Source organism: Neoarius graeffei, chromosome 8, assembly GCF_027579695.1.
Source record: "Neoarius graeffei isolate fNeoGra1 chromosome 8, fNeoGra1.pri, whole genome shotgun sequence".
Classification (NCBI taxonomy): domain Eukaryota; kingdom Metazoa; phylum Chordata; class Actinopteri; order Siluriformes; family Ariidae; genus Neoarius; species Neoarius graeffei.
Window position 1 is genome coordinate 20,599,331 of NC_083576.1, and position 72,089 is coordinate 20,671,419.

Below are 72,089 nucleotides of genomic sequence, written 5' to 3' on the forward strand. Positions count from 1 at the left end.
AATGAAGTGTGGTTTGAGTCGTTCTTTGCTGCACAAATAAAACAGCCTCAAAATAGTCACGTTCTGAAGCAGGGTTTGGCTTCAACTATGGAAAAGAGGACTAGTCAACTATTTTTTTTTTGAAGTACCAGTTGACTAGTAAAATAAGTAGCCATGCAAGGAGCCCTAGTACACAAAAATACTTGTGACCTGAAAGTTAATAAATAAATAAATAAAAATTTCCACGACTCCCCAAGAGCCACTGCTGGACCATTGAGCATGACCATCAACGACTCAGTTCTATGCTTGGATTGTGTTCTGCGTCACACTAGATAAAAGTGCCTGCCAAAATAAATAAATGTGAATGTAATCAGATGTTTATTGTATATTCCTCTGCCAAGATTTGATAAATTGGTGCCAGTGAAGCTTGGCATTTCCTTTCCTAATGTTGTTGTTGGCATAGTCTTTCTATTCTCCGTTTGAAAGTTGTACCTGCACACGGCCAAAACCGACTTCCATCTCAATTCCGCTCACCTAAATTACCGTCAGTTTGCTCAACCATGGTGCAAATAACTCGCAATTACACTCATTTCCATCTTGAATTGAGTTCTCTGGTGAAGTACATAATTGCTTGAACATTTGTCTACCGTGTACCATTACGTGACATGATATGGCCGATTTCATGCACTACACAAGAAGCCACATGTGTGCGTGTGCGTCTCCGTGTGTGTGTGTGTGTCTTTATTGATTCATTGTCTGTGTGTGATGTGGTTATGGAGTCCAATGTTTGCTTTTACATGACTATGACATAGTTTTCCTTTTCTCCTTTTCTATAGTGGTCACTGTGTCTGATGTGGCTATATGCCTGATTCTTTATTTACAGATGGCATTGTATTTTATTGTATTTACGCTTAATTTTGCTAATCAATCAATAACCAACCATCTAGTATAATATTTAGATTTAATTTCCTCCTAAGATAAACAGTAATTATTGAATAATCATGAGCATGGTCATGTTTGCTTTCAAAAGCACCATGGAGTGAATTTTGTGCTCGCATACACGAGCTAAATTTGTTTTTGAAGTTTGAATAAAACGCAATAAAGTACAAAGACTGTAATTCTTTAGTGCTCTCCATAAAGTCGGAGATATTAGAGCAGTTAATTCACAACTGAAATACTTTATAAGTCGTATTCTAGCATTATATCTCCAGACTCACTTTATTCCTCTTGGATAAATAAAAAGTGTAGCGGTTTGTTATTAGGCTTCTTGGACCTGCTGCTTTCCTGAGTTCTAGTCTATTCGAGTCTGGCTCTCACATCCAATCTGCTTCACAGTGACTCCGTCATGAAGAGCTTTATGCCTTACTCGATTGCATGCCTCTCCATCTGTACAATACAATTAAGCCATTGTTCAATCTCCTCTCGGTCTGAGTGGACTTATAAAGCTCAACATATGTAACCTTATGTTCAATTACGGCCATCTGAGCGGTTCGTCAAGCCGCGTTTAGAAATGTGTAACTTAATGCTTGGCCATTGATTTGTAGCGGCGCCGTAAAAACACGTTGATGAACTGTGCCAACTTTTGTGGAGACGTTTCGTTCCTGTCTGTCTTCGGATTGGATCTCTTATTCAAAGTCTATTTAGAGAGTAATACTGACTGCCTGAGATTTGTGCTGTTTGAACTCCAATGCCAGAGGCAGGTTGGCCCATACCAACACAACCTCTGCATATGGAGCTAATGAGCACCAGGTGTGTGTGTGTATGCCCATTCTTCAGTAATGCATACTACCACAATACTACAACAATTGCTGCCCAGCTCTTCCTCTAGCTCCCTCTATTGGTTCCAGTGTACAGTTGCGCAACTCTGAAAGCTTTATGACATTCTAACAGCTTATTTTTCCTCCCGGAACTAATATAACAGTTGATTATGATCATGTGGTAGATTTTACAGTGTCCTTATAGCACAATCTGATAAGCAGAATCTTCAGTGTTTCAGTTTGGGGCCGGTTTCCTGATCGCCAGGTTCCAGCAAGATTTTGTGAGTTTCCTTTGCATTCCATCGAGGTGAGCGGCCTGGAAATTTAACTGCCTGCAAGGATTTTTTTTTTTTTGCCCTGTTGTAGTGATTGTGGGAAGTGATTATTGTACATACTCACTCACCCCCCCCCCAATACACACACATGCACGCTTCTTACTATCCTTGTAAGGACCTTCCGTGAGGACATAATTATTAATGTAGCTAATGAATGCTATCTAATCCTAACCTTAACTTCAGTAACAAAAAAGGAGACATACTCTCTCCTTTAGTTTTTAAAAAAGGCCAATTTTCCTTTTCAGAATGTCCTAACTGTCAAATATTCCTATCCTCATGGGGACATTTGGTCTCCACCAAGACATAAACACACACACATACACAGTATACCACATCAGGGGAAAACAGCTACCAGATGTGCCATTACCAGAGCAAACCTGACATGCACAGAGGTAAGACAGAAAGACATTGTTAAGTGTAGAGTGAGTGTAGAACACTTTGTACCAGAGTGTCAGCGATGCAGTAGCTCACACAGCCGTACCAATCACAAAACCAAGGAGTAACTATTGTGCAGACTGATTAGAGCTTCCAAACAAAACAACCAGAATCCAAGTCCATTAAAAACTCAGCAGGGAGTAGCGATTCTCCTGAAAGTTCGTTAATCGGCTTCATTAGCAATCTGTTAATGAGAAATCACAAAACCAAGGAGTAACTAATGTGCAGACTGATCAGATCTTCCAAACAAAACAAACAATCAGGATCAAAATCCATTGAGTTGTGGAAGGACGGACGGCAGCTACAGTGGCAATAGCTCACTGGCCTATGGCCGTGTGAGCTAATAATCAATATAATGTGATGAAAAGAATTGGAAGCAGATCACTTAAAATTCACAATCTTTCTGCAGCATCAGCTTCAATTTACAAAGATAAATGTTTTCTGTGATTAAACCCTTTTAGAAACTCATCTAAGAGTTGGCATGGAAAAACGGGGAGGGAAGTGAAGTACGCACACCTTTCTTTTATCTCACAGCACAAGTGTTGTGTTGCTTGATCTTCTAATTTTGTATAGCACTCTCCTTTGGCTGAGGAATAAAGTTTGCCTAAATGCTTTTTCCCCGAAACGATCCCCTACCAATCAAGAATGCCCACCAATGACACCAGTTCCAGCAACTTAACTGTCAAAAGTCTCCATGTATTGACATAACTTCCATAAAATACTGGCTACATGCAGCATTTGAGTGCTTGCCATCCCACTCTGTAAATCTTAAGTGCAGTTGTGACAGGCTGAACTGTGCGCTGTAAGGAGATACTTTTATACCCCCAGGTTGTACAGAGATCAAACAAAGACTTCCGAGGTTGTGCTAATATGTCGTGTCTGCCATGTAACACATGCCGTTTAGAGCGATGACACAATTATGTTTTGTATGTCTCTTCACACAGCAGTCTGATTCACCGCATGCCTTACAGGGATGGAGTTGGACTCCGCTACTGGAGTGACTCATACTGGCTCAGAGATCTGGTTCATACATTTCTTTTTTTCCCATATTTCAAGCACCATATCAAAGACGTTTCTCTTAACCCACTTGACGACGTTAACATTTGTAATTCACCAATTTTCAGCTTTTCAGCACAAAATATGCAGATATTGCACTTTTAGGGAGTCAAAAAGAGTTCGACGTTCATTTACGCCGCTCAGCAATGAATAAAAAAAGCGTGTCCGAATCAACGCCATCACTTTAATATACCAAATCGTCAATACACAACCAGGTTCAAACGATTCACTGACATGGTATTTATGAGTTTGGAGAATAAAACTCTGTAGATTCGCAGGTGCAGCTGACATGCAATGAATCATTCTACAGCATATTAAAATCCACATTCACAGCCCACTCATGCCACGTCTGTGATTGATTACTGCAAACACAGACATTTAAGGGAAAAAAAAGCACAACACAAAGGCTATTATATCATATCCTGAAGCCCTAGTTAATATGAAACTATTGTGGTATGAGCACAGGGGAAGCTACAAAATGCTACATTTGTTATGAGTACGAATGCATCTGTATATTCTTGTCCTCTTGCAGATGGCTGAACACAAGACCTTGTCTTCGAATTGATCTGTTGTGTTTCCAGGGTAGCATCATAGTAAAGCTGTACAAGAATAGCCCCCTTGTTCTTTAGCCACTGGTGATATTTTAAGATCGTTGTTATAATCTGTCAGGGCAGAGGTCCCAGAGAGGACATGGAGGGGTATTTGTAAGTTGGGGGTATTTTGAATACCGGCGTTTCCCACGGCGTTTCTCGGCAATAAAGCATGTTGCTGGAGGAGGCCAGCATGGGTTCCTTCAGGCTACTGGAAAGTACTCGACTGAAAACAGAAACAGCAAAAAAAAAAATTCTCATATATCTCAAATTACATCCAATATACACTCAGTGAGTACTTTATTAGGAACACTGATACACGCATTCATGCAATTACCTAGTCAGCCAATCATAATCATATGGTGGCAGTGCAATGGAAAAAAATCATGCAGATACAGGCCAACGGAGAATGGCTAGACTGGTTCACGCTGACAGAAAGCCTACAGTAACTCAGATAACCAGTCTGTATAATTGTGCTAAGCAAAAATGCATCTAAATCAATACGTGTTGAACCTTGAGGTGGATGGTCTACAACAGCAGAAGACCACTTTTGTCAGTCAAGAACAGAAAGCTGAGGCTGCAGTGGGCAGGGGCTCACCAAAACTGGAAAAACTTAGCCTGGTCTGATGAATCTCAACTTCTGTTGAGACACACAGATGGTATGGCCACACATCAGTGCCAACAGCATGAATCTCTGGACCCAGTCTCCTTCTGTCAACAATCCAGGCTGGTGGATATGGTGTAAAGTTGTGAGGAATGTTTTCTTGACACGCTTTGGGCCCATTAATACTAAACATCACGTGAATGCCACAGCCTATTTGAGAATCGTTGCTGACCATGTGCACCCTATCATAGAACGGGAGATTCGCAGCACAAATATGGACCTGTAAAACCTGCAGGAATTATCTGATGCTGTCATCTAAGGAATGTTTCCAACCTTGGGCAGCACGGTGGTGTAGTGGTTAGCACTGTCGCCTCACAGCAAGAAGGTTCTGGGTTCGAGCCCAGTGGCTGACAAGGGCCTTTCTGTGTGGAGTTTGCATGTTCTCCCCGTGTCTGTGTGGGTTTCCTCTGGGTGCTCCAGTTTCCAGTCCAAAGACATGCAGGTTAGGCTAACTGGTGGCTCTAAACTGACCGTAGGTGTGAATGTGCGTGTGAATGGTTGTGTCTATGTGTCAGCCCTGTGACAATCTAGCGACTTGTCTAGGGTGTACCCCACCTCTCGCCTATAGTCAGCTGGGATAGGCTCCAGCTTGCCTGCGACCCTGCACAGGATAAGCAGCTACAGATAATGGATGGATGGATGCTTCCAACCTCTTGCAGAATCCATATCATGAAGAACTGAGGCTGTTTAGAGAGCAAAGGGAAGCCCTACCCAGTATTAATGTAGTGTTCCTAATACAGTGCTCACTGAAGCTACTTTTCTATCAACAGGGAACGGGTTCTTGAACCAGTTCCATTCAGGATTCTTTGAACCTTGACGCCAGCTTGCGAACCAGCCCATGTTTTCACCGCTTTTGAGTAGAACCAATGTAATCAAGGATGTGTCATTAATGGAGGGTGTTACCCAATGCACAATGGAAGCAAACAGCAGTAGCAAGATGGCAGAGCACACTGATTACCTGCGAGCTTTTGTTCTGTTATTGCAGATGTTGTTTTCATTCCATTGTTTCTGAAGATGAATGTTTTTCCGTTCTGTTCTACACTGTTGCGCTCTGCTTGCTCTCCAAACTAATGACACACCCACCATCATTGCGGTTCGCACTGGGGGGGGAGGCTATATTTTTTGTTCCAGCTGGGAACCAAGTTTTCAGGTGCCAAACAAATTTATTTTTGGTTGAAATGCTCTGAAGGGTGCAAATGTTTTTTTTGCATGAACCAGAATGGAACCTGTTCCCTGTTAGTGGAAAAGGGAAACTATATATGATTTTAAATTCATCTACGTCTCATCCTTTAATCTGGGGGAAAATACCTGACACTGGCACTTTGTATTGAGTGGCTACCCATAGAGCTCTGCCTTGTTGTTCTGTGGGGAACGGTACCTAAAGGAGAAGATATGGTGATTTAAAACTTTATTCCCCATTGCTTGCATCCTTTTTTTCTTTACTTGCGTGTGTGTGTGTGTGTGTGTGTGTGTGTGTGTGTGTGTGTGTGTATATATATATATATATATATATATATATATATATATATATATATGGGGCGGCACGGTGGTGTAGTGGTTAGCGCTGTCGCCTCACAGCAAGAAGGTCCAGGTTCGAGCCCCATGGCCGGCGAGGGCCTTTCTGTGCAGAGTTTGCATGTTCTCCCCGTGTCCGCGTGGGTTTCCTCCGGGTGCTCCGGTTTCCCCCACAGTCCAAAGACATGCAGGTTAGGTTAACTGGTGACTCTAAATTGACCGTAGGTGTGAATGGTTGTCTGTGTCTATGTGTCAGCCCTGTGATGACCTGGTGACTTGTCCAGGGTGTACCCCGCCTTTCGCCCGTAGTCAGCTGGGATAGGCTCCAGCTTGCCTGCGACCCTGTAGAAGGATAAAGTGGCTAGAGATAATGATATATATATATATATATATATATATATATATATATATACATACATACACACACACACACACACACACACACACACACACATCCTGACTGAAAAAAATGTCAGGTACCATGCCTCTATTTATAATTACACACACATTGTGCAGTATAAACTAAATAATAATAAATTAAATGTACACAATAATAAATAGAATGTACATCATTTTCCTGCTTACCCAAATAAGTCTGTTAGCCAAGACACTGGACCTCATTTAATCAATCTTTTAGTAAGGACTTGTGTAAATGCTTGTCAGGCCAAATCAAACTAAAACTCCCTGCCAGATTTACAAAAGGCTCTGTAACTCTGATTTTCTTCATCCTTATGTGAGTATGAGCATTCACAGCACAGCTGCTTTACTGATGCCCACAAAGCTCCATAAAAGGTAAAGCTCACAGAGATGAAAACAACAAAATGATGACTAAAAGGTGAAAGATTGTCTTCTAAACTTGGCGTGCATCATATGTTCCAGTAATGCAGCTTAGCAATTGCAGCGCGTTGGCTACACATCCTAACTCCTTTCATACAGGAGTATTATGTTCTGATTGAATGGCTAATCTTATTAAAGAATATGAACGTTTTCCCAAACTAACTTGCTTTTCATGAATATCAAATTTATTGTGTAAAACTTCTCGTAAATGATTTAAAAATAAATTCATTCATATCCAGCTTAATAAAGGAGGCCCACTGGTGTCTGGCATCTGATGTCTGGTTCACTAGTTTTGCATTGGTACAAAATTAATATAGCTGGCAAGTTATATATATATATATATATATATATATATATATATATAGAGAGAGAGAGAGAGAGAGAGAGAGAGAGAGAGAGAGAGAGTGATTCCACGCTTATGGGTACTGAAATGGGGACATGAACTTATTCACCTAAAACCGTTTCTTTTTTTACCATCAGGTCACAAAACATGTAATCTTTAATGAATGACATGTTAAAAGATAACTTTAATTTTCTGAGATGTAATAAAAACATATTTATATGCCAAAGTCAAGCCTATGAGTTCCAAAATGATGTCTGTTACATTACTTCTGTTACGATTGTGCATCTCGCGTCTGTTACAATTTAATTACAATCTAGCTATATACCATGTTAATCTTATTGAAAGAATGCGTATGTTTATTCTACTACACATGTTTATTAATTATATTTGCTAAAACATCACCTTCCTATGTTTCAAAAAGTAATTCTACATTGTTAAAATTGAGAATATATATGTCCACAACACTTCTGTTACGTTCTGACTTTGGCATATAAATATGTTTTTATTACATCTCAGAAAATTAAAGTTATCTTTTAACATATCATTCATTAAAGATTACATGTTTTGTGACCTGATGGTAAAAAAAGAAATGGTTTTAGGTGAATAAGTTCATGTCCCCATTTCAGTACCCATAAGCGTGGAATCACTCATATATATATATATATATATATATATATATATATATATATATATATATATATATATATATACACACACATATACACACATACACACACACACGTGTGTGTGTGTGTAAATTTTATTTTTAGATAAACTATTTTATTCAAATAATACTTGCGCTGTTCATTTACTTATCTTCCTCTTAATCTTCAACAATTCACAGAAAGCAGTGAAAGAAATCAGTACAAGAAAGCATGTAATATCAGCAGAACAATAATTGACAAACTGACCTATCCGACCATCTTGTGGTGGGCTGATGAGACAAAGTCTGGAAATACTTCCAGACATTGAGGGCTATTTGGGAAAGCAAGAATTTAGACAAATTATGGAAAAAATTATGGTTATATCAAGATAATGATAAATTTAACTTGTGGTACACACTGCAGCATATTACACAGGAACTACGATTAACAATATTCCATTGATTCAGAGAAAGAACCACTGATAATTTGGGCACAGTTCAGTGTAATTATAGTTAAATGGATATCTTTGAAGAAAGTGAACTTACCATAACCTAAAGATAAACTATCGGAATCAACTTACTTTACTGGAAAATGCCCTGCTGTCAATGTCCATGTTTTCAGTTCTGAAGGAAAATAATTACATACGCATCACTAATAGTTGACGCTGATTACAAAGCATACTTTTGGATACTTTATTTGCTTTGTGCATTTGCTTGCTGTTCATAATTAATATCAAAACAATTCAGGAGTGCCCTCTTGTGTTGTTAGTTCCACTGCATTAACATCAGTATATGTATGCCTCCACACAAATCACTGCCCTATACATTTATCACTATATGGGTACCACATGACATTACAATAAATTGTTTGAATAAGAAACCACAGCAGAAGTGAGCCATCCAGACCATTATAGCATCAGCAATGCTCTGCTGTAGCACTGAGGTGGGTGCCAGCTCCATAAGAGCTAAGCTTATCCAAACAACTCCAGACTAATATGGTTCTCCAATGAATGGACCCTGGATATTCTGAATTTACAAGGTGAGGATCACCTTTCTGCCTTGCAGTGTGGAACTGCTGCTGGAGACGACCCCCCTGTCTATGTTAACACTGTGCCCTGGTTCCCCATGTGTCAACCATTTACATGGGGGGGGGGGGGGGGGGGGGAATGGAAAGATTGTGGACTACTCATTTGATTAAACTGAATGACTTTAAAATGTTCTGAACAAACATTCTCAAAGCAGAGTTTTTCATGGGATGCACTTCACCTCAAAGTGCATTTCAATGCATGTATTAAGTAATTAAATAGGAAACCACTGTACCCAGTTAAAGCATATGGAATAATAAACAGTTTATTAATTAAGAAAAAACATAATTCATTGAAGAAAGCATATGATTAATTCTGGAAGCATGACCTATAGTGCAGATACGAACATATCGTACAGGTAGAGCTGTGCAATATATCGTATTTTTATCACGATATCGATATTGGTGTCAAACGATATCAAAATTCATAATATCGATATGAAACGATTTTTTGTCATTTGTAAGGTAAAACAACCCTTCTGTCCCCTAAGGCACACCGTAGCCTTGTATACGTCATCCATTCTACTCCCGTGATATCTCCGCAACAGTAAAAAATCAGTTCTTCTGTTTTCATACGTGTTGGGTGATTTGATATATTGATTTGTTAATATGTTGTTTGATTTGCTTGCTAATAGTTATAATAATACAATTAACATATATTTACGTCATATTTTTGGATGTGGGACTGGGTAATGTAAAAATGGCATCTACGGAAGAAAACAAGCACAACAATATTAGCACATATCCAGCTTGCTAGCTGTGTTAGATGTGTTAAACCGTGTGGATTTAAGTGGAATAATTGCGAGTCGTCCTGTGGTCAAGGCAGCGTTTTAAGGTAAGGCAATTTGGTTATTAATGTTGCCCGCCGCGGCATGTTTACTTGGGTTCATTTGATTTTGACTTGTGCATCTGCAGCTAGCATCATGCTTTGAAGTAGGTTCTGCTAAGGACGGGTTTATTGCGCGATGTAGACGGACTCAGATGTAATTACATTGTTTTTAAAATTCCGTGCGCTTAAAACGGTGTCCCCCTGCTAATCATATAGCCCTAATCATGTGTTGCTTTTACTTTTCCTAATGGCGAGTGAAATATCTCTGCAAATGGTATTTCAATGCTGACATGCCAAAAAGATAGCGGAGTCCACATTTGGAAGATGAAGGAAGAGAAGCCTGATGCTTGAAAATAGATCGCTTAATCCACAACGCATATCTGTATTTGAGACATAACCTGCAACTAGTGGGGATGTTTTGGAATGACTGTGCATAGGGTGTTTTTGGCCACAGAACACTAACCTACAGTAGTAGGAGGACTACTGGGTTCGTGGATTTTGTCTGTTGACTGAGCGACGCATTGTGTTTGCCTTGTGCCATTTCACGTAGCATCTAGCCGCAGTGCCACCTACACTTTCAGGGAATGTTTACATGCCGCTGAGCTATTTTCATGTATGTTAATTCTTAAGGACTTGTCTCTATATTGTGCGTGTTTCACACACGGACTGGCCATCGGGAGTAGCGGGAGTTTTCCCGGTGGTTCAGTGTGGGCCGGCGGAGAAAAAAAAAAAAAAAAAACAGTTGCGTGCTGGCCTTTAATATGATAAGCAATGTTAACAGTTTCTTTAAGAAACTGTTAACATTGCTTATTACAGTTGCGTGCTGGCCTTTAATATGATAAGCAATGTTAACAGTTTCTTAAAGAAACTGTTAACATTGCTTATCATATTAAAGGCCAGCGCGCAACTGTTTGTTTGTTTTTTTTCTCCGCCGGCCCACGCTGAACCACCGGGAAAACTCCCGCTACTCCCAATGGCCAGTCCGTGTGTGTGCGTGTTTAATGCTGGTGTCTTAACAACACACAAGCTTACGTTGTAGTGTGCGTGTGTGTGTGTGTGAGAGAGAGATTTTATCCTTGGCTGGCTACGAGCCAGTGTGGACGTTACGCAGTAATCACTGGTAATACCAGCGCTGGCTCCATCCTCTGTGATCGGAAATGTTGAGTGAGGAGAACGTGAGCCTTGTGCAGGCGATAGGACCTATGCAAAGTACGCGCTTGCACAGTAAATAGTTTAAGTAAAAGGCGTTTCAGGGTACAACGGGAAGGGTTGACAGGTAGCCTATGAGGCCTGTACTATAAAAATGTGGCCCGGTGCCTCGGGTGTTGATGATCGGGGCTTTAAAAAAAAGGGTGTATAAATATCGTTTTAAAAATCGCGATATCGATATTTACTGAAAAAATCGTGATATTGATTTTTTCCAATATCGAGCAGCCCTACGTACAGGGTATGTGGTACTCACAGGCTTGCATTAGATTGTTGGCGGGACAAACACACTGGAGAGGAGTAGGGGATTTTTGTCACTGAAGGTGCTGATGAAGTTGGAGAAGATGAGTACCCTGAATGATAAAGAAACCAACTGAATTAAAATAAATAAATAAATAAATAAATAAATAGACAAACAGACAAGCAAGCAAGACAAGTGCATGGGCATTGATTCAGTAGTGTGTTACACATAGGTACATAGTTCCTAGTTCTTTTATAGCTCCTGACATCTTTGACAGTCTTTAACATGGTGTAAACAATGATGGTTAATTTCACAAGACTTTTTCCTTTTGAGTTTTCTGCAACTTCTTATTTCCCAACAATATGGCTTTCTTTCCAATTTTTAGGCAATTTCAATGACACAAAGGCAGTTCAACTCATAAAAATGATTCAGTACAATGCACTCCAGAAATATCGTCACACATCAAAAACTGAAAAAAAAAAAAAAGAGTGCATAACAAATATTACAACAATTAAAATGTTCCACTCAAGAAACAGAAGAAATTAATTATCTTCACTTGAACAAAAATTATTTTTACAACTACTTTTTCAAATAATTATATTTTCTCTCACATACTAGCAGGTTACCCGGCATTGCCCGGGTTTTGCAAAATTCTGGGTTGCCCCCAGACTTCCATGTCAAATCTGGTGAAGATCCATCGAGAAATGGTGACGTTAACCCAAGACTAGGGCTTTGACCTTGGCCCAAAAATCATATTCGAAGTTCGTTTGGAAATTAATCTAGACATTCGAATAGTATTCAAACTTTTATTAATTATATTATTCTTAAATGCCTCACTAACACCTCGGCATCAAAATTAAATATGATATTCAGTCCACCAGGGGGCAGTGTTCAGTCAATGTCAATAAGATTACGTGCAGGAAATATGAAATATTCAGGTGTGTTTTTACAACCACTACTAACGAAACGTGCAGTGTCGTAGTAATTGGCATTATACCGGCTGACACTTTTAACGTTACATAATCCACAAACTTCGTCGTTTGTCCGTTGCCTTTTTTGTGTGAAACGCTGTTCCTTCGGTTTCCTGGTTGCTTGTACTGATGAAAGCCTCTAAACTGTAGCCTCACTGACAATCAAAGGGGAACGTTTACAAAATGAACAGGTACTGCTAGGCCTACACCTAATCTGTGAGTTTATAACACTGCCGTTCCGAGCCCATTCGTGTTGGCTTTTGAGAATGTTTGTTTTGAATGAGACCGGTGTCAGCTGTCATGTCACTGCTTCCTGCTCGCGTCTCTGATTCACAATTCAAACAAACACGGACACGATATGTTATAAGATCACAGATTAGTTTTACGTGCTCACTTCGTTAACTTATGAACTTCATGGTATGTAAATTCCACCATGTGTAGGCTAAATTAATTTAGGCCTATAGGCTACTTGCGCAAGTAAGCTAATAGTTTTTTTTTAATTTTTTTTTTAGCAACTATCCCAAGTTGACAAAAATAACAGCGCATGAAAGCATTACTGCGCAGTGTCGCATAGTCTACGTTAGTAATTTCATTTCTTATGTTATAACATCAGGTGTACAAAAACCAACCAAATATCTGCAGAAAAAAACAAACACCGATATTTTCAGAAGAAAAAGTCACATTTTATATTGCATTTAATCACATCAGCAGTTACATTACACTTCATTTATTGTAGGCCTATTTTACAGGTAAACTTTTTTTTTATCGCATTCTCCATCTTTTTTCTCGAATCCAAAATAGCGCCACACATCACTTTTTAAATTCTCCGGAGTGCAAATCTCCAACGTGCTAGCATCTGACTCCATTGTTCAATGTGTGCCAGCTTGACGCTAACGTCTACAGGTGCCCAGATAAGACAAAAGACAATGACCTTCGCGATTCACATAAATTCCACAGACGTTAAAAAAAAAAACCCTGCGACCTGAACTGAAAACGTTTACAACCACATTCACAAAAATAAAAGAATTATGCCTAATGATACCATATACAGGTTCGAATATTTAGAGCTGCCTAATATTCGTTCGAACATCTCTTTTTTTCACAACATTCGAATTGTATTCGAATATCGAAGTTTGAAGTCAAAGCCCTACCCAAGACAAACAAAAATCCAAACATCCACCACCCAGGGGCCCACCGAGGACCCCCTGGGGCCCAAATATGGAATTTCTGAGTTCTGCCAAATTGTGGCTCTCTCCTGTACCTAAGTGCCAAGTTTAGTGAAGATCTGTCAAGAGTTTGTGTTGATAAATGTAACGTGAAAGGCACTGAAAGAGGGGGTGGGTGGATGTTGTGCACCCCCAGGGACTTCCCAAATGAATTTTGTTTATACAAAATTCCAGGTCATCCCTGGACCTACTTGCCAAATTTGGTGAAAATCCGTCAAGAAATAGCGACGTTAGCTCAAGACAAACAAACAAACAAACAAACAAACAAACAAACAAACAAACAAACAAAGTCGCTTATTATATAGATATAATACATGTATGTGTGTCTGTGTGTGCAAAAATGACTTATAACCCGAAGAAATATTTTAAATCAATGCAAACTTGTCATTCTTGAGAAAACTTATTTTTAATTTGCTCTTCATCCCAAGTAACACTTGTCGTTAATCTGTTAAATTGCACAAATTTGCCTTTCAACCAAAGAACTTCCAACACAAAAAGACAAATGATCATTGACCTGTACAAACAAACAAATAAGGTAATGAGTTTTTTTGTTTGTTTAAAAAAAATACATAAGCAGTTGAAAATACCAGCACTACTTTCATAACAGCAAGCTGTTTGGAAGCGTTGTGAGAAATCACCCTTCCTCTGAGTATCAACCAAACTGAACTTCACCAAGCCCCATGAGAATTAGCCATCATTAGATAGTACTAGGGCTGCACAATTAATCGAATTTAATCGAAAATCGCGATTTTGGCTGCCACGATTAAATTAAATGAAAATCGCGATTTATTTCCATTTAAAATGCGAGCTCTGCTGCATATTTGATCAAGCACTTTTTGACCAGTACTCCGCCAAACCATTAGGGGGCGAACCGACGCATGTAAGGTTTCATTACTCCGCCTAAATAAGCAAGCAAGCAAGCAAGCCAAGTCACAGTAATGAAACCTTACATGCGTCGGTTCGCCCCCTAATGGCGTGAGAGTAGGTAACAGATTGAGGTGAGAGAGAAAAGCTAACTATGTCGGAACAACAGACTATTTAGCACTGGAGGCAATGCTGTGACCTGCCTTCGCTCATGTTTAAAGCCAGAGCATGTTGATAGGCTGGTCTTTCTAGCTAAAAACTTGTAGGCCTCAGTATAATGCTATGTAATTGTTGCAGTTGAATTTTCAGTTCCTTCATCCTTTGGTAATTTCTTAGATAAATTTCATTTATTTGTCATTTGGAAATCAGAATTTCTCTTTTAAATTTCATTCTGCACTGAAAGCTGTTCATATTGTTTGTTTGAATATAGTGAAATAAAATGTAAGTGATTTCCCTAACATCAAGAATAATTGTGATTAATAATCGTGATTACAATTTTGATCAAGATAATTGTGATTATCATTTTTTCCATAATCGTGCAGCCCTAGATAGTACCAATAATTGTGGAGGGTGAACATGTTATGCTTTACCTGGTTTGAAACAACTAGAGGCATGCAAATCCCTGTTAGACTGCAATCCCACTCTGGAACTGGAAAAATATAAAAGCAAATCTTTTAAGCAAAAACATTCTCCTCTATAACTCTCACCCTTAATGCATTTAAACCCACTGACCCTTTTTAAACCAAACTTTTAATCAATCCCTTATAATGAAAACCATTACATTTTATTGTATTTTTATATGCCCATCATTCTTTTCAAGCCATGTTAAAGGTAGGGTAGGTAATTTTGGAGAAACCAACAACAGCATGCTAGATTTAGAAAGTATCCAAACAGAAAACCCAACCCCATCCCTTCCCACTGCCTGACTGACAAATGTCTTATGTTAAGACAGAAAGGATGGCCTTTAACGTGGATGAGGAGGTGAAAAGTAAGGAGAGCCTCATTTGCCTTAGTGACAACAAGATCAATACCTTGGGTATACAATCATGAACTCTGACAATCCTGCATTCCTTGGTACCAGGACTGGAGCTGCGTTTCAGAAATGGAACGAGCTAAAACACATCCTCACTGACCACCGCATCCATCTATCAACAAAAGTTTCTCATAGCATGTGCTTGATCCAGACTGCTGTACAGGGTACAAGCATGGCAGTTCAATGCACAAGAAATGAGTAAAATCGAAGTAGTATGGCACGGCTTTCTCCGTAAAATGGTAAAAGGTGGATTCAAGCGCAAAAACACACCTGACAGGAACAATGAAGATGGAAGAGATGTTGAGGGAAAGCTAGACTGGATATTTAAAATATCAAATGTTGGCCTGCGTGAGAAAACGAAGATCCTTCCCATTAAGCTATTCCGTTATGAACAGCAACTACGATACACTGCACACATCTGCCAACAATGAACTACTGAAACAACTGCTGTTTGACACAAGATCTCCTAAGTGGACAAAATTTGAAAGACTATTGGATCTACAGTAGATGCGCAACAGATTAGGTGTGCAATGCTGGGCAAGTCAGGCTTTATGCAACTGCTTAGTAGGATTTTCCCTGCCAAGACAGAAACACCTTAAAGCATATACGCAGAACCATGGCCTCACTTTTTGTTTATAAATGCCTTGAGACCTCAAGAATGGCACAGGAATAGTTTTAAGTGTTAACAATAAACCTAATATAGTAATTTTTACGATTAAAATGATTCATATAGGTAGCGGTCTGAGTGAATGACCTTGACGTCACAGTATGAAGTCTATCGGTCTCATCACCATTTCCACTATACTAAAAACACAGAGCTGACTGCAACTCCGATCCTCCATTTTGAGCTAATTTATCGCCATGCCACGCAGATGTGTTGCTGGCCGGTGCAGCAACACGACAGAAGCTGGATTTACGTTGCATTCATGGCCCAAGAATGTTCAAACTGCAAAGATTTGGACGCGTTTTGCGAGAAGTTCACGGGCACATTGGGCGCCTACAAAGTGGTCTCTCCTCTGCTCTGCACATTTTACTGAAGACTCGTACGAGACCTCTGATCTGTTGAGGAGCGTTGGCTATCAGCCTGTATTGAAAGAGGCTGCAGTACCAACAATTAAAGAAAACTACAAGAAAAGGAAAGTAAGTTCAGTTGCACTAGTTCTCCCGGAGCGTGAGCCGAGGGTTGTTGCTAAAACCTGGGACGGGATGTGATATATTATCGCTCGGGTAGTGACCTCCCTGCGATTGTTGCTAAAACCGGTGACGTCCCGTCCCGGGTTTTAGTAACTGCCTGAGCCAAGCAGTAATGGCGGAGTACTCAGTATGGAGAAAATGGATAATGAGTGGACCAGCTGTCTGATTTCTCCGCTGGATATGCTTGCCTCAGCAGCAATATCTCGCTCTTACGAGGAAGAAGCGAATGAACAAAGAACCGAACAAACAACTGAAAGTCAGACTGTTTCAAAACAAAATCGGCCACAAGATTGGCTTTCAAGAAGCGAAAACACAGACAGGTAAGCTGCGACTCTCATTTGGATACAAAACAACAAAATCAACACTCGTTAATTTATATTAATACATGTAACTTGTATTGTGTGTTTAAGTTACCGGTATAAGATTATTTAATTTGCTTCAGAATGTGATTGTCTCAGTTCATCTGATTATTTAATTAGCCTTTTACGTTTTATCAGTGAAAATGCATGCATGTACATGTATGTTGCATAAGTTATAACACCTCTCCTGTTTTAATGGGAGTCAACCCACAATCAGTGAAGTCAAATCAGTCTCAGTTGAGCAAGTCGGTAACGGGATTTCTTACTTTCACCATAATTTATTTATTTAGATGACTTTAGTCTACAGCTGTAAAAGGCCTCGGCCTTAAAACCGGTTACCGGTGTGACGTCACACACTCAGGGCTGGCTGGCTCAGTGGGGCAGCTCAAATGCCAACTTTGCGGTCGATTTTAACTCTCAACTACATAGACCTCGACGCCAACGGCGTCAATGGGGATGCCTACGCCTGGTAGACTACATGCCTTATTAAGTTGTGATTTGGGGATGGACATTTGACCTCACAGTAATCTTGACCTGTGACCTTTTAACCTCAAAATCTAATCAGTTCATGTTTGTCCCCAAATGCACAAATGGTGAAAGTTTGGTGAAATTCCTTTCATTTGCCTTGGAGATATTGTGTTCACAAGGTTTTCAGACAGACATTTGACCTCACAGTGGCCTTGACCTTAGACCTTTTGATCTCAAAATCTAATCATTTCATCTTTGTCCTAAAGTGCACAAATGGTGAAAGTCTGGTGAAATTCCTTTCATTAGTCTTTGAGATATGGCATTCACAAGGTGTGGGGATGGAAATTTGACCTCACAGTAATCTTGACGTGTGACCTTTTAACCTCAAAATCTAATCAGTTCATGTTTGTCCCAAAGCGCACAAATGGTGAAAGTTTGGTGAAATTCCTTTCATTAGCCTTTGAGATATCGTGTTCACAAGGTTTCGGGATGGACGAGCGCACGGACAACCCGAAAACATAATGCCTCCTGCACCTTAAGGTGGCGGAGGCATAAAAATATATTTTTTTTAAATTCCCATTTATGCAGCATACAAGAGTCAAGGATGGAGATACTATCCACTCAGAAATGTATTTAAAAATAAAGGTTCTGCGCATCTCCTTTAAGGAGGACTTTAGCTCCACAAAGGGAAACTGATGATGATGATGACAGTAGCATGTCATTGTCATATCCAACTACCTCATTTCTCATTCACATGTAAGAAAACACCTAATATTATCATAATGAATGTAAACAACGAACATGGCTTCTGTTCGTACTCAAATCCGTCGACTAGCTCACTAGCTTTAGCAATATGTCTGCCTAGCCTTGTGGAAGACTCTAGTCACATGCAGTGAGTGCACAGACGGTGTGCGTGCAGGTAGGCATGTAGACAGGTAGGTAGACCATCCACTCAGGATAATTTCATGACAATAAATGCTTCGAAACTAAACTACTTTCCCAAGCTTTAAGACCACTATATGCCACAGAGCATACAGAGTTATAGGAAGCAATACCTTTGCTGCTGAAGCGCTACTTCTAACTTGGATATGTAGGCCTTCTGCTCTGTAATTTTTCTGTGCAGAAAATAAGGAATGTTCAGCCAGGAATTAAAGAATCATTTATATTTCATAGTAATAGTCCATCTAATCACAATTCTTACTTTGACATTTGTTTCATTTCTTGCTGCATTTTGATTAAAGCCTCCTTCATTTTTTCACTCTATTAAAAACAAACAAAAAATTCTGATACATCTTTACTTAATATCACAACAATAAAGGCAAAAAAAAAAAGTTACATAACTCTTACCTTCTGTTGATAGTGGGCTAGTAACCTTTTCTGCTGTCTTGCCTGGAACTCCAGGACCTAAACAGTTGAAAAAAAACTGTCGACTTTATCTGTTTGAGTGTTGTGTCCAATTCTTAGTGCTAACAAACTCTAGGGCTGTCACGTACACCAGGTTATAAACGATGCTCCAGAAGGTGGTGATAATGAGCAGCAAAGTTGGCTTTACCACAAACCGTAAGGAATATTTTCAGCTTTATGATGGAAAGCAAAGTGCTTGGTCCAAGCAAGAAAATATCCAGTAAATTAGTAAAGTGAAATGTATTTTTATTGCATTATAGCACATTTAATGTTAATGTGTGTCTATAAATACTCCTACATGCACACTGTCAGAAATAGGGGTACAGCAGGAGTCCATTTGTGTCCCCCAAGGTACAGTCTACACTAATATACCCCCTAGGGCTCATTATTGGTCCTCAACATAACTAAATGTACCTTTTTAGGGCCAAAATGGTACATATATGCTCCCTAGAAGTATTTAAAGGGTACAAATAAGTACCTCAGAGGGTACTGCCCCAGTGACAAGCCATTGTACCCCTAAAGGTACAATAATGTACTTTATTTTCTGAAAGTGCAGGCGTGTGAAGGATGGAAGATAATGGAAGGCGAATTAAAAAAAAAAAAACCATCAAGGACATAGTAGCTCATCTGGCCTGCCATCAAAACAACCATGACTACCAAAACATCAACCAGAACTGAAATGAGAGAGGACCAACCTCCACAACTAACTGTTTACAACAGGAAAATCAACAAAGGACCAAATTTTGTTCCCCAAGAGAAGCTCTACTCAAAACATCGATCAGAACCAAATTCGCATGATAAATGAGAGAGATACAATTCTAATCAGAAGAAAATTTGTGAAGTTGACTTAATTACTAATTTGTTCGCAAAAAATTGACAATACAATGACAAAGTTTTGTACAGGAGGACTAGTTCTTTCAAGTAAAACAATCAGAACTGAAATCCACTGAGAACTGAGGCTGTTTACAACAGGAAATTGTTTACAACAGGAAAATCAACAAACAAAGTTTTGCTCCTCAAGGGAAGATCTACCCAATAACATTGATCAGAACTGGAATCAGATGAGAAATGAGAGGAGATAAAATTCTAGTGAGAGGCCTGGAAAATTTGTTAATTTGGCCTAATTACTAACTCATTAGCAAAAAAAAAATGACAAAACAAATCAAGTTTTGTACAGAGTGATGAGTTCTTTCAAACAAAATAATCGGAACAGAAACCTGTGGAGAATTGACAGATACGATTTAACTGAATTGTGGACGACGGATCAATTATCAGAGTAATCGACAGTGACAACTAGAGCTGGGTGATATGGCCTAAAAAAAAAAATCTTCAATTTTTCACAAAAAATCCGATTTTCAATTTTAATAGATTTTTCCCCCTACTAAAAATCAAACTACAGATGACAAAGAAATGGTTCAAAACAAATTTTACCTTTATTTTGTTTTCACTTAAATTTCCCCTTTGAGGTTAAAGTGCAACCAGAAACCAAAAAGAAGCCAAAAAACAAGCTTGTAGATGAGATGGCAGACCATGCCATTGTAAACAGGGAGAACATACAGTAAGTTTTAGAAAGCTTTCTCCAACATAGCTTAGTTTCAAACTGGCACTGACACAATGCACCCTCAAACTTTAAAAAAATAATAAATGCGCCCTCAAAAAATATAAATAAATAATAAATAAAATTGTGTCCTTTTCGATAAAACTGACAAAATAGGAAAAAAAAATCCCAACTTTTCCACTATATGTATGGGCACCATGTCTTTTGCAATAAGCATCGCGATAGCATCTGTGATTGCCTTCCACCGCGCCCCATTCTTATCAGAAGGCACACAGTTTGAAAATGTGTCCAGGACGGTTACTTGCTTTACTTTGGATGGTGTGCTCGTGCTGCGGCTGTTTTCATTCCGCTGGGAGCAGCACTTCTCCCGCTCCGCTGCATGCTTCTGTTTAAGGTGTTGGAATAAATTCGTCGTGCTGCTTCCTTTGGAAGCAACCATTTTCAAACACACCTTACAACGAGGACTTGTTTGGTCTGCGTCCGACGCCGCAAAACCAAACCAATTCCAGATCACGGAGGAAGTTACTCCTTTCTTGGGCACAAGTTGTGGCTTTCCCCCCCAGTCGCTGCCATGTTGTTTGTGTGTGTCTATGGCAAGCACGTGAGAGGAGGGCTATAGTGTCAGTGCCCGATCCGTCCCTGCTGCCCGATCCGTTCTGCACATCCGCAGAGGGGAGCGTCGGTGGCGGAAGTTAAAACTGAGAGAAAACCGATTTTCATAAAAACACATCGTCCTTAACTGTAAATTCGAATTAATCGATAAAATCGATTTATCGCCCAGCTCTAGTGACAACCATAATGAAATCTTTGACTGGTAAGGGTTCAGGGTAAAATGGAGGCAGACAGGAACTGACTGCTGCTATGGTCACCTTGCTTATCTCTGAGAAGTATTTGACTGCAGTCGTGCTGATATCTGAGAAGAGTGCTCTGACCTCTGAGCTGCTCTGAAATAAAATAAACATATAAATCTTATAACAATATTGTAGCCGTAGGCATTACAGATCCACCACAAGAACAATAAAGTCTGATGCCACTTACTTTGTCTGACAGCAGAGACAGACGACATTTTGCTTTGCAGATCAGACACTCACCTTCTTTTCCTAAAGTAGCAAGCACACTGTGACTGATGCACAACAACCAAATAGCAAAAGGAGGTAATATTCCAACACTACTAAACATCCACTCCTAAAATTCTTTATATTTGATAGTCGAATGCTATCTGATCAACAGTGCTCTTGTGGTGGTCCTGTCCCAATCCCACTGATCAGTAATTGTAATTTCTACTCCTATGAACTGACCTAAACACCAGGGTACATTATGTGTACCTTATCAAGTGTCAACTCATTGTATAGTACACGCATAGTAGAGCTAGATAAGTCAATGGAGATAAATTACCTTTTTGAAAGCATACGTTGCAGATAATATGGCCACAGTTTGTCAGAGCCAGGTGGATGTCCGGTCCTGGAGACTTAAAGCACGAATTACAGCATATCCACTGGGACATATTCTGCATGATTACATATTTCATTTTAAAGTTACACAGTTTTAAACTATATATATTTCCCCATTGTGATAAGCACTTTTCCTTCAGGTTTCTTTTAATGTTGCGGGCATCAAACACGCAATAATCGGAGTGAATGTACAGTACATCATAAAATAAATACACTAATATAATTCATAGTGTGATTGAGATTAGGGGTCGACCGATAATCGGCCTGGCCGATATATCGGGCCGATATACTGCATTTTTAGGGTTATCGGTATCGGCCATAATTTCCACCGATATGCCGATAACATGCCTTTTTGCAGCCATTTCGTTCCTAACGCGACTGTCACTGCACGTCCTTTCCTGCACTCGCCTCTCTGAGTTCAAGAACACGGTCCCGCCCACCACAACATCTGATTTGTTTGGCACAAGAGATATAGCCAATCAACACGCGTAGCTAAACGCTGTGAACTGTTTCAAAGTGGCCGTATGGGCACTCGGGCAGAAGCGGCACAAGGGATACAGTCAATCAACACGCGTAGCTAAACACTGTGAACTGTTTCAAGGCGGCCGTATGGGCACTCGGGCAGAAGCAGATCCCACTTCAAGGTAAGGACACGCTGCTTTTGCCGCAATAAATCACAAACACACAAGTTGCAAAAGCACAACATCATTATATGTTTACATTCTTCATCTACTACTCGTTAAAATTGTCCATTTGCATCTGTGTAGCCAGGCAAACTTAGCTTACGGAAGGAAGCACTTGAATTAGCCTACAACCAACTAGTCTCGCTGAAACTACATGTAATGCTTCCTTCACTACAATATAATCCTCCTAAATTGGGAATATTAGGCTTGGGCATTAAAAGCATTAGAATGTAGATGGTTACTTGTTAAGTTGTTACATAATAGGGAGTGATAGCCTACTTTATGTTTGATTTTACTTTTTAAAAAAAATGCTGCAGGCAGCTCCCTACACTTGATTTGTTATTTAAAAACTACTTGAAGTTGGTAAGTCTTACTTAGTTCTTAGTGTAAAAGAATCCAGAGTGTATTTTCATTTATTTTCCACTGAAAATGGTGAGCTGTAATATAGTAGGGAGTGATTTATTTTTTTTATTGGTGAATATTTATCTCATCTCATCTCATTATCTCTAGCCGCTTTATCCTTCTACAGGGTCGCAGGCAAGCTGGAGCCTATCCCAGCTGACTACGGGCGAAAGGCGGGGTACACCCTGGACAAGTCGCCAGGTCATCACAGGGCTGACACATAGACACAGACAACCATTCACACTCACATTCACACCTACGGTCAATTTAGAGTCACCAGTTAACCTAACCTGCATGTCTTTGGACTGTGGGGGAAACCGGAGCACCCGGAGGAAACCCACGCGGACACGGGGAGAACATGCAAACTCCACACAGAAAGGCCCTCGCCGGCCCCGGGGCTCGAACCCAGAACCTTCTTGCTGTGAGGCGAGGAGCGCTAACCACTACACCACCGTGCCGCCCGTGAATATTTATTTTATTATTATTTTATTTCTCATTTTATTCTAACTAATGTTTGACTTTATTGTACAAATGCTGCTGGCATCTCCCTGCACAAAATTTCATGTTCAATTTTACAATTAAACATACATTTCATGGATATGAAGGTCTGTGTCAGTGTGTGCTATGTTTAATTTCATGCGAATTATAATGTTTACATTTATCGGTTGCACATATCGGTTATCGGCATCCCAATTCCATAATAATCGGTATCGGCCCTGAAAAAAACATATCGGTCGATCCCTAATTGAGATGTTGCCTGCATGTTATTTAGAGGAAATAAAACTAATCAATGTCACACTCAGCTTGGTGCTTAAATGCAGGTGTGTCTCAATAATAACCACAGGATTTGTGAATGTCAGAGGAAATTATACCTACAGATGTTTCTTCATCCTCTCAGAGGGGAAACATTTTGAAGTAGCATTATGTAATCTGCTGTAATGGACTAATGAGGTAAATCCTTCCCTCAACATTCCGGACTGCAATCTAGTTATATGACACAGATGCGCAAAGGCTTCTCTATTGAGCTACAAGATGAGAAATACAATGGCAGTAATGGAGGATGGTGCTGTTAGCATGAAATTTGAAGCTTTGGAATGTGATCTGTTTGAGCAGAGTGGAAGGGAGAGTGGGGAGACTTGGGACAGTTTGTATTCCAATAAAATAATTTCAACCAATCAGGTTTTAGATGACATCAGAAGTACTCTTTAAAGCAGTGTTTCTCAACCACTGGGCCACGAAGTGCCATCTAGTGGGCCGCAAATTTTTTTTCAAGTTGAAGTTAATTTTTTACTCATAATTGGGTACAATTGCTGGGATGCATCCTACGTCACATCCGCCTCATTAAGCTACGGTCACGCTGCAGCTTGCGATACTTTGCGATGGGTTATCAATGAAAATGAGGCATTTTGGTGGTGAAATACACATGAGCTCAAAATTGTGGTCACACAGTCGGTGAACACTTGACTGTCGCGCCTTTGTGCACTTAAGTCTGGCGCAGCTCGAGCGGCCGCACACGCTCACGGAGCGCGTTATGCGTGCGCTTGGGACCTGATCGTTATGGGAAATACCTGGTACTGATTTGAGCGCTATCAGCAGATATGGACACTTTTCACAGAGGCTTTGTGAAACATTATTACTGTCATGTTTGTTTCTAGCCATGTTTATAACGCTGTTTAAATGTTCTGCTTTCTGTTTTGCTTTTGTAAATATCATGCCTGCTGATAAACACTCTTCCTGCATTTAGATCTTGTAGTGTCCTGATCCCCAGATCTTTAACCCAGCCACATATAAAAAGTTGTTCGCCTCCATGCTCTTCCAGGTTTTCATCTGTTTGTCCGTGTAGAACGATGTCTGCAGCACCAGGTAGTTTGAGATGTTGGGGAACTCAACAGATGGATAATTTTCCAACTCATAGGAAAAATCCTTCTTTGTTAGTGTGTAAGGATCTAATCCCATTGCGTGGTTTCTATTGTATATTCACTTCTTTTGAGTGTACTTTTTGGTTTTAATAACTTGCTTGTTTGCTGGACACAAACATGGCAATACGTTCTTGTGTTAATGGACCAGACTCCACTTTTGGATCATTAATCCCTTTTGACGGAGAATTCCCTGCATGCATGGTTTTATGTTGGCTTCTGGTACGTCAATACAGTTTTAAATACAATACCTACAATTAAACTGTTTGTTTTTATTGCATTTATTTAATTACTGGGCTCCCATCTGGAACAGGGAGTAATATTGCATTCCGTTAATACATTTTACAAGATTCTAATAGAATAGATCAGCCAAAATAATTGGGGAATTTTAATAGGCCCCGACTCATTACAAGTATGAATAGGTGGGCATCAAAGTAGAAAAGGATGAGAACCCCTGCTTTAGAGTAACCTATTTCCCTTAGGCTGATGATACACAGGGCAACTTTTTTGGGCAATGTTGCTGGGCAACTGGGCTTCGACACTTTCCCACTGAGATTGGGCAACATAATTTCTATCTGAGCGATTTTGATCATTTTGGGCAACTTTTTAAGATCATCCAATCCGAGTGCTAGCAGCGAATCACATGACCACCTAAGAGCTTCTGAAATTTTTAACAAAGATGGTGGTGTCTCTGGCAGTGGAGCAAAGAAAGAGACAATTTATATCTTTTTATGCCTGTAAATTGTTATATGTAAACCCAAAGCGGTGAATTTACTTCATCAAATGCTTAGAAAACCAACAGACATCTATTTGTATGTGCTCAGGTTTTAAGACATGAATTTTTTTCAGCTAAGTGTAAACTGCCATTATTTAACCACCGCTCCATAGAGATTGAATGGGATTTAGCTAACTAGCAGTGGTGTTTGCTAACACAGTTAGCTGAGAGTTATCGCTAGCTATGTAAGGATAACATTAGCTCTCGTGTCAAGTTAAAAGTAATGGGCAGCTCGTGAATTTTTTTTTTTGGTGAGTTGTAATAGGGTCATTCCATGTCAATTCACACAAATGCCCAAAACCTCCCCAGTGACACCTCTTCAATTTGCCTTATTTTAATTTTCTTAGTGCCTTATGATGTCAAATGAAAGAATCCAAAATTTTAGCTTCCTAGCTCGAATGTTTTTTGAGTTATGGCCCTTCAAAGTTTGGGTGCCGCGCCCACTTTTGGGGTCTAGGAATTGTACACTTAATTTGCAAGCATTTTTGGAGGCCCATATCTTTTGTTCTAAGGGGGATATAGACCTGTAAATTGCTATATCTATGTATTCTGGCCCTGTCTATCAGATTCTGCACCTAAAAATAGCACAGGTTTACTAACTTTATAGATATTAACCCCTTAAAAGTGGATTTTTTAATGACAATTTTTTGACATTTTGGGGGTCCATATCTTGGAAAGTTTTTATGTTGATGGGGTTTAAACTGATTTATCATCATATTTGGGAACTCTACTGTGTACTTAGAGAGTTTCAGGGCACTCAGAGGTTTGGTGGGGGTACAGGAGGGCCCCAAATATGGCTTCGGGACAAAATTACCATTTGGTACGCCCTACTTCAGGCCATTAGTTGGCTATGTGGGCACATGATGACTGGAATGAACCTTTAACCCTATCAACAGACACCTTTTATCAAACTTTTAAGCCAATAAAAACTTTGATTATCCAACTCCTTCAATATAAACTAAGCATTTGTATATGGTACCATTTTTGCATATTTTCTGAAAAATCCTAAGTCCGGAAAGTAGGTCAACTGTTGTTTTGACTGCCTATTCATGTTTAAGGTAGTAAAAGCACACCCATATAGTGATTTTAATCTATGGGAAGATTATTTATACCCAATACCCCATTAGTTATATTGACAAGTACAAGGGATAAACCCTTAACCGGCTGTTTTTTTTGTTTTGTTTTGTTACATTTGACACCTTTCCCTGTATCCAACCAAACTCTGACCACTATACACTTAATAGTTAAATGCATCTTTCAAACAGGAAAGGGAAAGATGCAAACAAGGGGATGATCCCAAGTGCTTCATAGTGCAGGATGCTGTGCAGGGACACCATTGGGACAATACACTGTGTGCACAATTATTAGGCAAGTGAGTACTCTGACCCTACCATTATTTCTATGCATGTTTTCCAACCGCAAGCTAGATACACTTGAATGCTAATTGGATTTAAGCATTCTCAGGTGGTATTTATTTGTGTAATGAGGGAGGGTGTGACCTAAAGTCATTAATACCCTATATTAAGGTGTGCATAATTATTAGGCAGCTTCTTTATCTCAGGCAAAATGGGCCAAAAAAGAGATTTAACAGACACTGAAAAGACAAAAATTGTAAAATGCCTATCAGAGGGATGCAGCACTCTTGAAATAGCTAAGCTATAGAAATGTGAGCACAAAACAATCAAACGTTTTATTGCAAATAGTCAACAGGGTCGCAAAAAATGTGTGGAGAAGAAAAGACACAAATTAACCGCAAAAGACTTGAGAAGGATTAAACATGAAGCTACCAGGAACCCATTATCCTCCAGTGCCACAATATTCTAGAACTGCAACCGACCTGGAGTGTCCAGAAGGACAAGGTGTTCGGTGCTCAGAGACATGGCCAAGGTAAGGAAGGCTGAAACACGACCACCACTAAACAAGACTCACAAGTTGAAATGTCAAGATTGGGCCAAGAAATATCTGAAGACAGATTTTCCAAAGGTTTTATGGACGGATGAAATGAGAGTGACTCTGGATAGACCAGATGGATGGGCCCATAGCTGGATAACTAATGGACACAGGGCACTTTGACTCAGGCCCTGTCCACACGGCAACGGATTCAGGTGACTCCGATACAATTGCTTATCGTTTAGGCCTGGCGTCCACACGGCACCGGCGTTTTGGGTGCCCAAAACGCAATCTCTTTGAGAACGGGTTCCAGAGTGGAAAGATCTGGCAACGTTGCCGTTGTGAAGTCGTCTGGATGAGTAGAACGGATTTGTTTACGATGACGTCACAACCACATGACTGTGAGTGCTTCACGCCGGGTAGAAGTGTAACGAATATCACCAGGAAAAAGCCTTACAGAGCACTAGTGAGAGTGAAACACGAGCTTGGATATTATTATTATTATTATTATTATGTTCAGTGTTAGTTCACAGTAGTAATGCAAGAAGCAGAATAGTGACAGTAATAGTGAAGCAAAAACATGCAATTGTACAAACACTGCAGCTCTACAGCAAAAATATTAATTTATGAAATGGTCTGATTCTTAACACTAGTAGTGCCAATGATCTTCTCATTGCGATGCGAGTTGTCAACAAATCCTATAACTTGGTTCATGAAACGCGCTTACAAAATATTTTCACTGTGAATATTTATTGTGTAATGGTGCAATCCCGCCAGCAAAAATAGGGGAAAAAAGGAGCGATCTCACCTCTTCAGATGTTGATTTAAGTCCGACAATACATTCCTTAAAAAGGGCGTAGAGGAGCAAATTAATCCAATTTATTCCGGACCATTAAAGACGCCGCCTTCCACGTAGAATCATACGTCATCCTCGCCGCCATATTGGATAGGTCAAAGCGGAGAATAAAGATTAGCTGCGTTTAACTGTACCAACAGGTTTACCATCCAAATGAGATCATATGGGATTACCTTTCACAGGTGAGAAACAACAAATTAATTCCATCAACGTGTATCATTCACTTTATTCCGGACCATTGAAGACGCCGCCTTCCGCGTAGAATCATACGTCATCCTCGCCGCCATTTTGGAAAGGTCAAAGCGGAGAATAAAGATTAGCTGCGTTTAACTGTACCAACAGGTTTACCATCCAAATGAGATCATATGGGATTACCTTTCACAGGTGAGAAACAACAAATTAATTCCATCAACGTGTATCATTCACTTTATTCCGGACCATTGAAGACGCCGCCTTCCGCGTAGAATCATACGTCATCCTCGCCGCCATTTTGGAAAGGTCAAAGCGGAGAATAAAGATTAGCTGTGTTTAACTGTACCAACAGGTTTTCTGTCCAAACGAGATCACATGGGATTACCTTTCACAAGTGAGACTGGAAAAATACTTTTCATTGTATTTGGTCATTATAATGTAATTTTACAAACAGATTTTCCTGACTTTGTGGCTAATATGAAGTCTTGCGCATAATAGTTTATGCGCATGCGTCGTTACTTCTTCTATTGTTCTGGTGTCTCTGAAGGGACCGTCTTACAGCGCCCCTAGAGGTGTGGCATGTGTATTGCATCGTTTTCAGCAAGTGTTGCGTTGCCATATGGACCTGATATTTTACTGATCGTTGCCCATTTGGACGCGATATATTTTTAAATAACATCTCGTTGCCGTTGTCGTGTGGATGTAGCCTCAGACACCAGCAAGGTGGTGGAGGGGTAATGGCATGGGCTGCTATTATTAAGGATGAGCTAGTTTGACCATTTCAGGTTGAAGATGGACTTAACATCAACTCCCAAACCTACTGCCAGTTTCTAAAAGATACATTCTTCAAGTAGTGGTATGGGAAGAAGTCTGCATCATTCAAGAAGGCCATGATTGTTATGCAGAACAATGCACCATCACATGCACCCAAGTACTCCACTGCTTGGCGAGCCCACAAAGGCCTTAAAGATGACAAAGTAATGACATGGCCCCCTTCCTCACCTGACTTAAACCCTATTGAGTACTTGTGGCCCCTTCTTAAGCATGAGATTTACAGCGAGGGAAGACAATACACCACTCTGAATAGCATTTGGGAGGCCATGGTTGCTCCTGCACAAAAAGTTGATCGTCAACAAATCAAAAAACTAACAGACTGGATGGAAGGCTCATGGCAGTTATTGAAAAGAAGGGTGGCTATATTGGTCACTGAATATTTTTGAAATGCTAGAAGTGTTTATTTGTTAATTCTGAGTTGTTTATTTGTTACACTGAAAATTAAAATAAACAAGTGAGATGGGAAACTTTAAGCTTTTCATTTAGTTGCATAATAATTCTGCACACTAAATGTTGCCTAATAATTCTGCACACTTGTATATTCCCCTGAGAAGGCCTAAACTCCCCTTTCGTTTGTTAATCATTCTGGTTTTAGGTTTATTAACAATTTGGATTGACTGAGAGCACTGTATTTGTTCAACGATAAAATTAATCATCAGGAATACAACTTGCCTAATAATTGTGCACACAGTGTAGTCAAGCCACTATCCACCCCTTTGCTGTGTACTTCAAAGAGAGTGATGAACTTAAGTGTGATAGTTTGGCAGTAATATCCGACTGCCTGAAACATGACAACTGCTGTTCATTGCTTCATCGCAAATGTTCTGCCAAGAGTGCGCCAGAGCATCCCTGATCTGAAAAAAGTCATCTACTTCAGTGATGGGGCTGCATCACAGTACAAAAACCGTAAGAACTTTTTGAACTTGTGCAACCATTAAAAGGATTTGTGTGAAGGCTGAATGGCATTTTTTTTTTGCCACATCGCATGCCAAGAGCCCATGTGATGGTATTGGTGGCACTGTGAAGCGCCTGGTTGCCCGAGCAAGTCTGCAGGCCACTGATGATCACATTCTCACTGCTGAACAGATGTATCAATGGGCAAGCAAACATATTGAGAATGTGAAATTCTTATTTGTTACCAGCGAGGGTATCTCTCTTCATGAGAAAGAGTTCGAACTTGAGAGCAGGTATTCATCAGCCAAGGCAATATCTGGTACTTGGTCTCATCACAGCTTCATACCTATTTCCAATGGAAAACTGGAGATGCAGAGGATTTCTCAGGACTTAACATTTCCCATTGTGTCGGTGGGTGCCACTGATGGTACTGATTCTACTGCAACCCCAAGTCATGCTTGTGATGGTGCAGAGGATTTCAGTTCATATATTGTTTGTGTGTATGACAACAACTGGTATGTGGCAAACATTGTCGACCGTTCTGATGAACACAATGATGTATATTGTCATTTCATGAAACGGTCAAACACGACTCTGTCTTGGCATGCTGAAAACCGCCAAAATCCACCATGCTGGGTGCCATTTCAAGACATTATATGTCGTGTAAATGCGCCAGAGATTCAAGGTCATAGTGCTCGGCATTACAAACTTGTTGCAGTTGATGTAGAAAGAATTGAGATGCTTCTTCCAAAGTACATTCATGCTTAACTGTCAGTGTCAGTCAGCAAGCCTGGTTATGGTTTTATATTGAATTGAATCGTTTTGTATTGTGCCTACATGTATTTTACAGCAGTAAATGGCGTCCATGCCTCATTAAAATTGTCTGATCTGATCACATGACTAATTTATTCTTAAGTAAGTGTTACGTGTGTGTGTACAGTGTGCAAAGGGTTAATAAATGTAAACTGTCAGTTTATATATTCAAATATATGTGTTCAGTGATATTATCCTTGTTTTAATCTTACTATTTTATAATTTGAATGTGTTTTAGTACCTTTTGATTTGAATTGGCAGTTAAAACAATAGCTGACCTACTTTCCGGACTTTTCAGAAAATATGCAAAAACAGCACCATATACAAATGCTTAGGTTATATTGAAGGAGTTGGATAATCAAAGTTTTTATTGGCTTAAAAGTTTGATAAAAGGTGTCTGTTGATAGGGTTAAAGGCTCATTCCAGTCATCATGTGCCCACATGGCCAACTAATGGCCTGAAGTAGGACGTACCAAACGGTAATTTTGTCCCGAAGCCATATTTGGAGCCCTCCTGTACCCCCACCAAACCTGAGTGCCCTGAAACTCTCTAACTACACAGTAGAGTTCCCAAATATGATGATAAATCAGTTTAAACCCTATCAGCACAAAAACTTTCCAAGATATGGACCCCTGAAATGTCAAAAAAAATCTGTCATTTAAAAAAAAAAATCCACTTTTAAGGGGTTAATATCTCTAAAGTTAGTAAACTTGTGCTATTTTTAGGTGCAGAATCAGATAGACAGGGCCAGAATACATAGATATAGCAATTTACAGGTCTATATTCCCCTTAGAACAAAAGATATGGGCCTCCAAAAATGCTTGCAAATTAAGTGTACAATTCCCAGACCCCAAAAGTGGGCGTGGCACCCAAAATTTGAAGGGCCAAAATTCAAAAACCGTTTCAGCTAGGAAGCTAAAATTTTTGATTCTTTCTTTTGACATCATAAGGCACTAATAAAATAAATATCAGGCAAATTGAAGAGGTGTCACTGGGGAGGGTGTGTGAATTGACATGGAATGACCCAATAGAGATTGTGGGTGGTTCTCCACTATAGTTGCAAATTGGTGTCACCTCACTTAACAAGTATTCTGAGAGCAGGCCTTTAAATAAAATCAGGGTGTCTGTGTTCATATGCCTTCCTATTGATTAGAAAATTGATATTAAATTTTATCCACTCAAATATAATAGTGTTGGTAGAATTTTTCATTGGAAGTACCCAAGGGGGTCCAAAATGCATGTCTCATACATCCCAGAAGGAAAATAAACCCTTGCTGAAAAATATTTATTGGTGTTATTATTTTGTGTCACTCATTTAAATATGATCAATATTGTCCATGCAGCATGAAGAAAAGCACATTTTGAAAATATTTCCAATACCAGTCAGAAATTTTCCCACCAAGAAATTGATTTTTGGTGTCCCAAGTAATTAAGTCAGTACACTAACAGTACTAACTAGAGACACCTGGGGAAAATGGACAGAACTATTCTAATGAGATGACTGCAGTGCATTGTGGGAATCCCACAAGTTCAAGGGAGGGAAACACTGAATTTCATATTGTGGTAGTTTTCCAGCATTGTTCAGGTTTGTATGGCAGTTTTTAACAGAATTTATAATAGCAGTCAATACACTAACACTTCTAGAATGATGTAGGCCCAGCTTTGTCATGAAAACATGTTTGTGCCATGAATGTGAGTTAGAAGACCTTTCAACTAGACTACAATGCACAGGCATCATATACACATCTGCACCCTGGTGACCAGATGATGAACTATTTGTCCATACACTAACAGTCCATACACTAACACCGGGGTCTGTTTGTGTACTGACTATTGTGTTAGTGTATTGACCACTTTGATAGGATGACAGTTTGATGTCTCTCGATCCCTTTTGTCAACCTACTAGTATATAGGCCTATACCTAGTACATGTATCCTACCAGGATATCTTTAAAGGTTTTCTGATTAGGCCTAGTCAATTTCTGAGAGTGTCCCCATCACCAGAAATTCCAAGAACTCTAGGCACATGATGATTTCTACATCTACATGGACCCAACTAGTAAAAAAAAAAAAAAAAAAATCACCCAGATATGGTATAGCGATTGGGACATTTATCCAGCGCCTGGTGTAGTCATGAATTTGGACATTGTTTGGATTGACTAAAATGTCAAAAGCACGGGCAAATTTAGAAAAGTGAGGAAATGTTAATTAGGCTACTTTATAATTGGTGTCATGAAATGTTGCCTTAGGTTCTTATATGTTTTGTTCCTAATTTTGTGAACACATGGTTAGTGTCGTTGCCATTTTTGAGGTTCAAAAATTAAATCTATTACTGTTCTGCTCAAATAATCAACTTCGTTGTCTAATTTTTGAACATGTCAGTACACAAATGCTGCACCCTTTTAATACATATATTTATTGTTCTATTGTGATAAATATAAATGTTCAAATAGAATTATTTATAATAAGGCCCAGATTTGTAATTGGGGTCAATTACATTTTGATTTTGGTCAGAGATTATGGATTTATTAGGCATTTCAGAGACCTGTTTGTGTACTGACAGAGACAAGGGCAACCTTGAAATTACCTTGACCTTTGACCTTGAATTTTGCCATATCGAGCAATAAGAAGATACTTTGATAAAACTCCAAAATTGGCTACCAGAATTCTGCCTTATGAACTTATCAGTTTGCTCAAGGTCCATATCCCAATTTGCAACTATAGTGGAGAACCACCCTTGTCTAACTTATCGTCTGATCTAATTCACATACAGAGCACGACTACTTGTGGAACCCGAGGGTGAAACAGTAAAAACTTCAGGATCTAAAAAAAAAAGAAAGAAAGCCTTTCAGGAGCTCTGTCAGCCCCCTTTTCCTCCTCAGCAGCCATCTCCTGGTCCATGTCCTTTTTTCTTTTTTGCTGAGATGAGAATTAAACGATTATGTTTTTGTGATGTACGTGTCTGTTATTAGTTATGGTATACAGTGGTGCTTGAAAGTTTGTGAACCCTTTAGAATTTTCTATATTTTTGCATAAATATGACTTAAAACATCATCAGATTTTCACACAAGTCCTAAAAGTAGATAAAGAGAACCCAGTTAAACAAATGAAACAAAAATATTATACTTGGTCATTTATTTATTGAGGAAAATGATCCAATATTACATATCTGTGAGTGGCAAAAGTATGTGAACCTCTAGGATTAGCAGTTACTTTGAAGGTGAAATTAGAGTCAGGTGTTTTCAATCAATGGGATGACAATCAGGTGTGAGTGGGCACCGTTTTATTTAAAGTACAGGGATCTATCAAAGTCTCATCTTCCCAACGCATGCTTGTGGAAGTGTATCATGGCACAAACATTTCTGAGGACCTCAGAAAAAGTGTTGTTGATGCTCATCAGGCTGGAAAAGGTTACAAAGCCATCTCTAAAGAGTTTGGACTCCACCAATCAACAGTCAGACAGATTGTGTACAAATGGAGGAAATTCAAGACTATCGTTACCCTCCCCAGGAGTGGTCGACCAACAAAGATCACTCCAAGAGCAAGGCGTGTAATAGTCGGCGAGGTCACAAAGGACCCCAGGGTAACTTCTAAGCAACTGAAGGCCTCCCTCACGTTGGCTAATGGACTCATGGTGGTTCATGAGTCCACCATCAGGAGAACACTGAACAACACTGGTGAGCATGGCAGGGTTGCAAGGAGAAAGCCACTGCTCTCCAAAAAGAACATTGCTGCTTGTCTGCAGTTTGCTAAAGATCATGTGGACAAGCCAGAAGGCTATTGGAAAAATGTTTTGTGGACGGATGAGACCAAAATAGAACTTTTTAGTTTAAATGAGAAGCGTTATGTTTGGAGAAAGGAAAACACTGCATTCCAGCATAAGAACCTTATCCCATCTGTGAAACATGGTGGTGGTAGTATCATGGTTTGGGCCTGTTTTGCTGCATCTGGGCCAGGACGGCTTGCCATCATTGATGGAACAATGAATTCTGAATTATACCAGCGAATTCTAAAGGAAAATGTCAGGACATCTGTCCATGAACTGAATCTCAAGAGAAGGTGAGTCATGCAGCAAGACAACGACCCTAAGCACACAAGTCGTTCTACCAAAGAATGGTTAAAGAAGAATAAAGTTAATGTTTTGGAATGGCCAAGTCAAAGTCCTGAACTTAATCCAATCGAAATGTTGTGGAAGGACCTGAATCGAGCAGTTCATGTGAGGAAACCCACCAACATCCCAGAGTTGACGCTGTTCTGTACAGAGGAATGGGCTAAAATTCCTCCAAGTCGGTGTGCAGGACTGATCAACAGTTACCGGAAACGTTTAGTTGCAGTTATTGCTGCACAAGGGGGTCATATCAGATACTGAAAGCAAAGGTTCACATACCGTATTTTTCGGACTATAAGTCGCACTTTTTTTCATGGTTCGGCTAGCCATGCGACTTATACTCCGGTGCGACGTATATATGTTTTTTTTTTTCACCGCGGAATAACTGGAGCTGATGCTGAGTCTGACGACAGCCACGCAGAAGAAGAGGAAACGGCGCTTTGTCTGCCGCTGGAGTTGACAGAGTTGTTCAGAAGCGACACCGAGGATGAGGAATTCAATGGATTTGCTGATTTGGAGTGAAATCGCCAGCTTGATAAACTTGATTGACCTGTGTTTTATTATTAATGATAGGGCTATAGTTATTTAAATAAGTTATGTAATGATTTTAGGCAGTGCTTAATTTGTGAAGTGGGAGGTCCCGGAACGCAGGAGGTGGGTGGGTCCGGCGACTCAAAAAAAAAAAAAAAAAAGGTGGGGGGTGGTTTACTATAACTTTATGCACACGCGCTTATTGTGTGTGTAAAAAAAAATAATATCAGACATTATGATCTTAGAAAACGCTTTAGTGACGAACAGTTACAGACAGTAATATGTCGTGATATGTTATAAAATATTATTTTTATTAGGCTATATATTAAATTATATATTAAATTTATCTTCTAAAATAGACTACTCATATCACAACCGGTTTATTTCACCATTGGAGATCAGATCACACAAGACATGAGTTAAATTACTCTTTTTAAGGATTTAAGTAGGGTATTTAAAAGGGGTTGTTGTTTTTTTTTCACTAGACGGTTGTCTTTGGAGATGATATACCTATAGCCTACTTGACCTCTGATTTAATGAAATAAAATTCGACAAAAATGAAGAATGACTCTCCTCGATGATGACTACAGCTTTAATAACAAAGATGAAAGAGCCATGGGGCGATAATGAGCCCTACTGGTAAAAATAATCTAAAAGCAAACTGATTAATGCATCAGTAATAGGCTACTAATATTAGTTATAATAATAATTAAAGCCGCTAGCGGCCTCGACGGGCCCTCGCGCCAGCGGCCAAGGGGGGCGGGGGCATGCGTCCCCGCGAAAGACCTTCCACAGCTTCTTCGGCAAGAGACATTACTCCCACAATGGCGACAAAGCACAGAATTGGACACATGGCAACAATAGGGTCTCGCACTGTACGGTGCTCGGGGGGCGCTATAGAGGCCCCGAGGCCCGCCTGGATCTGGGCTTCTGGTTCTCAGTAGCGGTGGCAGTCTAAGAAAAAGGAGCCAAATTTCGTGCGTTGTCGACCATGGCAAGCCCCCCAATAAGGGTCTTGTAAAGAGTTTGCTTGCCAAGTTTGACAAATCAGAAGCTGCAATATAATTTCTGCCATAACCAGCACCCCCAGGGGCAAAAGTGCAGAAAATTTGGCGTACATGTCAGGTGAGCTATGAAGAGTTTGCGTATGAAGTTTGATGACAATTGAGTAAATAGAAGATGAGATATAGATTTTTGAAGAATAAATTTTTTGGTTTTTCCCATGTCAGTAGGTGGCGCTATGCTGTACATGAGCGATTATGAGTTGGAGAAATAAGTGTCTACAACAGCAACGCACTATCACAAGGTAGTGGTGTGAAGGAAAAGCATTATGGAATTATTTACCAAAAACCCGTTTTGGAGCAATTGCGTCGGCCAAAAACAGCGCCCCCCATGGACGAAAATTCCCAAACTGTGGTATACATGACATGGGAGGTAGGAAGAGGGTGGACGTGAAGTTTGACCAAATTTGAGGAAAGATTGGATTTTTTGCCCAAAAATTGCACCCCCAGTGGCGAAATATCACAGAAATTGGGTAACATGTCAGAAGCCCAATGAGTGATTTACGTGTGAAGTATGAGCAGTTTTGAGCAATTAGAAGATTTGTTATGAATTTTTAAGCATGTAAAATTTTGCATTGAAAATTGATTGACGTAAAACTTCTGAACGGTTTACACTACGTGAAACATTTTTAGAAAATGTTGTCAGCCATGTCTGTAGATGATGTGTATCAATTTTGGTGACATTCCTATGAACGGTCTAGGAGGAGTTGCGCCGTCTTCGTGGCCATGCATTTCGCACAAAAGTGAAATTACCTCACTTCCTGTTGGGCGTGGCTAATGCATTGGCATTACATTTTTGTCCGGCTTAGTGAGATACATATGTCTACCAAATGGCATGCCACTACTACAAACTACATGGCAACCAGGCACCTTAATGCGGGAGGCCAAAATCACAACGAGTTAGGGGGCGCTATAGAGGCCCTGAGGCCCGCCTGGATCTGGGCTTCTGGTTCTCAGTAGCGGTGGCAGTCTAAGAAAAAGGAGCCAAATTTCGTGCGTTGTCGACCATGGCAAGCGCCCCAATAAGGGTCTTGTAAAGAGTTTGCTTGCCAAGTCTGACAAATCAGAAGCTGCAATATCATTTCTGCCATAACCAGCACCCCCAGGGGCGAAAGTGCACAAAATTTGGCGTACATGTCAGGTGAGCTATGAAGAGTTTGCGTATGAAGTTTGATGACAATTGATTAAATAGAAGATGAGATATAGATTTTTGAAGAATAAATTTTTTGGTTTTTCCCATGTCAGTAGGTGGCGCTATGCTGTACATGAGCGATTATGAGTTGGAAAAGTAAGTGTCTACAACAGCAACGCACTATCACAAGGTAGTGGTGTGAAGGAAAAGCATTATGGAATTATTTACCAAAAACCCGTTTTGGAGCAATTGCGTCGGCCAAAAACAGCGCCCCCCATGGACGAAAATTCCCAAAATATGGTATACATGACATGGGAGGTAGTAAGAGGGTGGCCGTGAAGTTTGACCAAATTTGAGGAAAGATTGGATTTTTTGCCCAAAAGTAGCGCCCCCAGTGGCGAAATATCACAGAAATTGGGTAACATGTCAGAAGCCCAATGAGTGATTTGCGTGTGAAGTATGAGCAGATTTGAGCAATCAGAAGATTTGTTATGAATTTTTAAGCATGTAAAATTTTGCATCGAAAATTGATTGACGTAAAACTTCTGAACGGTTTACACTACGTGAAACGTATTTAGTAACTTTTGTCAGCCATGTCTGTAGATGATGTCTATCAATTTTGGTGACATTCCTATGAACGGTCTAGGAGGAGTTGCGCCCTCTTCGTGGCCATGCATTTCGCACAAAAGTGAAATTACCTCACTTCCTGTTGGGCGTGGCTAATGCATTGGCATTACATTTTTGTCCGGCTTAGTGAGATACATATGCATACCAAATGGCATGCCACTACTACAAACTACATGGCAACCAGGCACCTTAATGCGGGAGACCAAAATCACAACGACTTAGGGGGCGCTATAGAGGCCCTGAGCCCCGGCCAAGTTTGGGCTTTTGGGTCTGAGTAGCGGTGGCAATTCTCGGAACTGGTGCCAAATTTCGTGCGTTTTCGCCAATGGCAAGCGCCCCGAAAATGGCCCAACAGCGGAGAAAAATAAAGAAGAAGAAGAAGAAGAAGAAGACGGAAGAATAATAATAGTGAACTCTTACAAGAACAATAGGGCCTTCGCCCATAGGGCTCGGGCCCTAATAATAATATAGGCTATTAGTAATAACGATAGTGATAGTATTAAAGATAGTAGTAGATATTTAAAATAATCAGACTAGTCTACTTACAGGGCAAAGGGCGCGTTATCACTGCTCAGCTGTTCGTTTATTAAATAAACAATGCAGTCGCGCAGTAACCACGCGCTGCTTATCAGATAGAATCACAGATTCTATGGATAGAATAACCCTTCAAAAAAGTGCGACTTATAGTCCGGTGCGACGTATATGTTTTTTTCGTCTTCATAATGCATTTTTTGGCTGATGCGACTTAAACTCCGGAGCGACGTATAGTCCGGAAAATACGGTACTTTTGCCACTCACAGATATGTAATACTGGATCATTTTCCTCAATAAATAAATGACCAAGTATAATATTTTTGTCTCATTTGTTTAACTTGGTTCTCTTTATCTACTTTTAGGACTTGTGTGAAAACCTGATGTTTTAGGTCATATTCATGCAGAAATATAGAAAATTCTCAAGGGTTCACAAACTTTCAAGCACCACTGTATGTGATTGAGGCTAGTAGCATTTTTAAAGAGAGTTAAAAAAAAGTGTTCATTATTAACAGAATAATGTGGTTATTTTGACTTTTAAATATTAAAATAATGGCAACTTATCTTTTGACCAGAGTATCTATTGAGTATTGTTCCAGAAGTGATCCTTACTTGAGCGAAATAAAGGCTGAAGCCAAGATAAAGGTGACAGCTGCGAATATTTGTGTCCATCTTTGTGGTGTCGGTCTCCCTGGCAATAGATTTGCTCTTATCTGATTGGTTGTTGCCAATTGTCTGTTGCCCCAAGTCTCACCTGGTGCCCAAAAAAGTTGCCCCGTGTATCATCACTTTTAGAGTAACCTGCTTCCTTTGGAGCCATGAAGCAGGACACTGCAGTAAGGTCTGTGCAGTGAAATATTTTTATCAACCAAAACGTGTATTTTCTACTTTGCCTCCACCTCCATCCTATAGTGTAATGTACGCTGGTGAATTCGGGATTTGTTAGGAATTAAAGCATGTAGCCTCAAGTTACTGTATATAGTATTATTTATTAAACTTACCATATCTCCCCTCAACCTCTCACGTCTCCCCACAAAAAAATATTGACAGATGGGGCTAAACCATCGTAAACCTATCACGAAACTGAACTAAGTTTGATCATAATTTTGCCTATGTGACAAGCTGAGAAACTAATGTTGTGGTAAGAGCGTACAGTAAATCCTCTCTAATACAATATGAATGTGATGCTACCTGCAAAGAATTTCATACAATCTACAAAAGCTGAAAACCTGTTCCAAATCTCCCTGTTCTCCTGACAGATGGGGAAGTGAGACAGCTGGACAGTGTAAAGGAATAAAGCACCAATGCATCTCTCTTTAGGTAGAGATGAGGCAAAGGTTGCTCGTATCAGGTGGTCAAACGGCATTGTGGGTAATGAAGGAAACCAGTCAAAGTAGTTAAGGACAGTCAAAGAAAGCTAAACTAAAAGACAGTTTGTAATTACACAACACAGTAAATCAGGAACGCCATTAAAAGAAGATGGCGCCGCAAGAGTAGCAGCTAGTTGCAGTAGCTCCAAGTGTGTTTATGTGTTTTGGTACGTTTTTGTACTTTTTCGTGTTTCTTTCTGCACTAGTCTCAGTCGGAAGTGTGCACCTCGGGATGCACTACTTATGAGACTGTGCATTTGTATTTTTCTCTTTTTCTTTCTGGGGCTAGTTAAATCGGCATCAGCAGACCCTTTCAGCCACGGCTCCATTGTTTACACTCGGGAGCAGCTGTTAGCACTGCGCAACACTCCCCGTGGAAAGACCGGTGATCCCCACGGAATTAAGGAGAAGGAGAAGGGGATGCAGAGCTGGAATGAAGTGCCAGGAGAAGAAAAGACGGTATAAACCATGTATACCATCTGTCATCATGGGAAACGCAAGATCTCTCCCTAATAAGATGGATGAGCTAACGGCGCTAACCAGGATCCAGAGGGAGTACTGGGAGTGTAGCCTTATGTGCTTCACAGAGACTTGGCTGAATGAACTCTCACCGGACTCACACGTCACTCTGGACGGATTTCAACTCGTGAGAGCGGACAGGAAAGCCAAGGAGAGCGGTAAGAGGAAAGGAGGGGGTATAGCAATGTTTGTGAATGACAGATGGTGTAACCCGGGGCACATCAGGGTAAAGGAGCAGTATTGCAGTAAAAACATTTAACTGCTAGCGGTTAGCATTCGGCCATATTACCTCCTGAGGGAATTCTCACACGTTATCGCGATAACTGTGTACATCCCCCCCAGCGGCCAATGCTGCTGCAGCCTGTGAGCTCTTACACACTACAGTGTCAAAGCTTCAGACATCGCACCCCCAGTCCCTGCTACTAATCTCCGGTGACTTCAGTCATGCTTCCCTGTCCTCCACTCTCCCAACCTTCACTCAGTATGTGAAATGCCACACCAGAGACAAGAGAATTTTGGATTTAATGTATGTGAACACCAAATACACATATAGTTCATCACCCCTCCCCCCGCTGGGCTGTTCTGACCACAATCTGGTTCACTTGTCCCCTACATACATACCTATGGTGAATAAACAACCACCCACCAAGAGGTATGTAAGGAGCTGGTCTGAGGAGACCAGTATGGCACTGAGGGACTGCTTTGACACCACGGACTGGGATGTGTTGTGTGAACCTCACGGGGATGATATTGATAGCCTGACAACCTGCATCACGGATTACATTAATTTCTGTGTTGAAAACACTGTGCCAGTCAGGAAGGTACGGTGTTTTCCCAACAATAAACCCTGGGTGACCTCTGAACTAAAAGCCCTATTAAACGAGAAGAGGGTTTTTAAATCTGGCAACAAGGAGGAAATGAGGAGAGTGCAGAGGGAGCTGAAGAGGGGGATAAGGAGAGGCAAGGACAGCTACAGGAGAAAGCTGGAGGAGCACCTCAAGGGGAGCAACACCGGAGAGGTACGGAGAGGCCTGAAAACCATCTCTGGCCACACAAAGGACAGTGGGAGGGGCCCTGTATCTGGGGGCCAAGACTGGGCAAATGAGTTGAATCTCTTGTTCAACAGATTTGACTGTGCCACCCCACCCTCCCCCACTCACCATAGTCCTGACCAGTCTGTGATATCACTCCACCACCCTCCCTCTCCCCTCATAATGCCTCTGACACCAACAGCTCCCTCCTCACACCACATCACCCCCCTCTGATCTCTGCCAGACCAATCCACAGACTCCACCCCCGACCTCACTCTACAGGACTCACACCTCGGCTACACCCCTCGCCTCTCCATAACAGCTGATCAGGTGTTGAAGGAGCTAAGGAGGATCAAGACAAGGAAAGCTGCTGGCCCTGATGGTATCAACTCCAGACTGCTTAAGGACTGTGCAGATCAGCTCTGTGGGATTCTTCTGTACATTTTCAACCTGAGCCTCAGTCGAGAGAAAGTTCCACTTCTGTGGAAAACATGTGTGGTTCCAGTTCCCAAGACTGCGCACCCCAGGGAGCTCAACCACTTTAGGCCAGTAGCTTTAACGTCTCACCTAATGAAGACCATGGAGAGGATTGTTCTCTCCCACCTCCGACACCTGGTGAACAGTGAGATGGACCCTTTCCAGTTCGCATATCGACCGGGCATTGGTGTGGATGACGCTGTCATTTACCTGCTACACCGGTCACTTTTGCACTTGGAGGGCACTGGGAGCACTGTGAGAATCATGTTCTTTGACTTCTCCAGTGCTTTCGACACAATCCAGCCATCACTGCTTAGGGGGAAGCTGGAGGGAGCTGTTGTCGACTGCCACCGGGCTGCATGGATCGACTACCTCATTAACAGACTGCAGGATGTGAGGCTCCGCAACTGTGTGTCTGATGTGGTAGTCTGCAGCACAGGGGCTCCACAGGGTACAGTGCTCTCTCGTTTTCCTCTTTACACATCTGACTTCAGCTACAACATGGACAGTTGCCACCTCCAGAAGTTCTCAGATGATACAGCCATCATTGGATGTGTGTCAGAGGGGGACGATCTGGAGTACAGAGAGGTCATCACCAACTTTGTCGCCTGGTGCGAACTGAACCACCTGCGCATCAACACCAGCAAGACAACGGAGGTGGTGATCAAATTCAGAAGGACGGTTCCTCAAATTGCACCAGTGAACATCCAGGGTTTGGACATTGAGATCGTGGAGGAGTACAAATACCTGGGTGTTCACCTCAACAACAAACTGGACTGGACTAACAACACAGATGTCCTGTACAAGAAGGGCCAAAGTCGTCTCCACCTCTTGAGAAGACTGAGGTCTTTTGGTGTGTGCAGGACACTGCTTAGGACTTTTTATGATTCTGTGGTAGCATCAGCGATTTTCTACGCTGTGGTCTGCTGGGCTGTGGAAGTTCAGAGAGGGACAGGAAGAAACTTAAACTGGTCAGAAGGGCTGGCTCAGTCTTGGACTGTCCTCTGGACTCCATTGAGGTGGTGGGTGAGAGGAGGATGTTAGCCAAGCTGACCTCAATCATGGATAACCCCTCTCATCCTCTACATGAGGCTGTGGGGGCTTTAAGCAGCTCTTTTAGTAGTAGACTGCTACACCCACGGTGTAAGAAGGAGAGATACCGCAGGTCATTCATACCTACTGCTGTCAGACTGTATAACACCCACAACTTGTAACGTAGCACCAATAACCTGTTTGTCGTTATACAGTGGGGCAAAAAAGTATTTAGTCAGCCACCAATTGTGCAAGTTCTCCCACTTAAAAAGATGAGAGGCCTGTAATTTTCATCATAGGTACACTTCAACTATGAGAGACAGAATGGGGGAAAGAATCCAGGAAATCACATTGTAGGATTTTTAATGAATTAATTGGTAAATTCCTCAGTAAAATAAGTATTTGGTCACCTACAAACAAGCAAGATTTCTGGCTCTCACAGACCTGTAACTTCTTCCTTAAGAGGCTCCTCTGTCCTCCACTCGTTACCTGTATTAATGTTACCTGTATTAATGGCACCTGTTTGAGCTCGTTATCAGTATAAAAGACACCTGTCCACAATCTCAAACAAACAGTCACACTCCAAACTCCACTATGGCCAAGACCAAAGAGCTGTCAAAGGACACCAGAAACAAAATTGTAGACCTGCACCAGGCTGGGAAGACTGAATCTGCAATAGGTAAGCAGCTTGGTGTGAAGAAATCAACTGTGGGAGCAATTATTAGAAAATGGAAGACATACAAGACCACTGATAATCTCCCTCGATCTGAGGCTCCACGCAAGATCTCACCCCATGGGGTCAAAATGATCACAAGAACGGTGAGCAAAAATCCCAGAACCATACGGGGGGACCTAGTGAATGACCTGCAGAGAGCTGGGACCAAAGTAACAAAGGCTACCATCAGTAACGCACTACGCCGCCAGGGACTCAAATCCTGCAGTGCCAGACGTGTCCCCCTGCTTAAGCCAGTACATGTCCAGGCCCGTCTGAAGTTTGCTAGAGAGCATTTGGATGATCCAGAAGAGGATTGGGAGAATGTCATATGGTCAGATGAAACCAAAATAGAACATTTTGGTAAAAACTCAACTTGTCGTGTTTGGAGGAGAAAGAATGCTGAGTTGCATCCAAAGAACACCATACCTACTGTGAAGCATGGGGATGGAAACATCATGCTTTGGGGCTGTTTTTCTGCAAAGGGACCAGGACGACTGATCCGTGTAAAGGAAAGAATGAATGGGGCCATGTATCGTGAGATTTTGAGTGAAAACCTCCTTCCATCAGCAAGGGCATTGAAGATGAAACGTGGCTGGGTCTTTCAGCATGACAATGATCCCAAACACACCGCCCGGGCAATGAAGGAGTGGCTTCGTAAGAAGCATTTCAAGGTTCTGGAGTGGCCTAGCCAGTCTCCAGATCTCAACCCCATAGAAAATCTTTGGAGGGAGTTGAAAGTCCATGTTGCCCAGCAATAGCCCCAAAACATAACTGCTCTAGAGATCTGCATGGAGGAATGGGCGAAAATACCAGCAACAGTGTGTGAAAACCTTGTGAAGACTTAGGGCCTCTGCATGCTCTTGTGACAAGGCTTTCGCAGATAGCTTTTCGCAGACAGTTGTAATTTATCGTTGAGCGGGGAGTAATAGGCGTGCACGATGTTATTCACCGCCACAACGCAAGGGGGCGCAAAGTCGCGAAATCACTAGGAGTAGTTGGTGGGTGTGGTTAGGAGTGTTTATCCTCCGGTTACTTATAATGACTAGAACTGGAGTCGTATAGATGTACGTACTTCCTCACTAGGGATCGACCAATATGTTTTTTTCAGGGCCGATACCGATTATTATGGAATTGGGATGCCGATAACCGATATGTGCAACCGATAAATGTAAACATTATAATTCACATGAAATTAAACATAGCACACACTGACACAGACCTTTATATCCATGAAATGTATGTTTAATTGTAAAATTGAACATGAAATTTTGTGCAGGGAGATGCCAGCAGCATTTGTACAATAAAGTCAAACATTAGTTAGAATAAAATGAGAAATAAAATAATAAAATAAATATTCACCAATAAAAAAATAAATCACTCCCTACTATATTACAGCTCACCATTTTCAGTGGAAAATAAATGAAAATACACTCTGGATTCTTTTACACTAAGAACTAAGTGAGACTTACCAACTTCAAGTAGTTTTTAAATAACAAATCAAGTGTAGGGAGCTGCCTGCAGCATTTTTTAAAAAGTAAAATCAAACATACAGTAAAGTAGGCTATCACTCCCTATTAGGAGCGGCTGCTCCTTTAAGAGTATATCGCTTTCCGAATCAGAAGCGCTAGCGAGGAGAATCACTTGTGCAAGAATTATAAATACTAGTCACACCTGGCTTGTTTAAATGTTCAAATAGCGCTTTATAAAAAGTTACCTAACATACAAGTGCAGTGCGCTTTCTGAGCATGAGTCACGTCATGAAGTTTACTCATCACCATAACAAATAGCCAGTAGGCTTGCGCTAGCCTACAGAACACAAACACTACGTTTTATTTCGTCTTCCCTTGACCACCTCTCTGTATGGCTGTCATTCTACTGTTCGAGTAGAACTACCGACACATTCACAACGTTTCCAGACGGGGATTTAAAAATGACTGCAGCCTACGTTATGCTGTTTCAGCGAGACTAGTTGGTTGTAGGCTAATTCAAGTGCTTCCTTCCGTAAGCTAAGTTTGCCTGGCTACACAGATGCAAATGGACAATTTTAACGAGTAGTAGATGAAGAATGTAAACATATAATGATGTTGTGCTTTTGCAACTTGTGTGTTTGTGACTTATTGCGGGAAAAGCAGCGTGCCCTTACCTTGATACGGGCGCCTTGAAACAGTTCAGAGTGTTTAGCTGCGCGTGTCGATTGGCTATATCTCTTGTGCCAAACAAATCAGATGTTGTGGTGGGCGGGACCGTGTTCTTGAACTCAGAGAGGCGAGTGCAGGAAAGGACGTGCAGTGACAGTCGCGTTAGGAACGAAATGGCTGCAAAAAGGCATGTTATCAGCATATCGGTGGAAATTATGGCCGATACCGATAACCCTAAAAATGCATATATATCGGCCCGATATATCGGCCAGGCCGATTATCGGTCGACCCCTATTCCTCACTTCCTCGATCAACCGCTCTTCGTGCTGCTCCATCTTCGCTCGTGTTTTTAAAAATGGCGGTAGTGAAAACAAACCAAACCGGGAAAGTAGGGAAGCGGAAGTGCGTGTACAGCGGATGTAGAGTGGACCAATCAGAGCCCTCGTCTGGGACGCTGTCTGCGAGGCTTCTGTGGTGGTCACAGTTTTTGGGAGGTGCACGCAGAGCGTCTGCGAACGGGGGGGCTACGCAGACGCCATCTGCAATGCCATCTGCGAGGACTGTGTTGTCAGCATAAATTGACCTTTACAGAAAACGTTTGACCTCTGTCACTACCAACAAAGGGTATATAACAAAGTACTGAGATGAACTTTTGTTATTGACCAAATACTTATTTTCCACCATAATTTGTAAATACATTCTTTAAAAATCAGACAATGTGATTTTCTGGATTTTTTTTTTTTTCATTTTGTCTCTCATAGTTGAGGTATACCTATGATGGAAATTACAGGCCTCTCTCATCTTTTTAAGTGGGAGAACTTGCACAATTAGTGACTGACTAAATACTTTTTTGCCCCACTGTATTTTCACTACTTCACCACTACTACCTCTGCCATCTCTCATCAATGCAATTAGGCCATCCTAAAAAAAAATCCGTTTCCTGTCCACCGGGTGAGCAAAAAAATTCAGTCGGGAGGGAGGGATTTTTTTTTTTTTTATATGGATGGATAAGAAATCGCAATGCTGTGTTTGCTTTTTCTTTCAGTACTTTATTACAAAAGCAGACACATTTAATAAAATATGACAGTTTAAAGGTCCCATGGCATGGTGGTTTGTTGATGCTTTAAACGGGCTCGTGGAGGTTTCCGGATGTTATATCCGCAGCCTTTCTCGAAATGAACCCTCGGCACGTAGATATAGCCTCCTGGGAGAAAGCCCCATTTCAGCGCTTTTCCCAGTGCGTCGTTTTGCTAATGAGAAGCAGGAGGCAGGGAAGGGTAGAGGGTGGGGGCGTGTCTTATCATTAATATTCATGACATGTAAACGTGTTACCTCTGATTGGCTAACAGCACTGTGACGCTACCTCCAGTGGGTCAGAACAAGCGGATGTGGGTGTCTTACTATGGCGAGAGAGAAGGAACAAACCACGAAGGGAAAAATACCGCGCGCTGACGTCATTAAGGTGCGACGCGAGGAAATAAAATAAATTCAACAAATGTTTGGGTTTTTACTGAACAAACAAACAAATAAAATGAACGAGTGACTTAAAAAAAAGAATGTGGGTGTCTTTGTAAAAACTGTTTTGATTGGCTATTATAACAGAGCATGCTGCATGCTTTTTGGTTTTGTAGCACAGAGTACCTGGCTAACTGCAGGAAGCGGTTAGCTGCACAGCTAATGTAGCCATTGCAAGGCTAACGTGGCACCGATTTTAAAACACGGCAAAACATAAGCTCATAAGTTACAGTCAATTTCCAGACTAAACTCAGTTTAACAGAGCATGCTGCATGCTTTTTGGTTTTGTAGCGCAGAGTACCTGGCTAACTGCAGGAAGCAGTTAGCTGCACAGCTAATGTAGCCATTGCAAGGCTAACGTGGCACCGATTTTAAAACACGGCAAAACGACTTAACAGTTATACACTTACTTGTTCGGTGTTTGTGGCTGATGCGGCAGGGATGCTTGGTACGGACCCAGGCTTCAGTGACAGTTGATGTGCAAAACCTGCCCTGTACTGTCCCAAGTTGTGGAAACATTCATCAGGAAAATGCTTCCGACAAACATACACCGTCTTAGGTAGACTCGACGGCGTATTATTGGAGTAAATAAAATTAAGCCACTGTGTCTTCAGGGGCTCTCCCGTCGGCAGTAAAAACAGACTACTTTCTGTGTTGTCACATCCATGTACAGCGCAACTTCCATGTTTGGTGGCAACTTTTGAGCTGGGCGGGCAATCCATACAGTGGGTGGGAATCCAGAGGGGGGGCGTGGGGATCATCTCCCTTGCTGACGTAGGCAAGGGAAGAGTTTATCAACGCGCTGTTTTGACGCGCCATTCTCAAATGTTGGGCATAGTTTGGTTTACACATTATGAAATTTCTAGCCACTGGGGTGACTTAAGAAGGTCAGAGGAACTCATTTTAACGTTAAAAAACCTCAGAAAGCGAAAATTTCATGCCATGGGACCTTTAATCAACTGAAACTTGTACAAAAACTTTAAGTAAGCATTTTAAATGCTGACTGCAACAATTGCAAAACTTTTACAAAGGGGTCATTCCATGCCAAATCAACAAGAGGTTATGCTCGACCATCTCAGATTTCAATGAAATTTGGAGGGCTCAGAGATACTATTAAAAGAAGTTAATCCCCAAAACTTGAGCTTCCTATCACCAATAGTTTCAGAGATACAGGCATTTGAATTTTTCGATTTTTTTGTTTTTTGCTCAAAACATACATATTTAAAAGTGCAATATAATCTTTATTATGCAAGATAGAAACCTAAAATTTTGCACAGAGAGACTCAATGTCTTGTACTACAAGCTTCAACTTAGAATTTCAATGGTCATTGTATATTAGATGGTGATTTTAACAAGGAAATTAAAAAGACAAATTTGCATTTTTTGCATTTTTAACTCATTCTGGAAGCTTGCCTGTGGCAGTAATGCTTAAACTAAGAATGTTATTCAAATCTACACAGAAATATCTGCCAATTTCAGTTTTACCAAGTCTCCACTATTCCTAGTTTGTCTGTAATAGGGTTTTGAAATTCACCGATTTCTAAAACATGCCATTTTCAGTAGCAAGAAATCCAATGTGGGATAGCAGTTAGGAACTTGTTAATTTTTTTCAGTAATCCCCAAGACCCATATTTTATATTTCCAAATTTTTTGTTCTGTGTCTCTCAAGTATTTTTAAACTACAAGGGTTTAAAAAATCCATTTTCACCAAATTCAAATTTTTGATATATTTTCATATAACTGATATTTGAGGGTTAATAAATGCTTCAATAAGGCTCAAGTAGGTTAGGAGACATGTTTCTTCCTCAATTTTAAATAAAATTTCAATTAATGCTCAGTATTAATTATTTGTAAATTGATTTTAATCTAAGACTGTGTAACATTAGCAATCAATGACCAGCTATTGTGTACCAGTCAACAGTCAGCCTTATCAATATCAACACAGCGCAACAGGTGACCTTTGATACCAGAACAGGTGGCTCATATCTTATAGTTTGAGTCTGTAAACTGCATACTTGTTCAGATAACATTATATTACTTGGGTTATATTAAATACATTGTAATACAGAGCACTGAGAAAATTTACCAATGTTATTAACTGAATGTGTTTCTTTGCAAGGATTGGATATTTTGAATAGTTGACTAGGGAATTTAATTGTAGTTGCTTTCAATTTGAGATCAGTATAAATTAGTTTGTTCTTAGACATCTAGAAATGGCTGAACTTCCTCCCTGTTCTATAGGAATTGGACTAAAGAAAGATTCTGACTGCCATAAACTAACATACAACAGAAATTGTAAGTTAAATACACTCTCAGTACAGAGCCTAATCTAGGAATTTGAAAATAGGGGACAGATCCCTCACTAGTTGTAGAAACAGGGGACAGAAAATATTAACATGGGTAAAAATATCCCTCATTTGTTCCAGTTAGTGGGGACAGAAAAATAAGTAATACATTCATAGAAGAAAAAAAAACAATTTGAACAGAATCTCACAGTATGATGGTGAAGCTGCCTAAACAATGGAAAATAAAATACCATTTTGGCAAAAATGTTGGCATCCATTAATTTCTTGTATTAAGTAAGAAAAATAAAGTGCACACAGTGCTTCACTGTAAACATAACCCACTTTCAGTAACAGAATTTAAGCCTATAAACACTGACTCGCGCATCATGCAATGTTGCCAGATACTGCTGACGTTTTCCAGCCTAAATATATTCAAAACCCGCCAAAATGCACTTAAAACCGCCCAATCTGGCAACACTGCGCACATGCTGCTTCTCTTGAACGTATACACGGAAGTAAGGCGGAAGGTAGTTTGTCGACGTCACCGCAAGACGACGCCAACGATTGGTCAAATTTGCAGGAAAGTTGCGGTGATTGGATAGAATTGCAACACCGCCCTGAATTCACGGGGATTGGTTGAATTTGCGTTGATTTTGCAAATCGCGAAATCCTGGAGGGTCTGAATGTTATGTTTGGATGAGACAGAACGATATGCCATGTGCTTTTGGGTATTTTTAAAACACTTCACACGACTGGTTGAGATACACTGTCTTCCGGTTCAGTGACCAATGATATAATAGTTCACAAAACTGTTTTACCCGCTAAATAAACCATTCGGAATACTTCGGTCCTTTCCGATATTTTCCGATTGGTGTGTAAACAACGCTATATTTACCGCAGTGCTTGCTAGCGGGTGCTGACAAATTGATACGCACAAGATTCAGTAAAACACGACTACATGCTCTCTACTTATAAATGCATGACAAAATGAATAGATACGCGATATCACTCTCACGCCTAAAAAGTGGATGTGCGACAGACAAATAAAAAATGCGTATTATCGCGTATTACGCACCCTAGATTAGGCTCTGTCAGTATAGTTTGGAGCAAATTTCATTAATTAAACAGAGAACTGAACTTGAGAACATTTCAAGCACAGACACAGTATGTCTGCATCATGAGAAACTGTTTCTGATGAAATATGAAGAGCTACAGAAAAGTTGTTGTGATCCATATGAAAGGCACAAGAAAAAAATTAAAACAGAATTACGTTCAATTCTTCCTGAAACAGCAGATTCACTTTCAAAACTGATAAATAAAAATATTAAACCTGGACAAAAATTGTGTTCTAAATGTTCACAGAGAGTGAAAGAACTAAGCCAAGCAGATTCAGCAGGTTCTACAGAATCAGAGCAAGAGAGCATGTGTGTAGATGTGGATCCAACATACACTGGTGAGGTAGCTGAATCACTTGACAAAAGCCTTGTGTCAATTGGTTGCTCTCCACTGAAAATTGCCAAGTATAGCCACAAACAGAAAGCTGCATATGGCAAAGCAAAGCTGCAATGAGTAGAAGAAACTTTACGCTCTAAAATGAAATTTTATTAATGAAATTTGCTCCAAACTATACTGAGAGTGTATTTAACTTACAATTTCTGTTGTATGTTAGTTTATGGCAGTCAGAATCTTTCTTTAGTCCAGTTCCTATAGAACAGGGAGGAAGTTCAGCCATTTCTAGATGTCGAAGAACAAACTCATTTATACTGATCTCAAATTGAAAGCAACTACAATTAAATTCCCTAGTCAACTATTCAAAATATCCAATCCTTGCAAAGAAACACATTCAGTTAATAACATTGGTAAATTTTCTCAGTGCTCTGTATTACAATGTATTTAATATAATCCAAGTAATATAATGTTATCTGAACAAGTATGCAGTTTACAGACTCAAACTATAAGATATGAGCCACCTGTTCTGGTATCAAAGGTCACCTATTGTGCTGTGTTGATATTGATAAGGCTGACTGTTGACTGGTATACAATAGCTGGTCATTGATTGCTAATGTTACACAGTCTTAGATTAAAATCAATTTACAAATAATTAATACTGAGCATTAATTGAAATTTTATTTAAAATTGAGGAAGAAACATGTCTCCTAACCTACTTGAGCCTTATTGAAGCATTTATTAACCCTCAAATATCAGTTATATGAAAATATATCAAAAATTCGAATTTGGTGAAAATGGATTTTTTAAACCCCTGTAGTTTAAAAATACTTCAGAGACACAGAACAAAAATTTGGAAATATAAAATATGGGTCTTGGGGATTACTGAAAAAAAATTAAGTTCCTAACTGCTATCCCACATTGGATTTCTTGCTACTGAAAATGGCATGTTTTTGAAATCGGCAAATTTCAAAACCCTATTACAGACAAACTAGGAATAGTGGAGACTTGGTAAAACTGAAATTGGTAGATTTTTCTGTGTAGATTTGAATAACATTTTTAGTTTAAGCATTACTGGCACAGGCAAGCTTCCAGAATGAATTAAAAATGCAAAAAATGCAAATTTGTCTTTTTAATTTCCTTGTTAAAATCACCATCTAATATACAATGACCATTGAAATTCTAAGTTGAAGCTTGTAGTACAAGACATTGAGTCTCTCTGTGCAAAATTTTAGGTTTCTATCTTGCATAATAAAGATTATATTACACTTTGAAATATGTATGTTTTGAGCAAAATGCAAAAAAATCGAAAAACTCAAATGCCTGTATCTCTGAAACCGTTGGAGATAGGAAGCTCAAATTTTGGGGATTAACTTCTTTTAATAGCATCTCTGAGCCCTCCAAATTTCATTGAAATCTGTGATGGTCAAGCATAAATTTGTCAGATATTTGTTGATTTGGCATGGAATGACCCAATTTGGATAATTTCTTCCTCATCAGTTGCAGTTAGAAAAATTGTACTTGGATTTCTGTCCCCCATATCTTCTATGTCCCCACATTGTGTTGTCTCGGGTTCCTTTATTTTTGCCGCTAAATCTGGTCCCACATTTACAAAGAATTGGTTAAAACTCATTCACCACATCCTCCATATTTTTTATGATCTCATCATTTTCAGTGTAGTACTCCGGGTAATTTGTAGTTCTGGATCCATTTCTCACAATACCATTTAGTACAGTCCATATACCTTTTAATATTTTTATTTTTCTCCACTAATTTATTATAATAGTCTTTCTTACATATCCTCATAATATTAGTTAATTTATTTTTATATTTTTCCTCTGCCTCTATAGTTCGATGCTTTAAGAATTGCCTGTATAATATATTTTTCTTTTTGCAGGGATTTTGTAGCCCCTTGGTGACCCACGGACTATTTGTATATTTAGGTATATTACTGTATTTCTTCATAGGACAATTTTTATTATATAGTTCATTGAATATCATTAAAAATTCCTCATATGCTTTATCAACATCTTTTTCTTTATAAACTACATTCCAGTCCTGTATCATTGTCATTTTTTAGTGCAATCATGGTTTCTTCAGTTTTCACTTTTATATATTTATAATTTTTAGTATCCTTTTTCTTGCTATAATTACAGTAATATACATTAAAAATAGGTAGGTAGTCACTGATATCTGTTAATAGTAGTCCACTCTATTATTTTCCAGGATATTAGTAAATATATTATCTATTAAAGTGGTGCTGTGAGAAGTGATCCTGCTTGGTCTGGTAATAGTTAAATTTAAGTTGTGATTCGCGCTGTTTGTACCGATAATAACCACAAATTCCCCGCCGACTTCGTTGATCAAGGGAGAGTAATGGCCCTTTTCCACTACCCTTTTTCAGCTCACTTCAGCTCGCTTCAGCTCACTTCAGCCCGACACGGCTCGCGTTTCAACTACCAAAAACCAGCACGACTCGGCTCGCTTCAGCCCTGCTTAGCCCCTAAAACTCGCACCGTTTTGGAGTGGGGCTGAAGCGAGCCAAAGCGAGCCGAGTGAGGTTGGGGGCGTGAGCAGACACTCCCCTGTGCACTGATTGGTGAGGAGGAGTGTCCTCACATGCCCACACACGCCCCGCGAGCGCGCTGGGATCTGTAAACACCGCAAACCCGGAAGGAGAAGAATTACGAATTACGAGAATTTCTGAAGCCTTATGTGCCTCGCCTCATCTATACGCTCTTGCCAGTATCTGTCCGCGTTGTCGGTGACAACAAGCCACAGCACCAAGACCAGCAACACTAACGACTCCATGTCCTCCATGTTTATTGTTTACTATTCGGGTCGTGAGACTACCGCTTAAAAGGTCACTGATGTCACTGTTTGCGCTGCTTAACGACATCACGTGACGTCCACCTACTTTCGCTAACTCCACCCAATGTGTCCACCCACTTCCAGCCAGCACGGTTCAGCGCGGTTGTAGTCGAAATGCAACGCCAACAGCCCCGCTCAGCCCGACTCAGCCCGGCACGGCTCAGCCCGACTCAGCCGCGTTTGTAGTGGAAAAGCGGCATAACTCATCCGCGGCCCCGACATGCGGTGTGTGCGCGAGCGCGCTCGGCGGAGGCAGTAGTGTGTCGGGGCTGTCGGAGGGAACAGAAGCAGAGATGACGCTTATTTTGTCTCCGGTAAACCAGTCTTCTCTCGTTCAATTACGTGCTGGCATCAAAAGACACCGTTGGTTGTAAATGAAACCAAACTGAGTCGTTGGAGTGTATTTTCATACACAAATGGAGAAATGTTCGCTGACTGTTTAATTGTGTAGCCACCATTGCAGACCATTGTCGTTGTTAATTCATAGCATGCTCAGTTGCGTGAATGTGTCATGCACCGAAAATAAGAGATTTACAAGCCAGGAACGCCTCATGATGCAATACGCAAGAAAAGAAAGAAGATTTACTGCCATTTTACTTTGTATTTGAGTAAAGTGAATAAATAAATGGTCTGTGGAAAATACATTTAATCCTGGGAACTGCGTGCACAGGAGTTTATTTTGTGTTTACTCCCCCCCGGCTACTTATTTGTCATGGCTGGCTAGTATGAGCCTTAGTGGAAAGCCCTGGGAATGCGTAAATGTCAAGTTCGATTTTAGATTTACGAACCCGAAAAAAATGTCGAAAAAACGGCGTTAAAAAAAAAATTCAACCGCACAAACGGCACTCACCCGGCCGGTGGACCGGAAACAGAACATTTTTTAATAATGGCCTTATTATGTGCAATAATACAGGCCTTAAACTATTTTTATGCATACTTATATTTATATTTACACTACCGTTCAAAAGTTTGGGGTCACCCAGACAATTTTGTGTTTTCCATGAAAAGTCACACTTTTATTTACCACCATAAGTTGTAAAATGAATAGAAAATATAGTCAAGACATTTTTCTGGCCATTTTGAGCATTTAATTGACCCCACAAATGTGATGCTCCAGAAACTCAATCTGCTCAAAGGAAGGTCAGTTTTATAGCTTCTCTAAAGAGCTAAACTGTTTTCAGCTGTGCTAACATGATTGTACAAGGGTTTTCTAATCATCCATTAGCCTTCTGAGGCAATGAGCAAACACATTGTACCATTAGAATACTGGAGTGATAGTTGCTGGAAATGGGCCTCTATACACCTATGGAGATATTGCACCAAAAACCAGACATTTGCAGCTAGAATAGTCACTTACCACATTAGCAATGTATAGAGTGTATTTCTGATTAGTTTAAAGTGATCTTCATTGAAAAGAACAGTGCTTTTCTTTCAAAAATAAGGAAATTTCAAGGTGACCCCAAACTTTTGAACGGTAGTGTATATAAATGTTTATATGTGTGTATATATACAGAGTCTACCTGTAATGTGCAATTTTTCCGAGCCTCTCAATAAGGCAATTTTTCTCTACTTTTTCACGGTAGATAATGCAAATAGCCCTCTGTATTTAATCCTTCGTTTTGTCTAATTTTTATTTCAGTTTTATCTGTTTGACATTTTTCTTGCTACTTTAACACGTGAATTTCCCCGATGTGGGATGAATAATGTGAATCTAATCTAATCTAAAGATTAATAGAGCGGCAGCTACAATTATCGACAGTCCATAATTATTGACACCTTTTCAGATTTACCAATAAAAAACAATTTTACAAAAGGTGAGTTTCAGTTACAACAGTTATTATTGGTTAATTAATCAACTGGAAGACCCCCCCCATTGAGCTTGTTACCTGAGATGAAATTTTTTTCAGCATGATCAGCAATTTGAGGAAAATCCAGACGTTATCATCGCAGGTAAGCATGGTGAAAAGATCATGGACATGTTTTTACTTATCAAATTCACCGATATTTCATGATCTCCTTGTCGAAACCTAATTTGTTTCTTGCTCTTTCATTTGACAGTCACAATTTTGTATCTAAACACGCGTTTGAGAAGTCACATGATGTTTCAATAATAGTGATTACTTTCACCGGTGTCCACCATTATCGACACCCTGTGGAATTAAGTGACATTTACAACTGTTATGGATCGATCTTTGTGTAACATTGTTGAAGTAGCTGAAGTACTCTAAAAAAATTAAAGTGCTGTGATTTATAATAATTTTTTTCTGATTCATAACAGAATGGAATGCTTTTCGAGTATTTGGAATCTAATTGTGATAAATAGAATTAGACCAGAATTAAATTCCTCGCATATAAAAAAAAAATTACATGCTTGAAATATTCAGATTTTTCTATTCCATTCAGAAAATATTTTTTGCAGTTTGTTGTAAATATCTACCACATATTACAATATCAGTAGGCATTTTATATTTTGGTTTGAGGAATGAGATGTGACCTTTGACCTGGATTTTCATGTGGTTACAATGTCAATTGGCTGTTGACATTTATTGGTAAACGACAAAACTAGAAATTAATACAAACAACAACGAATGATTAACAAAATGTGATCTACCAAAATACTTAGAAAGTGGAACAAAAAGATTTTCTGACCGGTTCAACATTATCAGTTCATTTGTTTACAAACGTTACAATTACTCCCTCGTTTATGTAAGCACCGACATCAATATCTTTACATAAAATATATTTTGTACTAAATATAAGTCTATGTAAAACAATTTTAAAATAAAAACTATATTTTGTTAAATTAATACCACATACCACTTTTTTTTTTAAATTGTTGACTTCAGGAAAAACCAACCCAGCCACGCTCCACTTCTCCTCAACAACACGGCCGTGGAGGTGGTCAATAGCACCAAGTTCCTGGGGGTGCACATCACAGACAACTTCACCTGGTCTGTGAACACTGTGTCACTGGTCAAGAAGGCACAGCAACGTCTGCACTTCCTGCGTAGGATGAGAAGAGCCCACCTGCCCCGCCCATCTTCACTACATTCTACAGAAGCACCATAGAGAGCGTTCTAACCAGCTGCATCTCTGTGTGGTGTGGAGGCTGCAGTGCCTCTGACTGGAAGAATGTGAGGAGAGTGGTGAGGACAGCAGAGAAAATCATTGGGACTTCTCTTCCCTCCATTCAGGACATTGCACCAAGGCGTTGCATGTCTCGAGCCAGAAACATCATCAGTGACCCTCACACCCTCATTATGGACTGTTCTCTGTTCTGGCCTCTGGAAAGAGGTTCCGCAGCATTAGGTGCAGGACCACCAGCTTCTGTAACAGCTTTTTCCCCCAGGCCACCAGACTGCTGAACTCCAAACCCTAAACTTCTATTTATAACTTGAACATTCCAAATTCCACAGGTCACTTTGTAATATTTCTGCTGCTGCATAATTTAATTTATAATACATAGGGCCAAATTACTCAATTCTGATTGGTCAATCAAGGAGGGCTTTTTTCCCCTTAACACAGGGCTGTATTTCTGAAATGTTATTGGCTAGTTTGTTGGAACGGGTAAAAAGCCAAACAAGTCCAAAAGCCTGACAAAACAAGAAGATATTCTGTGGAAATGCGGTCCTCGTGTCGTGTCGCCGTGTCATGATGAAAGGCGCTTTGGAAACCGATTCAAACGTGCAAGATAGTCTTGCGCCTTGATTGGCTCAGAAAACATGAATGACAAATGTTGTGAACTTGAATGGCTTCCGAAGTATGAATTTGGCCCTGTATATTATAAACAAGTAATCATATGGTTCCTCGTAAAATTAAGGATCAATTTCACTCGTGATTTCAAACTTCGAAATCACTCGTGAAATTAATCCTTAATTTTACCTGGCCCCATACGATTACCTTTATTTAATACTCTTCATATTTATTTCTGTGCTGAGCCAATTTGCAACGAAATTTCATTTGGTGTAGACTTGTTGCATACTGAATGACAAAGGTTGTCTAATGCCACTTTTCCACTACCAACGCGGCTGAGTTGGGCTGAGCCGTGCCGTGCTGAGTTGGGCTGAGCGGGGCTGTTGGAGTTGCATTTCGACTACAACCGCGCTGAACCGTGCTGGCTGGAAGTGGGTGGACACATTGGGTGGAGTTAGCGAAAGTGGGTGGATGTCATGTGATGTCGTTAGGCGGCGCAAACAGTGACATCAGTGAGCTTTTAAGCGGTAGTCTCACGACCCGGATAGTAAACAATAAACATGGAGGACATGGAGTCGTTAGTGTTGCTGGTCTTGGTGCTGTGGCTTGTTGTCACCGACAACGCAAACAGATACTGGCAAGAGCGTATAGATGAGGCGAGGCGCATAAGGCTTCAGAAATTCTCGTAATTCCTCTTCTTCCGGGTTTATGGTGTTTACAGATCCCAGCGTGCTCGCGGGGCATGTGTGGACACTCCTCCTCACCAATCAGCGCACAGGGGAGTGTCTCCTCACGCCCCTAGCCCCACTCAGCTCGGTTTGGCTCGCTTCAGCCCTACTCCAAAACCGTGCGAGTTTTGGGGGCTGAGCAGGGCTGAAGCGAGCTGAGTCGTGCTGTTCTGAGGTAGTCGAAACGCGAGCCGTGTCGGGCTGAAGTGAGCTGAAGCGAGCTGAAAAAGGGTAGTGGAAAAGGGCCATAAGCCTAAATAACCATCTGGATGGTGATAACTGTGGACAAAGGTGTCAATACTTGTGGAACAGTGTCACGGGATCTGATACACCAAGTAATCAGGAATCAACTCGTTTTTTTCCCCAATGGAAGTTTGAGTGCACTGAAAAAGTCTTTTCTACTTTTGCAATGGCCAAAAGATGATTAAGGTGTTGATAATCGTAGCCGCCGCTCTATTAAAGTGGTCTAGGATTATATATATATATATATATATATATATATATATATATATATATATATATATATATATATATGAGTGATTCCACGCTTATGGGTACTGAAATGGGGACATGAACTTATTTTTAAAAATTCACCTAAAACCATTTCTTTTTTTACCATCAGGTCACAAAACATGTAATCTTTAATGAATGATATGTTAAAAGATAACTTTAATTTTCTGAGATGTAATAAAAACATATTTATATGCCAAAGTCAAGCCTATGAGTTCCAAAATGATGTCTGTTACATTACTTCTGTTACGATTGTGCATCTCGCGTCTGTTACAAATTAATTACAATCTAGCTATATACCATGTTAATCTTATTGAAAGAATGTGTATGTTTATTCTACTACACATGTTTATTAATTATATTTGCTAAAACATCACCTTCCCATGTTTCAAAAAGTAATTCTACATTGTTAAAATTGAGAATATACATGTCCACAACACTTCTGTTACGTTCTGACTTTGGCATATAAATATGTTTTTATTACATCTCAGAAAATTAAAGTTATCTTTTAACATATCATTCATTAAAGATTACATGTTTTGTGACCTGATGGTAAAAAAAGAAATGGTTTTAGGTGAATTTTTAAAAATAAGTTCATGTCCCCATTTCAGTACCCATAAGCGTGGAATCACTCATATATATATATATATATATATATATATATATATACACATATATACACTGTATATATATATATATATATATATATATATATATATATATATACACTGTATATATATATATATATATATATATATATTTTTTTTTTTTTTTTTTTTTTTTTTTTTTTTTTACTTAAAATAAAAGCACCAAAACAGAAAACTCACATTTCTAATACAGTTAATGTTTTGCTGTTTTTATTTTAGGAAAATGTGGACGTGTGAGTAAAGCTGTAGGCTTTTATCTCTTTATAAGTTAATTCTAGACTTTAATATTCATTTTACTTTTGGTTCTACAACTTTACTTTCAGGTTTCTCTTCAGGGTTGTTTTACAATCAGGGTACAAAGTTTGTGTCACAGGGTTCCAAAATTCAAATTGATTCAAACTGGTTCATGTACCAGTTTTTAAGTGAAGGACAAGTTAAAGAACAGATTTCAGGTAATTTTTTGACATGTGTATGGTAGTTTTGTGTAATCTGCTATAAGATAAAGAAGATTAAGTGTCGCTTTAAGCAGGGCTGGGAGAAACAAAGTGATTCTCGGAGAGGACTTTTTTTTTGACAATTCAGAATCCACTACTTCCATAGTGCTTTTAAATATAAGGCTGTAAGCTTTGTGTTAGTTGTCTCTAATATCTATGTCCCAATATCTTGACCACATTTTAGGATGAAAAATAAATCATTTTAGATATGTTATTTTATATTGGAAAATTAGCTGTCTCGGAGAGGACTTTTTTTTTTACACAATTGCATACTAATTTGATCAAAATAGTCTGAAAACTTACTGGCATTCAACATTAAAACTTAACTATGTTTCCAATGATATGGAACCAAATATTTGTTTTATGGTATAAAGAATGATGTAAGTGCATCCCTTTTGGAGCTACCTGTGGTCAAAAAAGCACTTTTTCTAAATGACACGAGTAATTTTGCTAAATATGACATATATTGCCATACATTCACCAAAAATACCGTTATCACCAATTTTTTTTGCATGGTAAATAGAGCTATCACAGGGCTACAATAAACAACCAAGTTTATTTAGTCAAGCCTTTTGATACTGAAGATAATAAGTGTTAAATGTGATTTTTAGCTCGCGTACCCTGATTGTAAAACAACCCTTCACCACTACACACACAGGTGTAACAAAAATGGCGCTTACAAAGAAATGATCGAAATGACTGAGTTTAGCGATAACGAGATACTTCAAAACACAGCTCAATACAAACCAAAAAAACTTATCAAGTCGAAATATTTAGCTCGGTAGTGCATTAACTGCTAACTCACCTGTTTAATTCCAGGTTAGAAGACTAGTTAGCTGTCGAGCAGGCGGCACACAGACTCCATTAGCTAGCTGCTGGTTTATGAAGAGAATCCATTCGACTGCTGTCAGAGAGTAAATTATTCATGTGTCCAGTCATTTATCTCGAAATGCAAACAATATATGAATACCACAGTTAGTTGTTAGTTTGCGTTGTATGTTCTAACTAGTTCACCAGGCTGTAGTTTCACCATTACTATCTGTGCGCTTGAGGTAAATAGCTAACGCGGCTAATTAAATCAACATTCAACCACGCACGTGACATCTTGGCACAGTCAAAAGCGCGCGAATGTGCACCACCGGGTTGCCAGATACTGCTGACGTTTTCCAGCCCAAAATCTGTTCAAAACCCCCCAAAATGTAAAATGTACTTGATGCCTATCTTGTAAAGTAAAAATATGCAGCTAAAGTCCAGGGGGCTCATTTATCAACCGTTCTTACGCACAGTTCTGTGCGTAAAAGGTTCGTACGAACATTTTTGCGCAAAGTGTGGAATTCATGAATGTGTACTTGAACGTAGAATTGTGCCTAAATATACGCACACCTCGGACCATGCTTACGTACAATACCCACGGGCGCAGATAGAGGGGGGGACGGGGGGGTTCGTCCCACCCAGATTTAAATTCACTTCGTTCGGTCCCCCCCACTTATAGGGAGGAAAAAACGTCTATGCTGTCTTTCTTTGCATAAGGCAAACCTCACGGAAAAATCAAAAGACTAATTACCATTTGGTTTATTGAGGTGCACAGCAGTGTATACATAGTTGCAAAAACTCACATAAAACAAAACAAAGACTGATATTCGGTTGGTTGAGCTGCGCAGACTGCACAGGTTGCGAGCTCGAGCTTGGTTGCTATGGTAACCCACAACAAGCTTGACAGGCATATCGGGATTGGGGTTGGTTTGCTGGCAGCTTTGTCCCCCCCCAGTTTTTTGTCCCTCCCAGTTCAAAAAACGTATCTGCGCCCCTGACAATACCTAGTGGTAGAATAACGAAACAACAAGTAGTGTTGATTCTAGAGTCGAACTGTGCCCGATGCGCAGGTTACAATACAACTATTTTTGTGTTTGTTTGAGTGTATTCGAAGTATTTTGGTTTCGAACGTGCTGAATCAAATTCAAACACACCAACAACGTGATCTTGTGGGCCGATTTCAGATTACTCACGGTGTAACTAATAATTGACTATTGACTAATTTACTCATGTGTAAATAATCATTTGAATTGATATACGTATAAAAAGCACACACATGATATGCCTATCAGAACGCAACATGGCCCATCTTGCATTGCTAGAAGAGTTGGCAAACCGTGCGTTCCGCAGGGAGCGCGTATTCAGAGAGAGAGCCGATTTATTTTGAGCAGGTATCGTTTTCCAAAGCATACATTACTTGATTTATGTCATGAATTGGGTCCTATGCTAGAGCGCGAAACAAAGCGCACGAAAGCCATACCTGTCCATATCCAAGTTCTGTCTACCCTAGGATTTTTGGCTACAGGCACGTTTCAACGTGAACTTGGGGATAGAGTGGGTATTTCTCAGCCGTCACTGAGCAGAATTTTGCCAACAGTTTTGGATGCAATAGTTTCTTTGGTGCCAAATTATATTCGGTTCCAGTGGCGGTTCTAAACCAAAATTACTAGGGGGGCCGAGGTGGGGCCAGTGTTTTTTCAGGGGGGCACATAAGGAAAAAACATGGCAATATTTAAGCGTTCAAAATGTTTTGTTTAGTTTATTTAAAACCAAAACAAAATACATTGAGCATAAATACAATGAGATAAACATTCTGTCTCAATAGCCTAAACATAAATTGTGCTCAATAAATCTTAAAACCATGTTTCTCTTTTTTGTAAAATAAGATTTCTATTTTTGCATACAATGAACCTTTTATCTGTCCAATGACACTTTTTAAATTCACAGCATGAATGAATTTTCTTTTTCACAGCATGAGACTTGAATGTACAATCACTATCTTTATCTAAATCACACTGTCATCATCTCACTCTTTATGTACAGCAGGGGGGAAAAATAGAAAGAAAAAATAAATTCACATACAGTGGTCTCAGAATCACCCTATAGCATTCACAGCAGGCTGAAACACTACAACAACAAGATTCTGCGATTGTGACTCCTTGAGAAACGATCTACAAATGCATCAAGGTTCAAAGCCTTGGACCTTCTGGATTCAATGCTGAGCACACCAAGATTGCTTAGACGCTCCTCACTAATGGTGGATCAGAGGTAGGTCTTCACCAGTTTCAAAGTGGAGAAACTCCGCTCACAAGAGGCAGAGCTCACTGGGAGTGCCACAGCTATTTTGCATAGTCTAAAGAGCTCAAAAAATACTTCTTTATATGGCTCAGTGAAACGTGTCAACGCTACTGTATCTGATGGCTTTTCAATCAAAAAACTTCGGACGTGACAGCTGTTATCACTCACGTCCGAAGTTTACAATTCGCGCTGCTGCTGGTCTTTCTGCTGCAGGTAACAGTGTGCGTGTAGCGCTTTAAGGAGTCCGTGTAGAACACTCCGTCATGTCAGTTCCGATCTTCGAGCCAGCGCACGTCAAAATTAATAAATCTTATTATCTGTTCAGCACAGGGGCCACAACAGGGGCCAGGAGCAATTTTACAGGGGCACTGGCCCCCTCTGGCCCCCGTTTAAAACCGCCTATGTTCGGTTCCCTTATTTACTTCCGCATAAAGCTGAAGTTAAGCGAGGATTTCATGCAATCGCGGGGTTCCCCATGTTATTGGGGCAATAGATTGCACACACATAGCGCTAAAAGCACCATCACAGCACGAATACAATTTCTTGAATAGGAAGGGGTTTCACTCCATCAATGTGCAGCTCATATGTGATGCCGATTTGATGCTTTTAAACGTTGTTGCTCGATGGCCTGGGGGAACGCACGACTCGTTTATTGTGCAGAACAGCTCAGTGGGCATTCGTTTACAAGAAAGAGCTGTTGAAGACGGATGGCTTATTGGTGAGTGTCGCGCAACTTGTCATAGTATAACATGGGTATGTCCATTGAGCAGTGTTCCGCAATGGTAAACCGCAATATGGCAATGTCATGTATGCAACTTGTTCGCATAGGTGATCAAGGATATCCACTCAAACCGTGGCTCATGACCCCACTAACCAACCCCCAGACACAGCAGGAACAAGCCTACAACCGGGCCCACGCGCGCACCAGAGTTACAATAGAGCGCGCAATTGGTTTGCTGAAGGGCCGATGGCTGTGTTTGTCAAGGGCGGGGGGAACGCTGCAGACCTGAAAAGGTGTGCAGCATGGTTATGGCTTGCTGTGTGCTCCACAATTTGGCCATCAGAAGAGGAGTCCCCCTGCAGGATCCCCCTAGACCTGATGACCCCATGCATGACGAAGAGCGTTGCGAAGAGGTCCTTGCTGCTAATGCTTTTGCGATGCGGATCATACAGAGATTTTAGGCAAGTTTACCCATATTATGCATATTATTTACTCACTGTGTGTGTGTGTGTGTGTGTGTGTGTTACATAATGACAGAACGCAGACTTTTCACGATTCAATAGCTTTTATTTGCGATTTGAGTTGCACAAGCAGCAAGTGTTTTCAGTGACTCACTGATTTCAGTGAGCACATTAGTGAGGTTGCTTAGCTGCCCCTTGATGTCACTAACTGCCTGGGCAATGTGCTCTTGGTTCTGCAGGATCTCATCAGTTAATACCCTTGGTGCCCGAGCCTCACGCACAGAGGACGACCTTGCCTCCTCCTGCACCATCGCGGCAGGAGCGGACGTGTCTGTATAATTGAAAGAGCAGATGCATTAATAAGCTACTTCTGTTTAAACCAAAAATTTGTTTGAAACAAAGTTTTTTTTATCGATTCAGTAAAAAGTGTTTAGATTTAAATTCTGCATTAAATGTGTGACTACTTACCTTCATCTTGGACGTTTGGTTCTGTTTCTGGGGGTTCCACCACGAGGTCACTGTCAGTCACACCACTCCGGAACACGCAGCGTCCCCAATAATGCCAGCAACCCGTTCATCCAAGGCAGACAATTTTTCAAGGTTTTGCCCTCCCCCTGTCACCATTGTAGCGCGCCTGTAAGCGGCCACGTGCTTTTTTGCATTTAATTTAATATCAACCACTTTTTTTTTTATTTCTGCCACAGTCCGTGGCTCAGATCCGACGGCATTTACAGACCAGGCCGTAACCAGGATTTTTCAAATACCGAGGTCAAACATTGCGATACATCTTATTTGCAAAAAAAAAAAAAAATGTCCTAATATGGTGACTTTTCATACATTTTGGAAACGAGTCAAAATCACAAGCCCAACAAGGAGATGAACATGTAGGTGAACATGTTTATTTTAACAATTTCAAAACTGCACGATCATAAAAGTATTGTGTGTGTGTGTGTGTGTGTGTGTGTGTGTGAGAGAGAGAGAGAGATTGAGATTGAGTGAGAGTGACAACGCAATCTAGCCGAACCTGAATGGACTTCAATTGCTTTTTAAAAAATATATGCCCTTTTCAATAGCAAACAGTGTTTGGAAACTGGTTGCCTTGAAATTTATAGTACATTAAACTTCAGATGTCTTGTAAATGTAAATTGCTTTACCATGCAGCATGAACTAACCATTTTAAGTTTTTTGTACTTAAAAGCCTGATAAGTCGTATTTACTCAAACAGTGTTGGGAAACTGGTTGCCTTGAAATTTATAGTACATTAAACTGAAATATGTTTATTTGATTGAACTTAATATTTAAACTTTCCTAGAATTCATCTTTAGTGATTATACTTTACATTTTAACTTAACAAGAATTAATTTACCTGTTAAAGCAATAAAACAAATGACAGTGTATAAAGTTTTTCCATTGCATTTGTATTTTATTAACAAGTGCACAATAAACATTGAAACATGTTTTTTCTTTAACCAGATATGTGCTAACATTAATACGTAGCCCCTTAACATTCCCCGTACTGCCAGCGGGACGCTGTATACTTACATTATCCGAAAAGTTTTTTTTTTTTTTTAAAAAAAGTGTCCAAATCCAGAGAGCTCTCCACAGTGACAAAAGCAACTTAGCCAACAGATGAAAATGACGTGAAATTGGTAAAATACCACCTGTAACTGTAAAACACGCGATTTCCACTGCTCTTAAAGTTAAAACAAACATTCCCACCGACAGTCAGGATCCAAAATACTAAGTTCAGAGAAGAAACGTTGGCTGAAGCTCACTCAATTTTACCAAACCTCACGTAACTGCTGCTGATCTGTGAAAGTTAAAATGGCGGCTTCACAACTCTGCGCAGATTAAAAAAGAGGTGTGGTCATGACTAAAACTTAGAATTTTAAAGGCCATTCAACTTAAACTTAACACTTTTGACTATGTGTACAAAGTAGTATAATATACTTAATATTTTTTAGTAATGCAATCAAAAATTTTTACGTACATTGTAATTAAAACATTTAATTAAATACAAAGTCCGGGTTTACAGTGTAGACGGTTATTGGACAAAACCGACTAAAACGCCACATTCGGAGACTGAGCCTCACTGGAGATGGGAGTCAATAAGAGGGGCGGGACAAGACTTCCCGAGAGGAGGCTCATCTGGTGATTGGAGGAGGAGCTGTGAACGCGGCTGGGCTCTTCATGATTGACAGAAAGCAGTCAGAGGTGGTACATCATGTTGTAAATAAAATGTGAACATAAGTTTGCTACCCGTTTTCATTTCCGTTCGAAAATACAACCAATGATCAAAACAATAGTGTCTTGGGTTCACGTTAGCCTATAGTCTGGTAAGTTAGCAAAATAGCTCAAGTCTCGTCAGCACCCAATAACTTCATAAACAGGTCACGACTGTCCAGCCTTTTCTGATCTGAAACGCACCAAATCAAATCGAGAGAGAAAATAAGAGTTTGTGCCGCCTGGAAAACGAAAATCCTATCTAGCTAAGTGGCTTCGACTGTTGTTGCTTGAAATGCTAATTAAAATTGCACTGTTAATGATCATAAGCATTCCGGCACATAACTGTCAGTGACTGGCAAAATTAACTCACCTTCTTCCCTCTTCTCTCACTTGTTGACTTTCCAGAGCTGACTTTGGTTTGTTTTAGTGTAGTAGAATTCTTCATCTTATGTCAATTTTCAGATTCCACGACTAATTGACAAACTGCCTGGCTGCGGAGTCGGACCGTGATGAGAACACTTCTCAGCTCTTGTATATCCCGTGGTGCTTAGCTGACTATCGCGAGGCTGCCTAATATGAAATGTTTCCAATGTCGGATATTTCAGCTTCGTTTAAAAATGATTATGTGGACTTTATTTTTAGACAAACAAATGAGAACAGGGGGATGCAAGCTGAATTTAGAATTTTCCACCGATCAAAGTCAGAACGATTTTCATCATATATTAATTTCACATATCTGAGTGAAAAAAAAAAATACCGTGGGAAAAAAAAAATGCCGAGGACATGACCTCGGTGTCCTCAATAGTAGTTACGGCCCTGTTTACAGAGTGTGCCACCTTCTCCCACACAGTATTCTTTTTTTACTAGTAACGCCGGCTTCTAAACCACAAAACAATATCTTCTGATTGGCCTCAACCTCCGCGACTAAAACGTCGATCTCCGTCTCAGAGAAATTCCTCTTTTTTGCGCGCTTCTCCATTATTCCACCAAGGACTCAATTACTCATTTGCATGGCTTTTAAAGGGGATGTTAATGCCATATATGGTTAATTGGGGGCGTTTCACAATGCAAATTAGAGTCATCGTGCCCGCGCAAGGTGATTTGGCAGGTGTGGGATTTATCATTGCAGATTACTTACGGGTGTGCGTAAAACCAGCCTAGGAACGTTTGATAAATGCCGATATTTTTGTACTTATGAACATTCTAAATTCCACTCGTACGACAGAATTTAGGATGTTTTCTACGCACTGTTGATAAATGAGCCCCCAGGACTTTTCAAAGTGTGGGAGAGTCAGCCTCCCCTCAGAGAGCAAATAAACAACAGCGCCCCCCCTCAGAGAGCAAATAAACAACAGCGCCCCCCCTCAGAGAGCAAATAAACAACAGCGCCCCCCTCAGAGAGCAAATAAACAACAGCGCCCACCCTCAGAGAGCATATAAACAACAGCGCCCCCCCTCAGAGAGCAAATAAACAACAGCGCCCCCCCTCAGAGAGCAAATAAACAACAGCGCCCCCCCCCTCAGAGAGCAAATAAACAACAGCGCCCCCCCTCAGAGAGCAAATAAACAACAGCGCCCCCCCTCAGAGAGCAAATAAACAACAGCGCCCCCCCTCAGAGAGCAAATAAACAACAGCGCCCCCCCTCAGAGAGCAAATAAACAACAGCGCCCCCCTCAGAGAGCAAATAAACAACAGCGCCCCCCCTCAGAGAGCAAATAAACAACAGCGCCCCCCCTCAGAGAGCAAATAAACAACAGCGCCCCCCCCTCAGAGAGCAAATAAACAACAGCGCCCCCCCTCAGAGAGCAAATAAACAACAGCGCCCCCCCTCAGAGAGCAAATAAACAACAGCGCCCCCCCTCAGAGAGCAAATAAACAACAGCGCCCCCTTACAATTTTTGTTGTTGCTATACTTAATGTTCCATTCGCATTTTAAAAAATGGTTGTTGTACACATTTTTCTTTTACACATTTTAAACATCTGTGCTTTTTGAAAACATCTTTTTTACACATTTAAAATACATGAGCTTCATTAAAACATCTTTTTTACATATTTTAAACATCTGTGCTTTTTTAAAAACATCTTGTTTTACACATTTTAAACATCTGTGCTTTTTTAAAACATCTTTTTTTACACATTTTAAACATCTGTGCTTTTTTTAAACCTCTTTTTTTACACATTTAAAACATACGAGCTTTATTAAAACATCTTTTTTTTACTCATGTTAAACATCTGTGCTTTTTAAAAAAACATCTTGTTTTACACATTTTAAACATCTGTGCTTTTTAAAACATCTTTTTTAACACATTTTAAACATCTGTGCTTTTTTAAAACTTTTTTTTACACATTTTAAACATCTGTGCTTTTTTAAAAAAACATCTCGTTTTACACATTTTAAACATCTGTGCTTTATTAAAACATCTTTTTTTACTCATTTTAAACTGTGCTTTTTTAAAACATTTTTACACATTTTAAACATCTGTGCTTTTTAAAAAAACATCTCGTTTTACACATTTTAAACATCTGTGCTTTTTAAAACATCTTTTTTTACACATTTTAAACATCTGTGCTTTTTTAAATAAACATCTTGTTTTACACATTTTAAACATCTGTGCTTTTTTTAAAAAAACATCTTGTTTTACACATTTTAAACATCTGTGCTTTTTAAAACATCTTGTTTTACACATTTTAAACATCTCATAGCATCGTTAGCTAGCACCTCTTGGCAGACAACACACTGTGGCAGTAGAGCATCTTCAGATCCAGTCCATGAAAATCCAAACTTTAAATAATCGTGGTCATACTTCCTTCTTTTTTTGCTTGGCCCAGACTCTGTCTTCTCACTCACTGTAGCTTTAGGTACTAAAAATTGATCCATTTTGTCTCTGGCAAAGGCTAGCTGAAGCTCGCTAAATGTCCGCAATAGTAACTTATTCTGGTTTATTTTTCCTCACGTTGCGCCCCCCCTGAAGAACTCTGGCGCCCCCTAGGGGAGGCGCACCCCACACTTTGAAAAGCCCTGCAGCATACTATTTGTAAATCGAACAACAATGCAAACAACTTCTAAATGGCAACATAACTTTGCAATCATCTGCTGTGTTCTGAATCCTACATGCACCAGTAGGTGGCCCACATGCAGAATATTATGCAAGCTATGTTAGGCTATGATGCATATCTAACATCTGCATTGCTGAGGTTATTTAATTTTTATTTGTCTTTTATTTATTTATCTCTTTATTTATCCTGTTTGATTTATTAATTTTATAGGCCTAGTTATTCTGCTTGTCTACATCCACATATTTTCTTCATCTGTTATCCTGATTTTTGTGGATTTGTTAGATCGTACCTGTTTTATATACTTCAATTAAAAAAAAAAGTTAGGCTACGATGAATGGCTGAATGTAACATGAGAAGAGAAAATGGAGAATGGATTGCGTCATTCTTATTTACTAGTTTATGAATTCAGTTTCTGCACTACATTACACACATTCATATTAGTCTTACAGTTACATCGACATTTTTTTGTTTAAATAATACTTAATGAGATTAATGTGGTGGCACGGTGGTGTAGTGGTCAACGCTGTCGCCTCACAGCAAGAAGGTCCAGGTTCGAGCCCCGTGGCCGACGAGGGCCTTTCTGTGCGGAGTTTGCATGTTCTCTACGTGTCCATGTGGGTTTCCTCCGGGTGCTCCGGTTTCCCCCCCAGTCCAAAGACATGCAGGTTAGGTTAATTGGTGACTCTAAATTGACCGTAGGTGTGAATGTGAGTGTGAATGGTTGTCTGTGTCTATGTGTCAGCCCTGTGATGACCTGGCGACTTGTCCAGGGTGTACCCTGCCTTTCACCCGTAGTCAGCTGGGATAGGCTCCAGCTTGCCTGCGACCCTGTAGAACAGGATAAAGCAGCTAGAGATAATGAGATGAGATGAGATGAAAATACCTAAGGGTAAACTAGGTCTATGACTTGCCTCAGTTGACCAAAGATAGCTGTTTTTCCTGATTTCCTTCGCATATTCAAGAACATCATTCGGCTTAGGTGTTTACATTCTCTCCCATCTCTGCTTTCTAGTGGTAGTGAAACTATATCACAGGGATATAGTTTCTATTTTATTCTAGTTCCTATTTTGTTAGCTGCTAACATTCGTCGGTAGATGGTGCTCCAACATGGCAAATCACTGATAAAAACTACACGGGCCTACGAACCAGAATTCCTGTTTACTTGAATGGTGACAATTGCGTTAGCATTTCTCTGTTGAAAGTCTTAGAACACATCCCAAGCAATACTAACCATTTAACAAAGTAGATATGATGCACTTTATTTATAATACACAGACGCACTCTCTGGAAAACATCCAATTTAATCACTCATTATGACAGAACTGTAGGCTGTGACAACTGTCAAGTACAAAGTACATTAATGGCAAATACAAACACCGGCGGGTGGCACAGTGGTGTAGTGGTTAGCGCTGTCGCCTCACAGCAAGAAGGTCCGGGTTCGAGCCCCGTGGCCGGCGAGGGCCTTCCTGTGCGGAGTTTGCATGTTCTCCCCGTGTCCGTGTGGGTTTCCTCCGGGTGCTCCGGTTTCCCCCACAGTCCAAAGACATGCAGGTTAGGTTAACTGGTGACTCTAAATTGACCGTAGGTGTGAATGTGAGTGTGAATGGTTGTTTGTCTCTGTGTCAGCCCTGTGATGACCTGACGACTTGTCCAGGGTGTACCCCGCCTTTCGCCCGTAGTCAGCTGGGATAGGCTCCAGCTTGTCTGCAACCCTGTAGAACAGGATAAAGCGGCTAGAGATGATGAGAGACAACA

The 72,089-nt window shown here is 40.2% G+C and overlaps 1 protein-coding gene across 1 annotated transcript; it reads right to left on the minus strand.

The window, feature by feature from the left end:
- Positions 1 to 4,227: 4,227 nt before the first annotated feature.
- On the minus strand, positions 4,228 to 22,095 carry LOC132890067 (probable E3 SUMO-protein ligase RNF212). The gene is made up of 12 exons (XM_060926864.1): positions 21,987 to 22,095; positions 21,630 to 21,691; positions 21,461 to 21,535; positions 18,977 to 19,033; positions 18,831 to 18,889; positions 18,685 to 18,744; positions 15,166 to 15,224; positions 11,530 to 11,599; positions 8,736 to 8,778; positions 8,423 to 8,486; positions 6,125 to 6,194; positions 4,228 to 4,378 (listed from the first exon to the last, which is right to left on the minus strand). Exons 1-12 carry the CDS (start codon positions 22,093 to 22,095, stop codon positions 4,228 to 4,230), a joined length of 879 nt encoding a protein of 292 aa, XP_060782847.1.
- Between the last annotated feature and the right edge of the window lie 49,994 nt (positions 22,096 to 72,089).

What these genes read in the sequence shown, in the direction of transcription:
- LOC132890067 (XM_060926864.1), bottom strand. Translation starts at nt 22,095, where the DNA reads ATGTCCCAGTGGATATGCTGTAATTCGTGCTTTAAGTCTCCAGGACCG. An exon ending in CAACGTATGCTTTCAAAAAG is followed by an intron (nt 21,692 to 21,986) that starts GTAATTTATCTC and finishes TTGCTACTTTAG; the next exon opens with GAAAAGAAGGTGAGTGTCTG. An exon ending in ACCACAAGATGGTCGGATAG is followed by an intron (nt 6,195 to 8,422) that starts GTCAGTTTGTCA and finishes CTTCTCCTTTAG; the next exon opens with GTACCGTTCCCCACAGAACA.